General features: G+C 41.9%; 1 protein-coding gene and 1 long non-coding RNA gene across 3 annotated transcripts; one reads left to right on the top strand and one right to left on the bottom strand.

Moving 5' to 3' along the window:
- Positions 1–15551: 15551 nt before the first annotated feature.
- GALR1 (galanin receptor 1) lies at positions 15552–38511 on the top strand. 2 transcript variants are annotated; one of them, XR_015951422.1, is made up of 4 exons: positions 15552–16784; positions 28893–28958; positions 31482–36138; positions 36175–38511. XR_015951422.1 is itself a non-coding variant. In XM_035126262.3 (3 exons), the coding sequence occupies exons 1-3, from the start codon at positions 16065–16067 to the stop codon at positions 31791–31793; spliced, it is 1098 nt and encodes a 365-aa protein (XP_034982153.3). In that variant the 5' UTR covers positions 15552–16064; the 3' UTR covers positions 31794–38511. The 2 variants fall into 2 exon arrangements, 1 of the variants encoding a protein (XP_034982153.3); XM_035126262.3 differs by having other exon boundaries at positions 31482–38511.
- A 31-nt stretch (positions 38512–38542) lies between these two features.
- LOC148684801 (uncharacterized) lies at positions 38543–49066 on the bottom strand. The gene is made up of 3 exons (XR_015951423.1): positions 48848–49066; positions 44832–44960; positions 38543–38740 (listed from the first exon to the last, which is right to left on the bottom strand). It is a non-coding gene; the product is annotated as an uncharacterized LOC148684801 (long non-coding RNA).
- Between the last annotated feature and the right edge of the window lie 23023 nt (positions 49067–72089).

The raw sequence follows: 72089 nt of genomic DNA, 5'->3' as shown, positions 1-72089 counted from the left end.
TCAAACTTTCTCAAACTTGGGTCTCCAGCTGCTTTTGGACTACAACTCCCATCATCCCTAGCTAGCAGGACCAGTGGTTCAGGGATGATGAGAACTGTAGTCCAAAAACAGTGTGGGAAACACTGACTTAAAGCATAAACTTTTAGACCCCCAACAGCTACTGGTTGGTGTGACCAAACTGAGTAGGACAGTAATGTTGCATTAGATCCTGTTTGGAGGCTTGGGCCACTCTGAGAACAGGAAGCTGCACTTGATGGGCCATTGGCCTGATCCAGAAGGGCTCCTCTTATGTTTTTAAACTTGGTGGAGAATGGCTAGCCTCATCTGTAGTAGACTTGCCCAAATACTTTGTGTTCTCTGCATTTGCAAAGACTGGTTCTGTCCTGCCTTGACCCATTAGCTTTGCCTCTGCACAGGCAAATTCTATCTGGCTAGCAATTGTCATGGCTTTCTTTCAGGTAAGGCCAGGTTCTAGCAAGAGATGTTTTATGATGCCAACCAATTCCTTTAAAGTGGCAATATATTGCTCTGTAGTTTCTCATCGTTCCTGTCCCCCTCTAGCAAAATTTAGTGTGTTCTGCTGCAATATTAACTCTAGGTACACAATAGTTCCTTAAAGCAGTCAAAGCTGTCTCGTATTTATCACCCACAACTGGCAAATTAAAGAAGATGCTCTGAGTTCCTGCTCTGAAGCAATGGATGAATAATGCACAGTTCCCTCCGCCCCCCCCCCTCGGCATTTCCTTAGCATGAATAGGTATTAAGCGTTCTAGCCCAAGACATACAAGAAATTGCAGTGGCACCCAGATTATGGAGAAAAGGTGGGGTGGTGGAGTCAAAGTGCCATTCTCCTTTTGTCCCTGAATTGTATAATAAGAAATCCAAAATACCAAATGCAGTTGCTTGCAGTTTCTTTATTCTAGTAACTCACACAGACCTCAAACTAACTCAACTCGAGCCTTTAAAACAAAACAAAAAACCCAAACACCCTCCAACCTCACCCTTTCTTTCATCTCACCCCCAGATCCCCCTTTCGCCTCTGAGTATCAATACTGGTGTGCAAGTCACCTATCACAATTTGTAAACTTAAGGTGACAGCATTGCACTATGGCTGCCAATGTAATTCTCAATTTCTCATTTTTCTAATCAGTTTGCCACGTTTTTGCATGAGTGTGATCTATTTTTTTCACCCCTCACCTAAATTTGTCAACGTTTTCATACACATTTCTCCGAATATAGACAATTTTGTATACACTTGGCCACCACTTACATGAGGTTTTGGTTCTGGGGAAAAAAACGGAGAGCAATTGATGCTGGGTTTCCCCATTTCTCCACTTATTTGCTTGTTTATTCCTCACCCAAGTAAAGTTGGGAAAGTGTAAGTAAAGTGAGCGTAAGCTGCAAGTGCGCTATTTGTACACTTTTTTGGCAAGCTTTTTTCCCCCTAATATGCATTCACAAATATATGCATTTTTATAAACGCTTTCCCTTGTTTGCAGAGCAGCTGGTCATCTCCATCCTCCTGAGCACAATTGTGCACACAAATTTCGGTCAGAGGACTGCATTTCAAAAACAGGAGAAGTGCAAATTTTGAAGGACAGCTGCATTTCATTTTACAATATTGTTTCAGGAAGTAAAAATCTGTGCAAACTTCAGAAGTGCAAATTGGTATTCTCCCCATCTTGAGCTGCAACAGATTTCTCTCTCGCGCACACACTTCTCCACCCCACCGCTTCCGCCTTGAATTTTCCTTTTGGGGTCTTTTTGAGACCTCTTTTTGGAAACTGTAACTGTGGAGCACTTCAGCCGTTTCACCTTGCTAGCTGAGAGCATGAGCAGTGTGGATTTCTGTGGCTACTGGGCGAGTGGAACAACTGCATAATTGATATGAAATGAGTTGCGCACTTTTGTTGCAGAGAGAAAACTGGGAAGTAAAGGTTGATTGATGCCCACCTGTTATCACTGTTTTCACACGCTGCTCCATATTCAGGGACAGAATGAACCTGTAACTGGGTTCTAGTGCTATGTCAGGAATCAGAATTAAACCAAAACGTTCTGTTTGAAAGAGCTGTCATGAGAGGGCAGGCTGCACCTTCAATTCCTTCTATAGCACCTTAAACTCACAAGGAGGGATTTCACCTTTTTTTCTAACATAACGGTCTCTAATATAATATGTTGTCAAGATCACTCCATAGTCAGTCTGTATGTCTCCAAACTGAAACCACACCGATATACAATAGTATACCGTATCAGTTTTGTCTTCCCCCCACATAATTTCTACTGGCATTTCCTACCATACCCAGGAGCATGCTCTGCATGTGAGTCATTTGCTAAAGGAGCCTTGGATGCTGCACTGTGCAATGACAATAGCTGCCATGTCTTTATACTAAGATCCTCCAAGGGGGGTTTCGTTTGTATTAGAGAAACAACCCACAGCCTGAAAGGGATACACTAGAGGCCTCTTGATCAGTGTTATCTTTTACAGTATATCCTTTTCTCATCTATTATTATTCCACATGACTTCACAAGTTGAGTGCAGACAGAATCTCACCCATCATCTGGGAACTGTTGGTCTAACAGAGAGCGATGAACAAAATCTGTCACAGATGGTGGTGGTGATTCTTCTGAATTGTAATGCAAGTCTCTTCATGTTTACTTGGTAGTAAGTCCTGTTGTAGGGGGACGCGGGTGGCGCTGTGGTCTAAACCACTGAGCCTCTTGGGCTTGCCGATCAGAAGGTCAGCGGTTTGAATCCCCGTGGGAAGGTAAATGGCGTTTCCGTGCACTGCTCTGGTTTCGGTGTTCCGTTGTGCCAGAAGCGGCTTAGTCGTGCTGGCCACATGACCCAGAAAAACTGTCTGTGGACAAATGCTGGCTCCCTCAGCCTGTAAAGCAGGCATCCCCAAACTGCAGCCCTCCAGATGCTTTGGTCTACAACTCCCATGATCCCTAGCTAACAGGACCAGTGGTTGGGGAAGATGGGAATTGTAGTCCAAAACACCTGGAGGGCCGAAGTTTGGGGATGCCTGCTGTAAAGCGAGATGAGCGCCACAACCCCAGAATCATCTGCGACTGGACATAACTGTCAGGGATCCTTTATTTCTTCTTTTTTTTTAAAGCCCTGTTGTGCTCAGTGTGTTGCACAGGGCCTTTTTAGTTTAGAAACAAGTGAAGAGTGGGATTGAACCTGGGACCTTCTACATGCAAAGCATGTGTCCTACCACCAACAAGTTGTCAACAACAGCATCAATTCATATGTAACAACTATTCCACAGTAACAGATAAACTAAGCCACTACTGCATGATACAGGAAGACCCTGAAGCTAGTCAGCTCAGCTCTTGGCAAAATGTCAGATGCTCAAGAATGCGCAGCAGGTGACTTCAAACAAAATAAAGCAGCTTACTAAATTTACTGTCCCACATCAAGCCTGTTTCATGCTCTTAGTAACACAGAAGCCAAGGCCAGCTAAATCTCTCCTCTAGGCTGGTAGGCTTCATCACAGTTTTCTTTCCATTCAATTACCTTGCTTTTTATTATTTTTTTAGCAGCAGCTTTCGCTTTGCTCTGTTTGATTCCATATAGTTCAAGCCTTTCTGCATTGCTGCTTTTGTAAAAGCCTGCACTTAGCTGATATAATTGATGTAGGCTCTGTTCTTGGTTATATAATTTGCTCAGTTTTTGAGTTCAGCTGATTATGCACAGTCAGTTTACTGTAGTCTCAGGAAGTTCATTTATAATTTCCTCACTCATCATTGGTTAGAAAGTCATTGTGAAATTCATAGTTTATTACACATAGATTTTTTTTCTGACAAGAATCCTAGTTTCATCTCAGGCAAAGAGAAGACTGTTGGATTGAATGGCTTCCTAATGTGTAAGATAAATATTTGATTATTTTAGATTGCACAAGCAAGTTTTTACTTTGGATCTTCTCTAGATAGTGTTTGTAACAAATACAGTATATTCCTGCGTATAAGACTACTTTTTAACCCAGGAAAATCTTCTCAAAAGTCAGGGGTCGTCTTATACGCTGGGTCGTATTTGTTATACAGTGAGTATATCCCAAACTCTATATTTTAACTGGAAAGGTTGGGGGTCGTCTTATACGCCCAGTCGTCTTATACGCCCAGTCGTCTTATACGCCGGAATATACGGTAAATGACTACCAGCTAAGAATGGCTGCATAGTTAATTTACAGTACAATGGTCTACATGTCTATTCAGAAGTAAGCCTCTTTGTGTTTAAGGAAGCTTACTGCCAGGTAAGTGGGTACAAGATGTCAAACGAGATTGTGTTTTAGGATTAGCATGGGGGGGGGGAGAGAAACCAGATAATTGTGTCTTTAGCTGCTGTGTGGCCGGCAGAATTTCAACAGGCTACGCCTTTTCTAGTATGGAAATACAATTATGGGAAAAGCTTCACCTTGACTGTGCTGTCTCTAATTTTGTGCTATGCCACGTCCCCATGGCAGCCATTTTGTGACTGGCACCCACAGCCCTCTCTCAGAATTCAAAATGTGCCCACTGGTTTTGAATTACAGTGGTACCTCGGTTTACAAACTTAATCCGTTCCGGAAGTCCGTTCTTAAACCAAAAGGCCTCCCGCTGCTGGTGCCCTTCCACCGTTCAGATTCCGTTCTTAAACCGAGGTAAAGTTCTCAAACCAAGACACTATTTCCGGTTTTGCGGAGTTTGTAAACCAAATCGTTCTTAAAACGGACTGTTCTTAAACCGAGGTACCACTGTACTATATTCCTGTGTGCAAAGATTATTGGTAACACTCTGAAGAAGTTAATGAGAACAAGACTTTGGATGTTATATTGTGTTGCCTGCATTGATGCGTTACATCAGCTGACAAGTGAGACTATAGTTTGTCAGTGCCTGAGTAAAGTGAACTATTACAAAGGCTATAGATTTGTGTAAGACCTCTTTGCATGCCCTGGCTCAAACCCTGTAACCACAGATGATAAAGCAGAAACAAAATTACTCATTCAATGTTCTGTCTAGAGTTAATAGGATTGAGGTTGTTACTGGTTTATAACAGTAGCAAAATGGGGATGTATGACACCTATAGCTCTCCTTCTGACTGGTAAATACTTAGCTATCCAATTGATACATATGTATTTGTTTCTCTAAAAAAACAAACAAACAAAAAAACCCTTTTACCCATGAACTGAGACAAAATAGTATCCAACTTATCTACTTCTTGGATACATTTATTTTCATAAACCTATTCTACATTTGTTGCAAATGCAAAAACAGAATAACAAGTTAATGTTTTTGGAATGGGCATAGTTTCTGTCTCAGCTGACTGTTGCAGAGAGTTATGTTTCTTTGACACAATTCTACAACTCTACTTGATACAGGTAACGATGCAAATGAAGTAAAAAATTTCAGGACTGGTATAAACATGAGTTAAGGATTTCTAGTATAAATATGAATTTGTGACAAATGTTTTCAATTTGCATTTTCTCATGAAGCCGGAAATAAATTTCATTGCAAAGCCTGGTAAAAGATTTATGAACTGTAATTCTCTTCCCAGCTAAACATGCTGCAATAATATTAGCATAGAAAACACTTGCTTTCTCTTGCTTGCTAGAGAGAAAAATATCACCCTCAACTTCAAGATGTTGTTGCATTAACAGCTCATAAGGAAGATCCATTGAGTTGAATGGGATTTAACTGCTAGGCAGGTGTACATAATGAAAAACTCTTTTTAACTGTGAAGTATTTTAGTTTATTGGGTTACTAAAATAAAAAAAGCCAGCACAGCATTCTCCATCTCCTTACCAGAAAAGCAGTGAGGCTGGTCAATTTTACATTCTCCGATGGTCACTGATGGCTTATAGACATCCATCAGGTAGGGCAAGGATCAAACCTGTTGGGGCCCTGAACCAAGGGACTGAGTTCAGTTTCCTTTTCATTGGTCTCTGTCAGCTCTCAAGTCACATTTCATAGGTAACGGTGTGTGCCTGTCACACCTTTCAGAAGGCAAGAGATGCTAAACGCCTCCTGTGAGTTATTTTGGTGTAAATTAATGCCCCCAATTCCCTTGTTATTCTTGTTTGGCAGTTTATTTTTTAACCTATGGATTTGCAAGCTGGGTGGGAGATACATGCTGACCTTGCTCAGGGAAAAGAGAGGTCAGAAGACCAAGACTGTCACAGTCAGTACTTGAAGCAGTGGGGCTATCCTGACCTTTTCACAACTCCTACATATATTCCATGGATAGATTAGATAGATATAGATAGATAGATAGATAGATAGATAGATAGATATAGATAGATGGGGCTGTGGTCTTTGTATTTGAAGAAAAAGCAACCCACCTACCCTCAGTGTTCTTGCATGTATCCCCCTATATGGTGAGAAAATGATGCTCATGTAGGCTGATCGCAAGAATGAAATACAACTTGCACAAAATGTGCTTCTCCGTAGAAGCAGAAACAATTCAAATGTGATAATATATTATCTAGAGAAATGAGTTGATTTCATCATTCTACCCCAGCTAGAAGAAAAATATAGTTTCAAGTTTGTTTTGACAGAAAATGGATTTTTTTAAAAAATCTTTATTGCATTTTTAAATTTACATAAGAAGAAAATGGATTTTTATTCAATGAGCCATTTATCTTGGATGGGCATGTTAGCTAATATGGTGTATCTGGCTCAATTTTATGTGATTCTGGCTTTATTTCTCACAACAAAAAGAATCAGCACAAAAGAATCAAGGCTTTGAGTCAGATTATCATACATTATTGTCTTGCCATTTAAATGGATTTAAAGTGAGCAATATTACTGCCACTCAGATATTACATGTGTTTCTGCTTATGAAAGGTGATGTTAAAAGGGGTGTATTTTGTATCCCATAACTTTTAATACATTGCCTGCATATATTTTTCTGGGGTGGCGGCGGCAGCAGGGGAGTTAAGGTTTCATAGAAAGCTACATTGTTGATATTGAATGATTTTCCTTCTTCTTTCCAGATGGATGCCCACAGCAAACCCATTCCATAACTGGCAGAACTGATTTATAGAGCTCATGTGAAAGAAACCCCAAACCAGCAATGGTGAGACCAGGTTCACTACACACATTGATCCACCATCAGGATAGATGTTGAGGCACTGTATTGATATATCCATCAATACAGTGACCCACCCCACCCCCATCCCAGTGGTTCTAGAACACTGTTTTAACAATCAATATTTTATCCTTGATTCTTCATTCTCATAGTTGAACTAGATGTAAGCAACTGCAATCAGCAAAATTGTAGTTGTGGAAGTCCTGATCTGGATTCAGCTCCTGGTGTGAAGGGTAGAGGGTTATAACCTTTCCTCTTTTTTGTCTTAGTCAAGATAGAACCTGCACCTGCTATTTGCATTGGGCAAAAAAAGCTCACTTACAAACAAACCATCTACACAGTTGCTGATTGCATAAACAGCATCTTGGCTACTTTGGCCCTTGATTTTGAAGCCAAACCCTTGTTTGTAATTAGCAATATTCCAAGGGCTGCAATAAGAATCCAATTGGAAAACGTGGAGTTACTGTCAGATATGACAAATAAGTCTCTTAACATGGTCAAGAATGTTTGTGAAAACTGAATGAGAGGGGCTGGTAGGCAAGTAAGTATTTTATGTGAAACAAACACTGCTACACTGAAAGAAGGTTAGATTTTCATCTTGTTGTGTCTAGGTGACGTGTATATAATGTTTGCCTGTGTTTATGGCTTCTCAACCTATCTAACTCTTCTGAGCCTCAGTTACTAGATGAATGTATCCGACACAAAATATCATTTGGTTGGTAGCATTCCTTAAAGGTCCAACATCTGTTAATGCAGGAGTGCCTTCAAGCTTCTGAGTGGCAAAAACATTCTGTCAGGTAGGAACTGAAAAAGACGGTTATTCCCCAGAAATATACCATAGCAAAAGGCTACAATATCCATTCGGCTTTTCTTCTTGCATGCATGGCTGATAGTGAAACTAAGGGGTCATAATCCAATACAGGTTAAATAATGTTATACCTGTGGATCCAAACTACACATTCTATTAACCACATGAATGAAATTAATGAACTTTTTGCAATTGTAATAGCAGCTATGGTGAGTCCAGATGGACTAAAGGAAGCTTTTTTAAATATAGAATTGGTAGCTTCAGAGGCTACTTATTTTCAGTAGGAAAATTATCAGCATGTCATGTTCCAGTTCTGAGATGCTCTCCACCATCCCCAGAGGTTGATATTTAAATATTAAAAAATTAAGGACATTAATTGCATCCACATGGTTTAAGTAAAATATGTCAATGTCAGTGGGTTTCAGCATGTTTAACATGTGTTAGATTGTGGCTTTGACCTGCAGTTCTGCTCTTATTTGGATAGTGTTTATGCACGGCTAAACCTATTTTAATGGGTTCTCTTGTCCTTCATATAGCTGGGATCAAACTAGCTTCCCATTCTGGCTGATGAATAACGCTGCGAAACTTAAATCTTATGGTTGCATAAGTGTTGTCAGAAAGGCAGTGTTCACCACCATTTTAGAATGACTACTCTGAGACTAAACCCTGCCAAGCCCTTGCTCAGAATATGCTGCCACCACCATATCATTTACATTGAGACCCTAGTTATTTAATTCAGATTTTTAAAAATCTAAGTAAACAAAACTGGGATAGTAAGTAATGATAAATATTCTGGGCCTCCAGTTTTATTTATTTAATATAAATATTGATATACAGCCCACTCATGTAAAATATTAAGGTGGCATACAACAATAAAACCTAATATACCTTCTGACAATACAGAATAATCACAAAATGATCAGCTCCACAAATACTAGGCAAATTCGAGTAGTAATGGTTTAGAATAGATTGCATGTAGCCTAGATAGCTCAGTTGGTTAAAGCATAGTGCTGATAACGCTAAGGTTGCAGGTTCGATCCCCATATAGGACAGCTTCATAGTCATTCCTGCATTGCAGGGGGTTGGACTAGATGATCCTCATGGTCCCTTCCAGCTCTATGATTGTGAGAGGGCATGTTTTGAAACCTTGAGGCCATAAAAGAATAAAAGTTGCTATCCTCAAACTTTTTACTGTGGAGTTAACCCCTAAACATGTGTAGATTGTGCTGAAAATGTCAAATGAAAATAACTTTCAGGGTCATAAGTCTCTTCTGCGTTAGTATGCAGAGAACACTGAAAAGGGTATCCTTAAATTATTGATCATGAAGTATTCAAATCCATGCTTTTAAAACAGAGTAGCTACAAGCGATATTGACGTGTTATAGTTTGAGAATCCATTACTTGTATTGCTCGGGGATATTTGTGTTCTTTATCTGCAGAAGTTTAAACCAGTAAAATACAGTTTCTAAACAGATGTGCACTGCAGTGGACACATGCCTTTCTGCCCTAATAAATAATGTAAACTTTCCTGAAGGTTCAGCAGCAAACATCTTAATAATGAAGGAAACAGCAGGCAGAATATGGACAGGTTTGAGACTGACCTAAAGATTAGGTGTGAAAGTGAAGAATGCAAAGATTAGTCAGATGGAAATCTATAATAGGCAAGAGAAAATAATGGATCAAATTAGAAACTAAGGGAGCAGGGACCCAGGTGGCGCTGTGGTTAAACCACTGAGCCTAGGGCTTGCTGATCAGAAGGTCGACGGTTCGAATCCCTGTGACGGGGTGAGCTCCCGTTGCTTGGTCCCAGCTCCTGCCAACCTAGCAGTTCGAAAGCACGTCAAAATGCAAGTAGATAAATAGGAACCGCTACAGCGGGAAGGTAAACGGCATTTCCATGTGCTGCTCTGGGTTGCCAGAAGCGGCTTTGTCATGCTGGCCACATGACCTGGAAGCTATACGCTGGCTCCCTCGGCCAATAATGCGAGATGAGCGCGCAACCCCAGAGTCGGTCACGACTGGACCTAATGGTCAGGGGTCTCTTTACCTTTACCTTTTACCTATGATAAGACCCCACAGAACTACCAGTTTAGGCTGCTGTCTGGCTCAGCTGACAGGTGCCTGGCTCAGCCAAGCTCAGCTTCTGTTAAATCCCCAACCCTGGCTGAGCCAAATGTACGCTAGTGATACTTGCTCTGCAGACTAGATCCTAAGCCCACTCTGCTTGGTCAGGTGACCTGGCAACCTGACAAGGAACACTATTTAAAATGCTTGTTTTCCCTCTGCCGGGCTTAGCAGGAGCTTAGCAGGAGCAGCAGCCCTGCTAGATCTGGTGTAACTTTGTTGTTGTTTAGTCGTTTAGTCGTGTCCAGCTTAATTTACACTGACTTGTTTTATGTCAGCTTCTTAAGCATAGGATTGCTCCCTTGCTAAATGGCAATTACTATCCAGAAATCATTTCTATGCAAAAAAAACCCCCATACACTCCATGAATAATACATGGCAGTCTGTATTCACTTTGCCATTTTCTATACATAATTTAAATTTGATGTAAACATTTCTTTTATCCTCCCCATATATTCCATGTTTAGCACAATGAAATGCAGAGTTGTTAGCAATCAACTGAACACAATCCAGACATCTTCCTTCAATGTGGTACTTCTGTTTGGGTTTTAGTGCATTTTCACAATACTGGGTTCACTGTATTTCATATCTAGAAAAATGCAATTACCTAAAATATAGAGTTTGGTATATACTTGCTGTATGAGAAATACGACCCGGCATATAAGACAACCCCCGACTTTTGAGAAGATATTCCTGGGTTAAAAAGTAGTCTTATACGCAGGAATATACAATATTTCTCCAAGTAGTGCATTCCTTTACTAGAGATAGCTGTGTGAAATGTGTCTCTGGAGTGTCAGAGTCACTTATTGACTATTTTCTGTAATGTGTGATGAATGATCATAGAATCATAGATTTGGAAGAGCCCACAAGGGCCATCCAGTCCAACCCCCTGCCAAGCAGGAAACACCATCAAAGCATTCCTGACAGATGGCTGTCAAGCCTCTGCTTAAAGGCCTCCAAAGAAGGAGACTCCACCACACTCCTTGGCAGCAAATTCCACTGTCGAACAGCTCTTACTGTCAGGAAGTTCTTCCTAATGTTTAGGTGGAATCTTCTTTCTTGTAGTTTGAATCCATTGCTCCGTGTCCGCTTCTCTGGAGCAGCAGAAAACAACCTTTCACCCTCTTCTATATGACATCCTTTTATATATTTGAACATGGCTATCAGATCACCTCTTAACTGTGGTGCCCAGTACTGAACACAATATTCCAGGTGAGGTCTGACCAGATACAGAATACAGTGGTACTATTACTTCCCTTGATCTAGATGCTATATTCCTATTGATGCAGCCCAGAATTGCATTGGCTTTTTTAGCTGCTGCATCACACTGTTGACTCATGTCAAGTTTGTGGTCTACCAAGACTCCCAGATCCTTTTCACATGTACTGCTCTCAAGCCAGGTGTCACCCATCCTGTATTTGTGCCTTTCATTTTTTATGCCCAAGTGTAGTACTTTACATTTCTCCCTGTTAAAATTCATCGTTTGCTGTGGCCCGGTTGTCTAATCTGTTAAGGTCATTTTTAAATGTGATCCTGTCCTCTGGGGTATTGGCCACCCCTCCCAATTTGGTGTCATCTGCAAACATGCTCAGGATGCCCTCAAGCCCATCATCCAAGTCATTGATAAAGATGTTGAATAAGACTGGGCCCAAGACAGAACCCTGTGGCACCCCACTAGTCACTTCTCTCCAGGATGAGGAGGAGCCATTGATGAGCACCCTTTGGGTTCGATCAGTCAGCCAGTTACAAATCCACTGAATGGTAGCATTGTCTAGCCCGCATTTTACCAGCTTCTTTACAAGAATATCATGGGGCACCTTGTCAAAGGCCTTGCTGAAATCAAGATAGGCTATATCCACAGCATTCCCTTCATGAGTGATGATGAGTTACAGAAATGAAGTGTATTTATTATTGTGCATCTGCCAGTGTCCATCTGCAACCCTCCCTCCAACTTTGTGAAGCTTTTGTTTTTCATGTATTTGTTTTTGTTTTATTTTTAAAAACCATAGAATCATTTGCCAATTTCATTATTGAATCCACCATATTTATCCATTGCATGATGGCAGGATATGGCTTTATTTCATATTTCGCTTCAAATATGCACTGATGTTGGGACAGTCACAAGGAGGCATATATTTACTGATCATCATATTAAATTCAAGGAAGATTCTTCTCACTGAAGAGCAATGGTTTCCTGATGTTGTCATGCACATGCAACGTACCCAAAGCATACCAGAATTTTCATTTCTAATATGGTGGGTTTTTTTGGGCCTGAACGATTTTATATCTCCCTCTTATTATACATATATTGCACATTTTCAATGTTCGAATAAATCCTTTTATCACTTTATGCATCTTCTCTACAAAAAGCCTCACAGCAGCATATAATGTTGTTCATCCTGTCAAGATTCTTGAAATGAGACTCATTTTCTTGTAAAATGTATTGTAAAGGCAGCTATAGTGTTTTGCTGTTTGCACATACCGGTAGATGAACAGCTACTATGTGGGAAAGAATGTTGAAAATGTGAATAGCTTTTCAGGTTGGTGTAACGGTAAATTCTGAAGTGTAAGCACTCTTCCTGGCTAGCCCCAGCCCAGCCCCATACCTGTACCCTTTAAAGGCTATGCCAAGGCAGATATTATGGCTCCTATATTGAGCAGGCTCTCCCCTCCCACTTTACTTAACATCCAGCCTCGTAAGGGGTCGCAACAGACTGAAAAGCTTGCTCACTATTCTGTGACATTTTGGTTGTTCGCAGAAACAAAAGTGGCAATTTAACAATTAGCAATCCATGTTAAGGCAACTTGCCTCTCCTGCTTAGGAGAAAGACTGGTTCGTTTGGCAACCAGCACTCTAGAAGAATACACCATTGTACTTGCTGTGCCATAATCACCAACTCTTTGTTCCTTCCTGTCCCTGCTTTGTACTGATCATTCATGTTCATGTACCTTTAAAAACACATCAAAGAACTTCTAGGAGAACAGAGATGTGTGGTGCAGAAGTAATCCCCACTGTGTTCAATCCATACTAGGACATCTCTTTATTCGGACCAACTAAAATTTCACAAAGTAGCAGGCTTTTGAGTTCTTCAGCATTATTCAAATAATAATAATGATAATAATAATATGTATACCCCGCCCATCTGGCTGGGTTTCCCCAACCACTTTGGGCAGCTCCCAACAGAATATTAAAAACAAAACATCAAATATGTAAAATTTTCTTAAGCAGGGTTGCCTACGGATGTCTTCTAAAAGTCAGATAGTTGTTTATTTCCTTGACATCTGATGGGAGGGCATTCCGCAGGGCAGGCATATAGCTACCGAGAAGGCCCTCTGCCTGTTGAAAGCTATGCTCAGTGAGATTCAGGGATGCATTTTAAATAGAGAAATGAGTGGCAGGCACAATTGTGTAGGTTAGGACTTTGTTGCTGATTTGGTGTGGTTTAGTGAAGCATCTTGAATAACAAACTTCTTTAAGAACAGTAAATTTAGGAATCTAAACAAGAAAAGATGGCAACAGTGAAAAATGTAGCCAGCAGGGAGTGCTAGTGAACAACAACACCCATAGCAGTGCTTGGGTAAACCATTTCATACATAAGCCTTAAATTAATTCATCACCACTGAGAATCTTTCACAGAATCATAGAATTGTAAGGGATTCTGGGGGTCACCTAGTCCAAACCCCTGCAATGCAGGAATCTCAACACACAGTCCCCCAAACCATACCAGTCCCTGCTTAGCTTTGCACATGTGCAAGCAGTTTTATTGCTGCACCACTAGGAACTCCTCATCAGGAGAGGCAATTGTTATCCAAAGTCAGGGCAGACTTTACATTTGCTTTGCAGACCAATTGAACCAGGAGCCCCTTTAAGCCCTCAAGTTGTGAAAAACTAGTAGCTCCTTCCAGAGCCGTAGCTACACAGGGAGGGGGGGGGTCTAGCTGGGTTTTTTGCCCCAGGTGAAGCCTCCAGAAGGGCGCCATTGAGGGTCCCAGCCTGTGTATGTGTGTACGCAAATGTGTGGATGGGTGGGTGCCAAATTGGGTCTTTGACCTGTGTGAAATAAAGCCTAGTTTTGCCCCTGGCTCATTCACGACTTACTGAGAGAGTGCCATAACTCCATTTTAGTCTTGTCTGGTCTCCAAAGCAATAGACCAGAGCTAACAGATAGGGATTGTCTTCTGCATGTCTGATGACTGAAAAAAGAGAATTGTGGTTGGCATTTCTAAAACTGGGACACTTTTAGACTCCCAGGGGAAATATGAGTTGATACATAAGCCTTAAATTAATTCATCACCACTGAGAATCTTTCACAGAATCACAGAATTGATTATTCTATGCACTGCCTACAAAGAATGAAAAAGGAGAGGTGTTGGATACAACTCTCAATAGCTACACTATAGCTCTTGCGTTCAGTATTAAGCCAAACCTTTAAAGAAGATAAAAACAAAAATGTAAAGTGTATTCAATGTCATGAAGGTAGTGATTTAAAATATTGTCATGCTACAGAGAAGGGAAAATGGAGTGCAAATGCTTAGTGGGATTTCTAGAGTAAGAAACATTTTTAATAGGTCTGTTCCTCTGTAGCCAACAGGAGACATGAATCATATGAAGCTTTCACAGGTATGCAAATAGTCTTATGAGAAATGCTTTGCCCATTTTGTTTCTAAAAGTCACAGGATCCTTAAAAAGTTACTCAAAAACTGGGAACTGTAGAGATAGAAAACACTCCATGGGCAAAGTAGCTAATTTTGACAAGTGGTTTTCCTCCCACCCCAACTCCCTATCCCCGCAGTAGTCATATGCGACGTTGCAAGGCCTCCTGGGGCCTCCTCATACAAATAAGGATGCTGCAGAAGCTTCAGAGGGGGGAGAAATCCAATCCAGATTTCCCATTCACACTGGGGCGATGTCAGAAGTGAGTCACACCCAAGAGAAGATCCAGTGCGCTCAACAGATTTAAATTCGCTGATTCCAAGTTAGTCTGCTCTGACTATGACTAACTTCTAATATGTTTTACATTGCTGTAGCCCTTACGAAAAATAATAACTAATAATAATAATAATAATAATAGTAAATAAAGTATGCTCCCTGATCAGCTTAGAGGAAGAGCAGAATACAGACTCAAGGAATAAAACCCAGACGGAGTTTGGGGTGGGATTCTGTGGCGACTTTTGCCTCCTCTGGCTGACTAAAGATAGGCGCCCTTTCTGCTACCTCGGGAGGCAAAGCCAGAAGAGGCAGAGCGCGCGCCTTCGGACCGGCTGGGTTTCCCCTCAGCTTTTTCCTTTCCCGCCCCGCACATCCCCAGAACAGCGGGCTGCTGAAGCCCGGAAATCCCGAGGAAGCGGAGAAGCTGCTGCCTCGCCTGGATTTCCGTCCCTGTCGCGCGCCAGTGGCAGGAGCCGGGGAGAAAAAGCCACCCGGGTCTCGCGGCCAGCGATGTCGCGAGCGGCGCCTCAGACAGCCTGAGGGAGGAGCCCGAGCCCGAGCCGGAGGAGGAGCTTGAGGGGGGCGCGGGGGAAGCGGGAGAAAAAGCGCCAGCCGAGCAGTCCGCGCGCAGTCAGGCAGCGGCTGCCTCGGAGCCGAGCGAAGCCCCGCTCGCCCTGAGGGATGAAAGGCGGGAACGGGGGGCGCAGTCCAGAAGTCCGCTCCTGCGAAGAAGAAGACGACGAGGCGAGAGAAGAGTCCCCTCTCAGAGGGTCTCTCTCGGAAAGGAAGCTCTAGCTGACAGCAGGGGCTGGCGAGCGGACCGCCAGAGAGGGCAAGCGCCGCTTCCCGCCTTTTAAGTTTGCGGGCAGTAGAGGGACACGCTCGCCAGCGCATGAGGCAAACCGTCCCGGGGACTTGTGCCATTTCCACGCCAGGTTCTTTCCCCTGCCCTCCTTGTTCCCTGGCCCTGGGAACAAGAAGGGGCAGGGCTTAGTCCTTGCGAGGTGGAGGAGAGGAAGAGAGAAAAGCCCCTTTCTGAAGCGAAAAGGTTTTCTGTGGGAGGGAAGAGACGGGGCTGCTTCGCTTGCCTGTCGCTTTGTGGAGTTTTGCTTTCCTAGACGGCCCCGAGCATGGACCCCCAGCCGCCCGCCCCCACCTCCCTCTACTACATGAACCACACCTGGGGCTTGCCCTGGCTGGACTCGAATGCCTCCAGGTCAGCTCCCGAGCGCCCCCAGGAGGAGGGGAGGGCCAGTTTCCTCTTCGAAATTGGCATCGAGAACTTCATCACCTTGATAGTCTTTGGCCTCATCTTCACCATGGGCGTGGTGGGCAACTCCTTGGTCATCACCGTGCTGGCCAGGAGCAAGCCGGGTAAGCCCCGGAGCACCACCAACATCTTTGTCCTCAACCTGAGCATTGCTGACTTGGCCTATTTGCTCTTCTGCATCCCTTTCCAGTCCACAGTGTACATGTCGCCCAGCTGGGTGCTGGGCACCTTCATCTGCAAGTTCATCCACTACTTCTTCACCGTCTCCATGCTGGTCAGCATTTTCACGCTCTCGGCAATGTCTGTGGACCGCTATGTGGCCATTGTGCATTCCCGGCGCTCCTCGTCCCTGCGAGTGTCCCGCAATGCGCTGCTCGGCGTCGGGGTCATTTGGCTGCTCTCAATTGCCATGGCCTCGCCTGTGGCTCACCACCAGCGTATCGTTCACCAGGAAACCATGAACCAGACTTTCTGCTGGGAAGTATGGCCCAATCTTCAGCACAAGAAAGTCTACGTGATCTGCACTTTTGTCTTTGGGTACCTGCTACCACTGCTGCTCATCTCCTTTTGCTATGCGAAGGTGAGTGCAGGTGAATTAGCACAAGTCATGCCATAGATGTGTGCGAGAGGTAGAAATTCCCAAAGTGTATAGGGAAAGCAGCCTTGGAGAACAATGACTTACACAGCAGACTGCACAGTGGTAAAAATATCTTGGACTGAAATGAATGTTTAGTGTGCAATGAATGTTTAGTGTGACATTACTGTGCATAATCTGTGTTGGCTACAGATATAATTGCACCATGTTTAACATACACTAAGAGGTTAAAGGTTGCATTTGCAAGGACTTTATTGACCATGATGCAGTAGTTCATATGGATAGAGGCTTAATGAAGTTATATATGGTGTAGTTTTGGTAAGTCAAAGTTGAAAAGTGTGTGGAATGGTTGCACAAGCTAAATTCCAAATGGTAAGGGGCGGGGGCGGGGTTGAGCTGAGTTGAGTTGTTTATAGATCTTGATCTCTTTATAATATTATAAAGTTTAGACTAGTAACTAGAGATATATTTCAGAGGTTACAATAAGTGTAACTTCCCATTCCAAACACATAGTACTCAGCCACATTGTATTGAAACTTATTCAAGGCAGAGCCATACAACCTCGTTATATGGCTTCCATATGAAGTAAATTGCAGCTGCTTCAAAGACAGGACAAATGTTTGCATTGTTTATCTTCAGTTCTTATCCTGTATGAAAAATAGAGAGGCCCTGATCCAGATAACTTTGCAAGCAGCAACAGGCTGTGTGAATGCATATTGCAGTCTTTTGCTTAAAAAATCTGGGTATCTCAGTGTTAATGACCTTCTGAGGGAAAGAAGATAGGGGTTTCCTAAAATCTGTTCCTGCATAAAGGCAGTTTCCAGGTGGTTGGTTCCACAGTTCCTATCCATAAGGCAATCTGTGAATTAAAGTGTAATGTCTTTTTGATTGATATCAGTGGAAGTTTTGCTTTTGACTTCAATGGCTCAGCTTTCAAAGCAATGAGAGGGGAAGGCTTCATCCTGAGTATCTGATTGAGATAAAAAGAATCAATAGAAAGGATAGAACTAGACGGCACTAAGACATCAAATTGCAATCGATTTGAAACTCCACACTCTCTTCATTCTGACCACACAGTGTTTTTGCTTGAATTTATAATCTGGAGGCTTGGATAGCTCAGTTGGTTGAGAACAAGACTCTTAATCTCAAGGTCCTGGGTTCAATCCCCATGTTGGGTGAAAGATTCCTGTTTTGCAGGGGATTGGATTTAGATAGTCCTCATGGTCTCTTCCAGATCTACAATTCTATGATTCTAAGTTGTCTTAATACAAAATGGCAATCCATTCATCATACAAAATTTATAATTAATTGTTACTATTAGCCATATTTTCACTGTTGTAAATGGTAATGAATTTTGAAACCAGTTTTTAGTTAGAAACTTTGTATTTAGCCCAGAATCCCAGTACTTCCAATATTTCCAGTACATCTAAATCCTTGAATTCTATATGCATGCACTGATTTACTAGTTTTATTAAGCAGAAAACAGATAACAGGAATGCAAACCATCACTTTTCAGAATGCCTGCTAGTTAATTTATTATGTGATCTATATGAAGCTGTTGGCAGCAGTCATTAGGAGTTTTGGAGCAAGGTGTCATGATGAAATGCTGCTCTACTTCTCCCCAAACATCAGGAGAGAATGTGAAAAACTCTGGATTGGTATCTGAATGCAGTGGTGAACTGGATGAGGGCCAATAAACTGCTTGAATCCTCAAAAGACAGAGGCTGTTTGGGTGGTGGTTTCTGTGTCCAGGATACAGGAAATTATTTGTTCTTGATGGGATCGCACTGCCTCTGAAGGAGCAAGTGCATAGCTTGGGAATATTCCTGGATACCATCATTAGATGTCCGAGTGTCCTCTGCGGCTCTACCTGGTTCACTAATTATAGCTGTTCTTGGAAAGGGATAACCTGACCACTGTAGTCCATGCTTTGGTAACCTTGAGGCTGGATTGCTGTAATGCGCTCTATGTGGGGCTGCTCTTGCACCTGATTTGGAAGCTCCAGCTGCTGCAGAGTGCGGTGGCCAGACTGCTGATGGCAGTGCATAATCTCAGTCACTGAGATCATCTGCCATAGTATCACTGGTTGTTACCCAAGCTGGTAAGGCTCATTTGACATCAACACAAAAAAGAGCTTTCTTTCATCATTTCCATCTTGTGGAATGTACTGCCAATAGAGATTCAGCGGATGCCTTCTGTTTCAATTTTTAAAAGCCTGCTGAAACCTTTTATATTTTGCCAGGCTTATGAAGGCAGATAAGAATGCATTTTTCCATAATAGTTAGCTGATTAGCTCTTATTTTAATTTTTAATGTGCTTTTATTATATGTAGATATTAAAATGCCTTGATATTTTATTATATAGTAGTATATAAATATTTTGTTATAAATAAATAGTTTTTGTAAGGGAAATGTATCCATATTCAATAACAAAAGTGGCATGGTTAAAATGATTATAACCATTGTTAGGCTGCTTTGATATTATAGGGCACATTAATTGTTATGAGTAAAAATGTGGCATTAGCCACATTAAGGCATTTTCCCACATACAGTGCCTGCGCATAGAAAGGGGCAATGAGAGTGTATTGCTGGTCTTGTTCTGGATAGCATGCCTCCTGGACATCTGTGCATTGGTGAAGACATTGTAGCTCATATGGAGAATTTTTCAATGCTGACATCTGTGTCTCTGTGATGTTCAGGGAGCATGGCCAGCACCATGCTGGATTGGGAGTGGAGCCAGTAGCCTGCTGCCTCCTTCTCTATGTTCTTTGACAGACAGAAGTGACTCCCAAGGTTGGACAGAGCTGCTATTCTAGTTTCCTGGCGGGCCATTCACTGTGGCTTACTGCTCTGATAGGGGGTGAGGCAGTAGGGAGATTGGCTTGGTGTAAATGCAGCTGCAGACGTAGCGGATTGGCTCTGCTGGTACATTTTCACTGTACCAACCCCACTATTGATAAGCAACAGTGACTCACTTGCCAGAAAGCTAATGTGGCCCCCTTCCCCAACCTGGCATGCCACATGAATGGTGAGGTGGTTTGAGTATTGAACCTGGGAGAGAGACCACATGGCCATGAAATTCCCTGCGTGACCTAGGGCCAGTCACAGGATGGTGTAAGAATTAAATAGGGAAGGGCAGAACCATCTATACCACATTATTAGAAATGCAATAATGAGTAATAATAGCTAAATGTATCAAAAATGCCTTAATGGGGCTAATGGCTCTTCTATATTATATTTCTGATCTTGGCCACACCTTATAAGTTGCAATGTCAAGAGAGGGAGAGTTTAATAATGTGCTTATTTAAACAGTTTTTGGTGAAGCAATTGTAGGTGAAACCACTGGTGGCTGCTTCAGGAACTGGTGAAAGAGTGTCAATTCTTGCTGAATGGTTGCTGACTGAATTGTCACCACCGGTCCTGCTATCCACGAAGCAACTGTGTGCTTGCATGGTGGAAGCTGAGATTCTCTCTTGCCTCAACAGCCCTCTCCCAGTGCCAAAATAAATGCAGGAATTAACTACCTCTAGCCCTGATTGTCACCAGGTGCCTGACAGCACTTTTGCCCAGCAAACTCCCGAAGTGGCTGTCACCATTCTTAAATTCCCCCCTCCCCCAACTGCTCACTCAGGATGAGTACAAACGTTAAAAGTAGTACAGGAATAGAAGACATGCATCACAATGGGCTTCCTCCCTATTGAAACCTACTATTAAAAGCAACCCTCTGCTCTCATCTTATCAACCAAATGCTTGTCCTAATAGAAACATCTCACAGAAGTTCAACAGAACAGCTGCTACATTGTTACACAACCTTCCTACAACCCACAGAATTGCTAAAGCATAATGAGTTACAATACCTCAGTGTAGTGGTTGTTATTCCTAGTCTTAGTTTAATTGTTGGCATAAGATATCCCAAAATTGGCCTTGTGTATAATTGCTTATATCACAGCTGCGTAATTACAGCCTCAAGAGTTACTAGGGTACAAATGAAAGCACACACTAAATAAAATCACTTCTAGCCTGTTGCCTTCTCAAGGGGCAAAGGGTTCTTTTTGGATTCCAGTGGCAATAAACAAAACATCAGCTTGGTACTTCAACAGGGGTTATTTGCTAGACAAAAATTGAAAATACCAGATATGTCAGGGCCCTATGAGTTGCCTCAGGGCAGCAACACCCCCCCCCCCACTCTACAGCTGGCACTGGGCTCTCCAACTAAGCAGGGGCATGACTGAGTTTATATAGTTTTAATGTTTCAAGTTGAAGTCACCAAAACTTTTCCACCCTTCTGGTTTGTTGAGTTCAATGCCTGCTGGTGACTTCAAAGGACTGGTTGGTGTGGCTAAGGGCGAAGGCTTATTACTCCTGTGCTAACCTTGTGCCTTGGTGCAGCTGTGTTGTTTATCCGCCTTCCAGATGTGGAAGTTGCTGCCAGATATCAAGGGAGAGGGGCGAGGCAGCAGAAGAGTCGGTGTGGGCCAGTGTTCCTGCCATGTGCCCCCACACCACATCAGTGTCCCTGCCACCTTGCTCCTCCTTTTCCTCTCCCTCTCAGTATCTGGCAGTGATCCCTGCATTGGATCCCTGCCGAGTAAGCGGGAATTAATTCACCCAATGAGAAACTCCTTCCCAAAAAACCCTCTCATGTTTTTGCCCCATGGAGTGATTCAACAAGTGCTGGGGCATAGTAACTACATTCTCCCTGTAAATACAATGCCTCTGGTTATATGGAATATTTTAAAATCAAATAATCCAAATCTATAATCTCCATAGCAAAAAATAAATAAAAAATTGCACAATGATCTTGGTTAAACAGGCCAATGTGTACTAGATTAATTTTTATTACCTTTTTTGGTCGCAACACCACTGATACATCCAGCCCAATGGGATTCTTCCCATAAAGGTTAATGGCATCAATAAATTTGACTGATTTGGGTCTCTACCACACTCAGTTGTTTCTGAAAAGTTTGGGTGGAGGATGCTGTGATCATTAGAGTGGGAGCTTTCTGACAAATAAATTACCCCCCCCCCTTCACCTGTTCTGTAACAGATATGTGATTAGCTATTTTCAGACTATAGCCATTTAAAATATTTTTCAAGCAGTTCATTAAGGCCTCTTGGGAGAAAAGCTCTGTGAACTTTTCAGCTGTTGTTAAACTTTAGACATTAAAGTTTATTGCATTTTTCATGCATCTTAATCCAGATACTGTCTGGGATATGTCCCTGAAGTACTACCGTACGCTCCTTCAGCTCCTATAAAAAACAATACAGTAGCTGTTTAATAAATCTGCCTTCTACTGGAAAGAGAAGCAGCATTTAGGTAGCAGGTTTCTCCTCAGGCTGTTCATTTGTCTGGATAAATAGTATTATTTAAGAACACTTACGAATACGATTTTCACATATGCTACTAAAAGTGTCTTTTGCTATTTGTGTGTGTACTGTGGATGAATGACTTTAAGAGAGTCATTCAAATATCACAAATGAGTTGATGGAAACTTTTTTTGTTTTTTTAAAAAGAAAAAAATATACAATGAGGTAAATCCAGATTAAATGGGAGGTGGGAATGTGAATTGCTATTCTGATGCCAACAGAGTTGTGTGGATGCTGCAAAAAACATGAGGAACATTTCTCACAAGAAGTTCCTGCCTGAAATTACGGTTGGATGATTCAGAATTGCCTCAGAAGCTAAAGTAAAGCATAATTTTTGAGAATCTTTGACATGGATTTTCACAGCTTTTGCTTCAATTACAAGAATGATTGCACTGTGATTAATACTGAAAGATTAATGAGGCAATTTCAGCTCAGTTTATTCACTTGGCTTTTCAAGGCTGAAAAATTAATAAAATATTATAAATTAACATCTGTTTTTTCTTGTCTCTGAAGAAGTCATTTTGTACGAAGTGCCCGACCAACTGTGGATTCACTAAACATTGATTTATAACCTTTTCTGAGCCTCTGGAGTGGCTTTTCATGAGGTGGAGGCATCGTTCGAAATTTGCCAGGTGCATTTTCCACCTGGTTATTGGCCACTTGCAACCAAGTGAAATGCCTGGGCGGTCACCCAGGGGAGAGACCAGATTGCCAGCCTCCTTTTCCTTTAGGCAAGTGACTGTACTGATGTTATGGTGACGTACTTGTACTGGCCTATTTGTTGTGAATGTTTGTGGATGATGCCAATAAAGGTTTTGATTGATTGATTGATTGATTGATTGATGGTGCTTGACATCTCCACCACCTGGAGGTGCATGCCTGGGGATCCTTGGATCTTGACTGTTTTCACACACCAGCGACAGATCCTGTAGAATTCTATCCATTATATTTTATCTGCACAATCAGAATTTCAGGAACCCCAAAATTGTATTGAAAAAATAGGACTTTTGAGCCCCAAAATGGCAACTAGGCATTCTGTTCTGGCAACTGTAACTCTGGTTTAAGGAGCCAATTGGTGCCGAGCTTATATATCTGAGTTTCTAACATTGGGTGGAGGGGATTGCAACCTGCAAACCATGCATCATAGCAATAGCAGGACTATGATAGCAGCAGTAGGAAAGTATTAAAAAATAGCTGAATTGATCTGTTTTATGTAACGGGTCACGATTCTAAGAGCAATGCGTTCATATAATTATCTCTACTGAACAGTTAAGAACATACATGATTTTATCATTAACCCCAATAAAAGTTATTGATATATTAATTTAAAGCAACACTTCCCATATAGTAAGTGCTAATGAAGAGGTATTACATGAAACAAGTGGATGAAACCATAATAGCTGCCTTGCAGCAATCAATATTGCCATACTTGGGGCTTAAATCATGCTTCAACCTCTTATGAGCTATTAATGTATTTCCACTGATTGACACTGGACTCACTGATTGCCTTGGTGAGGAGAACAAGAGCAGGATGAGAGGGCATTAGCACTCACTCACTCCTGTTATAGCAAGCTGCTGGAAGGAGGAGGGCAGCACTGAGCTCCAGACACTTCTGCTGATATCCACTCCATTGAGTCAAAGCTGACCATCGTGATGATGTGATGGTCCTCAGCAAGAGTGATCCTGAAGGGGGAGCCACCAAAAGGTATCACACTTTGTGTCACTTGTCAGGATTGCCCTGTGAGTGAGGCTGCTGCCCCCTCCTCTTTTTTTTTTTTAGTTTTAGTTTCCTATGGCTGTTGTTAGATTAAATGGGTTAGGCAGTTTGGGGCAGTTAAGGGTTGTCACTGCAGGTATAGGCGGGTGCTGCTCAGGGTGACAGCAGGGGCCTTCCAATTTCTGTTTGTGGTGGGAGGTGACCGTGAACCATGAGTTAAGAGTGTATAACCTCAAGTGAGAGATGGGGGCTGAGTGGCTATGAGAGAAGGCGAGAGGAGTTTGCGAGGGAATGAATTGATGGGTGAGTAAGTGACCGTGCTGTATATGTGAAAGACTGTGGGGTGTTTTATTGCATTGCTCCTGTCCTGTCTGCAAGGCCAATTCAAGAGAGCAGCATGGAGTTCCTGTTCCTTAAAAGGTAAAGGGACCCCTGACTGCTAGGTCCAGTCGCGGACGACTCTGGGGTTGCAGTGCTCATCTCGCTTTACTGGCCGAGGGAGCCGGCGTACAGCTTCCAGGTCATGTGGCCAGCATGACTAAGCTGCTTCTGGCGAACCAGAGCAGCGCATGGAAACGCCATCACTAATATACAGGGTAAGTCCTTTAAAAGAGGCCCCGTGGATACAGAGTACACATATTCCACGGGACCTCTTTTAAAAGACTCACCCTGTATAACATATTTATGAAGCAATTGGGATTGGTCCTTTGGAGATTTTCAACACAATGCCATAGATAAGTATTGATAAATTGCTTATTCAATATTGGTTTACTGTCTTCCACCTATTTAATACCAGGGTGGATTTGATTTAAATCACTAGTCAGCAGGACTTGATTTAAATTTCTTTTTTTCTTTTTTCATTTACAGAAAGACTCATTCTTGCTGGTATAATTCTAATATTTACAACCAGATGGTTTCATTTTTGGAATAATAAATTTTCAGAGTACTGTAGTTTTTACAGTTCTATCAAAAATTACTGATTTGGTTATACTATTAGAAATAAATAGACAGATAATTATGAAATTATTGTGAGGTTTAATAAGTTAACTGTTTATATTTGGACAACTTTTCTGCTGTACTTTATTGGAAGGAGAAAAATAATATTTTCCTTCATAACAATTTAAACAATTTATTTAACTAAAACAATAACATTGGTAACTGATGTGGTTAAACAATTAAAAAAACTTAGACCGAGTTTTAGCACACATGAAAAACTGGTTTTCTATTTTTATTTTTAAAAATCATTTATTTTTATCCACTCTGTTTAATACCAAATTACACTTATACATAGATGTTTATAATACCATCAGCAAAATAAAATAATCTGGATTGGTTTATTGCTTTTCTCTCTGTCCATCTTCCCTCACTGGACATTTTCTTACATTTATACCCAACTATCTTCTATAAATGTGGCATGAATGTGGTTCCTAAGAGGTATCCTATACAGACACTGACCAGACACATATCTGCTTAGCTTCAGCAAGATGATAGCCTCATCTGCATTCAGACCATACCCTGGTACTAGCTATTTGATTCCTACCCTTTACATGTTGAAGGGATTGATCATATTTTTGGTGATAAACTACTTCAAACATTTGGGTGATAAAGTAAAACATGTTCTTTCATATTGCATTGTTAAAATATGCTTCACCAAATACAACCATATGTATATATGTAGTTTAAATCTCTTTTGGTCTGTAATGCTCTCATGCTCTAATGTTGTAAGAGATTTTTCCAGCCTTATCTTGTAGGAAAGGGTTTTGCAAACTGTAATTTAATTTAGCAATATAACTATTGCAGTTTATATTGCTTATGTGAATTTCCAGGAATATTGTTTCTGAAATCTTGTTATAGAAATCATGTATAGTATTATAGGCAAAATCGGCGAGAACCCAAGTATCCACATGGTACTGGATGCAAAAGAAATAAAGGTTTAGATCTAGAATATCTTTATTCTAATATATGTTTTTCACCCCTACAGTAAGAGGGGAAAAAATAAAAATTAAATTAATGGACCAATGACAATCTATTTCACCTCTGTGGGTCTCCAACAGGGGCAGGGTCCTGTAATGTACTTTGGCAGCAAAAGATCAAATAGAGGAACTTAGCTACTATCTTGGTAAGCTCCTGGTCTCTCCCCTGTAATAGGAAGCGTGTAACCTCTATCCATAGCTGCCAAGTTTTCCCTTTTCTCGCGAGGAAGCCTATTAAGCATAAGGGGAAATCCCTTAAAAAAGGGGATAACTTGGTAGCTATGCCTCTATCTCCGTTTTCCGTTTTGGGATACATAGTTGATCCAGGTATTGCTGGCGGATATCATCATACATTTTGCATTTAAGGACCATGTGAGCTAGAGTTTTCACCAGATGGGCATCACATGGGCAGATCCTATCTCCTTCTGCCGTCCCCGCGAACCTACCCCAGAGGAGGTTAGAGGGATTAGCGTTGAACCTAGCCAGTTCTCGCTAATTTATTTTATGAAGTAAAATACTGTATTGCAGAGAGTTGATAATCTATTAAATTTACTACTATGCCAATAGTCTGGTCAAATACACATTGTGACTAAAACAGATGTACTGTATTACTAAATGGTTAGCCATGCAAAGTACCATTATATCGCAGCAAAAACAAAAGAGTCTGGTGGCACCTTAAAGATGGGCAGATATGTAATACAGCAATCCTAACTGAAGGGAGAGCTAGTAGCAAAGTGATGGATGATCCATTATCCCCAGCATGTGCTGGTCAACACAGAAGATGGAAGCCCTCCTCCTTCCCTGGCAGTTCTTTATACATTTTTGAACCCCCCCCCCAATGGTTTCCATGGGAGGGAATAAACTATGTGAGATGTAGCTGAAGAAACACTGCCAGTGGCAGATCTATGACCATGGAGTGTGGATGTAAGTTCAGTGGCAGAGAGGCACTTTCCCTCCCTCTGTCTTAATCCCCTCCAGCTAGCAAATGCAAGGAATTCAAATTTCTCTCTTGACATATTTATTGTGTGGCATGACGGGGTGAGCTCCCATTGCTCAGTCCCTGCTCCTGCCAACCTAGCAGTTTGAAAGCACGTCAAAGTGCAAGTAGATAAATAGGTACCGCTACAGCGGGAAGATAAATGGCATTTCCGTGTGCTGTTCTGGTTCGCCAGAAGCGGCTTAGTCATGCTGGCCACATGACCTGGAAGCTGTACACCGGCTCCCTCGGCCAATAACGCAAGATGAGCGCCGCAACCCCAGAGTCGGTCACGACTGGACCTAATAGTCAGGGGTCCCTTTACCTTTACCTATGACCTTATGTGGGCTAGAGTCCACTTTATCAGATGCTTGAATAGCTGTTCTCATTATGACATATATATGTATATATACAGGGTGAGTCTTTTAAAAGAGGCCCCATGAAAAATGTGTACTCTTTATCCACGGGGCCTCTTTTAAAGGACTCACCCTGTATATTAGTGTAGAAAAGCTGCCTGGGCATTAAGCAGTAATGATGATGGTGATGATTAATAACAATAGAAGAGATGCAAAATGTGAGGCCAAAAGGCAATGAAATGCAAGTATAGTCCGGTGTTTCTACATAAAACTCACACAAGCATCCTGTATAAAGCTCTTTTATACATTTCAGCTTTTGATGGAATATCACAGACTGTACTTCCTGTATTTCATTGTTGTTTGAGTTGAAGGTACACAGCTGTCTCCTTCCCTGCCCTGCCCATGTATAAATTATATATCAGGATGCAACTCACTACACAAAGAAGCCACCTAAAAGAAATAGATTTAGATGCATAAAAATATCAATGGAAAACAGTAATATAAGGAAGGGATGGTGCATTCTTACTTAAATTACACTTTTTCTGTTTAACTTGCGGTAATTATTGGGATTTTTTTTAATGTGTTGGATATTGTAGCACATTTGCTTTAGCTCATTTCCACTCTTCCCTTTATCCCCTTTGGACCATATTGTAATCCATTATAATCCCCTGATTAGGAATACATATAAAAAGAAACAGAGAGCTAAACTCTTACTCTTGTGTATATTTGACGGTTCTGCCTCACCCACCTGGATACACTTGAACTTTTGTAGCTTTTTTCAAATCTTTGGAAGCTGTAACAAGTGTGTTCATAACTGCCCCTGAGGATATGATTATTTATGTTGGTATTTGAAAGCTGATATTTGAAACGTTTAAAAACTTTGATTGTAAAAACCTATCAATGTAACATTTGAACCTGTGAATCTATGTATAGTAAATATTTTTCACCAGATGCTTATTAGATGCAAAACTCAGCATGCATCCTTTCTAAGTAGACATGAATAGGATGCATGCTGAGTTTTGCATCTAATAGCTATCTGAAATCAATGGGGTTTAATATTCCCAGGTAGGCAAGTGTAAGAGTTATTTGAGTGGAATTTCCCGATCTGGACCTTGTGCAGAGTCATAGCTGCCAAGTTTTCCCTTTTCTTGCGAGGAAGCCTATTCAGCATAAGGGAAAATCCCTGTAAAAAAGGGATAACTTGGCAGCTATGTGCAGAGTAGGAATGAATAAGCTCCACTACAACAATGAGTTCCAGAAACTTTTACTCCAAAACTGTCTTAAACTATACCAATAACTTTTACCCCAAAACTGTCTTAAACTATTTTGGTATGAGCTTTCGTGTGCATGCACACGAAAGCTCATACCAAAATATAAACTTAGTTGGTCTTTAAGGTGCTACTGAAGGAATTTTTTTTATTTTGCTTCGACTCAGACCAACACGGCTACCTACCTGTGTCTTAAACTAGTTACTTTGTACTATACAATGTTATATTTTGTAGCATATTGCTCTAAACAAACTAGACATTCAATGCCCTTTTTAAATGTGTTGCCGAGGGGGGATTACACTGTATTGGGTTGTTTTCATTTTCATTATGTATTTTGTCTTTTTATACTGCCATCTTATGTTGTAACTGCCCTGAGTTCTGCAGATGAAGGGTGGTATATGAATTTGATTTAATCCTAACCATCACTGTCTTTTCAGGTTCTCAATCACCTGCATAAAAAGCTGCGGAACATGTCAAAGAAATCAGAAGCATCCAAAAAGAAGGTAAATAGCTTTCTTTATTAAAAACAAGGGTTGAGTATTTTCAGTATTTTGTGACAGATATCAGCACATTTCAGGAACCAGCAGATCTTACTAAAATAATCTGATAAATATTTAGGATGATGAACAAGAAATCATTTTTTAACATACCCCTCCCCATTTTTATTTATTTAATGCAGATGTACCAGTGATTTTTATCTATTCTAACAATTCAAGTCCAATGAGCATCCAATAAAATATTTCTTGTGCAGGTGGAAATGGCCTCCTTGTATTCTTTGCCTTATCTCGGGAACTGAAAGACTCCCCATGCAATGAGGAACAGGCAGCCTGACTGTAACAGTCTTGGCCTAATTGACCGTGGTCCCTCATTTGTCCCTCACTTGCCTTGTGCTGTTTTTTTTTTTTGTACATTTACACTATGTTTGCACAAAGAACAAAGCGAAATAATTAAGGGGCCGGAGACATAATGATGGCAGAAGTAGAAAGTCACACTAGCAATACTTGTGCATTTAAATCCTCCACACAAATAAAATCATGAGAGGGAAAAGAGCAAGAATGAGCATGCTAGTTCTGCTACCAGCCCACTCCCCTCTGTTAGCTGGATGGCTAAGTAGCTGCATTAGGCAGTCTTCTCTATTTGTGTTATGCATGGCTCTAAATTGCATTGGGGGGGGCGGGGTCTGTTCAAGTGCAGAAGGAGGATACAGTGGAGGAGGTTTGGCCAATAGGCTAATCTCAGCTTTCCCTTTGCATACTTCTAATTGCATGAGGGATAAATAACTGAAGAGGGTTTTGCTCATAACTTCTGATGCTTCTGCAGCTATCAGGTCAGGCAGATGCTTTTGCAGATAGATGCTTAAGAGTGCAAGCTTTTGCAGATAGATGCTTGAGAGTGCAAGCCTATGCAGGTCTACCCAGAAGGAAGTAATATGCTTCAATGGGACTTGTTCCTGGAGTGTATATGATTGCAGCCACTTGAAACAGGAGGCTGCACTGCTCTCATAGCTGCCAAGTTATCCCTTTTTTAAAGGGATTTTCCATTATGCTGAATAGGCTTCCTCGCGAGAAAAGGGAAAACTTGGCAGCTATGACTGCTCTTCAGGGAGCCAAATACAGTCACAAGTAAGTTACTGTATGTTGAGTAGTAGGCAGACAGTCTACTCATAGGCACACCATCTACTCATGAGTAAATGGCATAATTTAGCAGCTTGAGTCACTTTGAAGTGAGATAGATATGCTTGATTTTTTAACTGGATTTTCAAATATATAAGAACAAAAAAAAGGAACATCGTGTATTTATGTTGCACATACACCATAAATAAGACATTAGAAATGCATTTCAATTCTTTTGGTCATTATTATTTTTCATGTACTTTGATTTTCTAAGGAGAATCCCTAAGACTAAAATAAATAAATAAAGGAGAGCTGTCTTGTGTGTCTCCTTGGCTGCACATTATACCAATAATGTCACAAAGGCTTCTGAGATATAATGGAATAAGATGTAGCAAGGGATTTTCAGGCCATTATATACAATTACTCTAGCCAAAGGAACCATCTGTTATAAATATGATAGATTTAAGAGGTTGAGGGTCAAATCCCGACAAGAGTTATGTCTGAGGTTACTTGAGCATAACATAATGAGCTTCATATTTTTTTTAGCAAACAAGGGCAAATGAAGCATACTTAACTTGCTAGATAATTATATATGACAGGAGCGATAATTTGTTTTAGATTCAAGGACAGAAGGATTTGTTTTTTTTTTACTGTTAACATAAAGTTATATAAACCTCCCCCCCCTCTAATTGAAAATATGTATGACAAATGTAGTATTTCAGATTTTGATTAAGTTTTTTTCTCACTATTTATATCAAGCCACGCAGCCTGAATTTTGTCCCAAATAAGTCATTTATTTCATGTGCCATGGAAAATCAACTGGTTGCTGTGTCACACAACAGCTGTATTTTGGGCATATTGTTATCTTACTATCACAATATATAACAGCAGTGATCTCAGTTCTCCAAGTGTGTGTCCTTATGTAGACAAAACAGCACCATCAATATGCAAAAAGCAAGTATCAGCAAGCATGGGTGAACCCCAAGATATTCAGAAGTACAGAAAAAAACCTTAATAACAAAAAGGGGGGGTGGGAAATCAGGGTGGGAGAGGGAATGAAATGAAGTGTCTGAGATATTGAACATGAGTAATACACATTGCACTTTTTCTGATCACAGATGTCCCCGTTTACGATGTGTAGGCAAAATTGCACCTCCCAGACACAGCTTGGTATTAGCTGTCTTGGAGAGATGTCAGGATATGCAGAAGTTTTTTTTTAAGAAAAACCTAAGTGCTAGTATGGCCTGAGTCTCATTTGTTTAATTCCCGTAAGCTACCTTTGGGAAACTTGTATAACATAAGTAAAAGTTTACTGTACTTTTTTTTCTTCTTCATTGTTTTTCAAGCCTATATTGTGAGTCTGCTTGTTCAGTTGTTAATAAATAATCCACACTTTTAACTTTTCTGTCTCAGACAGCACAAACAGTCCTGGTGGTCGTTGTGGTTTTTGGGATATCCTGGCTGCCACATCATGTTGTACATCTCTGGGCTGAATTTGGAGATTTCCCACTGACTCAAGCCTCGTTTCTCTTCAGAGTGGCAGCCCATTGCCTGGCTTATAGCAATTCTTCTGTGAATCCTATTGTATATGCATTCCTCTCTGAGAATTTTAGGAAGGCCTATAAGCAAGTGTTCAAATGCCAGATTGGTAGCAAATCACCTCTGAATGAAGGTAAAGAAAATAATATCGACACACCACCATCTACTAATTCAACACATGTGTGAACAACCCTAATAAATGTCTTTATTTGCAATGCCAGGTTTTCATATAAGTAGACCTGCTTCAGATAAAAAGCACAAGTGCTCCAAAACTTTATGTTGGCAATTGGTAGTCAGCTTAATGAAGTTCTGTTTGTAGAAATAGCTTCTGGAGAAAAAACTTTGTTGCGAGAAAATCTGGGTTCATATGGAAAGCACTCTAATATTCTTTTTCTGGAATGCTTTTCAAATGAAGAGTACCTTAGTTATTTTAAAATTATGCCAGAAAAGTAAATCAGAAACCTGCTATACATTTAGAAGGGTGTTCAAAATCACTATAATGTTTTGCTCCTATACAAACAAATGCAATTTTTTTTGAAAAATCACTAAAGTTGCAATCCTAACTGTACTTACCCAGGAGTAAGCCCTGTTGAATGTGGCAGGACTTAATTTTGAGTGGTCATGGTTAGAATTACACCATAAACTATTATTTCTCAAAATGTGACCTTTTGCAAGGAAATAGGATACAAATCACAGGCACCTGAGGATAAAGCGAAATGTGCTTCAAAGCTTATCTGTCCAAACCGTGCAGTAGGCCCACATAATTAATACTGTACCACATTTACACAATAAGCCAGAGATTGTCCCGTATAAGATTACTGCCCACTTAGAACAGCTGCTTCAGAAATGGAATATATTGTGGTGTTTAGATGTTCATGGTTAATAAGGCCAGATTTGCTGCTCAGCTTTCTGTATATGGAAACCTGCATAGGATTCTCTGGTCTGTAGGCAATGAAAGAGTACCAGGCAGACAGAATCTAGTTTCCAAATTTTGTTCAGGTGCTTCCTATGGAAATAGCCATAATGATGGCAAATTTCAGATATCCCTTCTCATGCTACTCTGGCTATTAAGAATCTAACATATGGGAATCCACATTTTGATACAGGGAGCTGGTTCATATATAACGCTAAGACAAAGTGTGGCTTGGCATGAATGCACATCCACACTTGACTTAGCATGTTATTCAACTACAGGCTCGTGGCTTGTCTCACTGCAGGCAGACCTTGAGCTGTAACCATGATAAGTTCTTAGGTAACAGCTCATGTTTTGTCTGGAGAAGACAAACCACAAGCCTGGGTTCAAACAGCACACTAAGTCAAACAATGGCTTAGCAGTGTGATTGCTGGGGGAGGAGTGCAGGATCCACAGTTCCCTCTCTAGTAATTCTCACATTTGCGCTAATTAACCGGTTGGTTTAGCATTACATGTGAACCTGCTCTATATGCATTTCTGTATCAAGATATGATATAGATCAGGGGTTCCCAAACTAAGGCCCGGGGGCCGGGTGCGGCCTGTGTGAGCCAATTTTGCGGCCTCCGCCCCCCCGCCCCCACTCTTATTGGTGTGTCGCAGTGCGGTTGCCCATCTCTGGGTCGGCACAGCACCAGAAATAGCTTGTGCGCATGTGTGGGCCGGAAGGCAGGGGAACACACTCCCATACGCACATGCACAAGCTATTTCTGGTGCCATGCTGACCCAGAAGTGCACCTGAAATGATATCTGCGCATGTGCAGAAGCCATTTCTGGCGCCACGCCAGAAAAGGTGAGTGTGCGTATGGGAGTGCGTTCCCCCGTCCTCTGGCCCACCGCGTGATCGGCACCAGAGAAACCGGCCCGAAGCCAGGTAGATTTGGGGACCCCTGATATAGATAGTCGAAACAAAATTTAAAAAAATCCTTCCAGTAGCACCTTAGAGACCAACTAATTTTTGAAATTGGTATGAGCTTTCGTGTGCATGCACACTTCTTCAGATAGTATTAGTCATAACACCCAATGGAAGCTGAACGCTACTATTTCTTCACTGATAAATATCTAGATTATTTAAAGGAAAGTAATTTCAAATTAAAATTGAATTCTAATAACATTTTCAGCTGTTTATGAAATGTGAAATCTAATTTCATCACAGAAGCAAATTTAATCATTTACTAACTGTATACCCAACTTTTGGGTTGGGGTCAAAAATAACAACTTGTGGTTTATGAGTAAAGTATACTTCTTCATATGTTTTGCTGTTTGCACAAACTGTACAACAGATATAAAAAATACAGTGGGTGAATTTGGATTATTGGCTGTAATAGTGATTGAGGTGAAAGCCATCATAGGCCATGGTGAACTGTCTTTTCTTTAGCATGATGATTACATTTTCCCTTTTATTAGCATGATGGCTTTAAGTACTCTGACTTCTTAGACAAAAGGACAAGATCACATTTCATCGCTGCCTGGCTCAAATCAGTTTTCTTAATAGTTTTGAGTTGAAAAGCTATTAAGCCAATTAGAATCAACTTATTTAATTTGGAACCTGCTGTTAACAATACTGTTCTTCCGCCAAGTGTGCTCCACATACCCAGAATGAATACTTACATTAAAAAAATTGGAACTCCTTGAAAAAATCCTTGTTTTGGAGAGCCATGGAAAGTCCATGGAAATTCTGCCCAATCTTTTACACACAATTGGTTCCAGTGATGCTGCTATTTGCAGCAGCTCACTCAAACTACAAGCCCAATGCATTTATTCAGTCACCTCTAGTTCTCAATCAAAATTTTCTTATAATGTTGGCCCATTTTTGCTCCCAGCTCTGTATTTGGAGGGATTTGACTGCCACTCAAATCTTAGGGGGAAAGTTGATTGATGCTTTGGAGATCCTCCTGCTTCCTGCCTTCCCCCTGCCAATAGCTTTTTTAAAAAAACCAGCAGCTAAATGGGCTATCACAAAAGCCATCTCCCTTCTCCCTATAATTCAAGCACTGAATGTGACAGCAATGAAGAAAATTGAACAGTGCTTCCCGAGTGACTTGACATTTTGTTCTGTAGGAGCTAATTAAGAGTGTGTCTTGCATTTAATAGTTTACTTGCAGCCTACTCCCAGAAGACCCTTCATCCTTTACGGTGCTACCGGTATATGAACTGTTTCAGGCTTATGCAAGGGGCTTACTGTGACTATGTAGTTTAATTTTTAAAAAAGTCTCCAGGAGGCCACAAACCACATCACAAACGGCTTAAACACTGTTCAGTTTGCCATGTGACATTGGTGAGAGGGGATTGTGTCAATAATATAAAATAAGATGATTTGGGGGCTCATTGAATTAATTACATAATTGTTTGTATCATAACCTGCCTATATATATTTGCAATTTAACAAAAACACCTATGAAAGCATAAAACATGGGCCTTCTTATGGGCAAATGTGCAAAAGAGAAACGGAAATCTTTGACAACAACATGATAACCACATTGTACTGAAATCTGAATATTTAAATAATGGGAGCTATCCTACTGAATATATTCGTTTTTAAGTAGGATAAGAGTCATTAAACCATGAATTGCTATAATGGTTTAATTTGGCGTCTACCAGCCTTTCTAGTTGCAATTGTGTCTAATAGAGGCACGGGGCACATCTTTTTACATTCCATGGTCTGAGGAACAGAATAATGGTTGTCCTGTGAAACCCTATCAAGTCACGGAACACTTTCTTTAACATATGCAATTGCTTAGACTGAGTATCAGGTCAATTTTATGGGACTGAAAGTTTGAGTGTGTGGGCTTGCCACCCTTTGAACACTGTGCCACTTGTCCACTCCAGCTACCACCCCATCATCACTGTTTTGAATGTAGCGTACAAAATGTTCCAGAAGATTTGGAGTGATGGTGATGGACTGGCAGGTTCAACGGCCAAAATATGAACTGCAGCATGGGTAGTGCCAAAACTGTAAGCCAAGCTTCCTCAACCTCGGCCCTCCAGATGTTTTGAGACTACAGTTCCCATCATCCCTGACCACTGGTCCTGCTAGCTAGGGATCATGGGAGTTGTAGGCCAAAAACATCTGGAGGGCCGAGGTTGAGGAAGCCTGCTGTAAGCATAGCACTAATATTTGCACATCAGTTTCATGCACTTTACTTTTACTGTTACTTATACACAGACCACACAGAGAAACCTTAAGATTCTTGTGCCTTTTTCAATAAGAAAAGACCACTCATTATTACCAATTCACCGATGCATTCAGCTGCAACAGCTTAGAGTTGTTAGCCCATGTAAAATAATAATAACGAAAAGGCCAAATGAATTTTCATAATCCTCAATGGATTAAGAAGTTTATGAGTGATGAGTGATGCAGCATGAATGTCATCTGAAGATTTTTATTCACACATTCATTCATTAAGCACAGCATAATATTTTTAAAATAATAATAATAATAATAATAATAATAATAATAATAATAATAATAATCTGAAAGCTTTTCTTATGTAAGACTTTAATTGAAGTCAATATTGGAAACAAAGTGTGAACAGAACTGGCTGGAATTTTAATAGACAAGTAGATTTCCAGAAAAAAACTTTTTTTCAGGGCTAGGAAAGCATAACTGAAAGGCAAATCTACCTTCAATTTTTGCACAAGCTTAGTATTTTGGTAGTTCAAAGCAGTAATGCAGTCTCCTGTATATTTTAGTCATTAAGGAATGACCATTATGTCACAACCAGGTTACATTATGTGCCCATTAGCTGCAACTATGGTAGCACTGAGCACATATGCCTTTTCCATCATCACAAGATGTAGACAGGAAATTTGGCCTAGGGAAGCATCCAAAACAAAGTCATGCCAAAAGACTTATGTCACAATTTTGTGCATGCTTATGGGGAAGTTCAGTGGGGCTTACTCCTAGCCAGGTGTACATAGAACTGCAGCTTAAGGCTGGAACCCTAAGCACACTTAGGAGGGAGTAAGCTCCATTAAGTACAGTGGAGCTTTCTTCAACTCAAAGGATTGCATAGACCTCAGTAAAGGCACATTAGATCAGGGGGAATGATTGTCTCTCTATAGTCTCATTATCAACTCAACTATTTTTATATGAGGAAAGCAGCCCAGGAAGAGGTGCCATTTTCTACTAATCATAGTTACCTGTATGTATTTGTAGAACAGAGTTTCCCACACTTGGGTCTCCAGATGTTTTTGGACTACAGTTCCCATCATCCCTGACCACTGGTCCTGCTAGCTTGGGATGATGGCAGTTGTAGTCCAAAAACAGCTGGAGACCCAAGTTTGGGAAACCCTATTGTAGAATGAGGTAAGAGATGATATATCAGGGATGGGATCGGTACCTTGTGTCTTTGGGCAGCTGCCCGGGGTCTAGCAGCCTGGCAAGGTTCACTGTTGGTGCCTGCCCCCTCTTTAAGTCTAACCACCATTTTAATTTCCCACAGGGTCTGTGATGTAGCTTTGTATTGTGGTAGATATTCTGCTGTGAGATATTTTCCCAAGGCCTTTTCAAATCTGTGGCCAGCCTGCACTGATTTGGGTGAGGGGGGCTGTTTCTTTTCTAATGCCATTTTGGGATTAGTTATCCAGTGCATAGATCCTCACATGCAGCAAAAAGATGGATGTATCCGTACAAAATAATCTCTGTACGAGCACCTGTGGAATAGTTTATGGATGTTGGCTTGTGGCGGCCATCATCCTTCATCATCTCGATCCATTCAGGTGAAAGAAACAAATTGCTTTATGGCCATCATTCAGTTTTAGACAACTCTGAAATATTTATTTTCACACTTCCGCATCTGATAACCTGTACAAGGAAAATATTTCCAACAATTGATACAATAAATCAGTGAAAGGGGGAAGCATTGCCACAAAGGTTCAGGGCTGTGCCTGAAATGTCTCTGAAATTCAAGGTACTGCATCGGATCCTGCACAAGAAGACAAAAGCATCTTGTGTTCTCCTTGTATAAACTTTCATGTGGCATGTCACAATTCCCATTAGCAGTCATTCATTTATGGATGGAAAAAAATTAACAAACAAGGGAACAATTTAAGAGGCATTATCCATTGACTCTCATGCATGCAGCTTCCTCCTTCCCTTTCCTCCCTCCAACTGAAAGCCTGGCAAGGTATCTGGCCACTCCTTTGAATGGGTGTGGGTGGTTCTCGATGCTGACTTTTCATATGTAGGTCTAGCCATTCTACTCCATACCAGGGCTGTGTATGCAGTTAATGCTCCAGACTTCATGGTTTTCACTGGGGTTGATCCAGACTAAATTAGTTGCACTTAGTTCCCATTGGTGATGGATTTAAATCATGACTTGACTTAAAGGGTTTGAATTCTGTGGGCCCCAATTTCAACTAACTTTAGCCTGCAATCCTAAATGCACTTACTTGGGAGTAAGTACCAGTGAGCACAGTGGAAATTACTTTATGCTTTTGGAGTTATTATCTCCCAACCCATTTTAATTCTTTTTAAAGTTAATGAACATTAACATTTGAAAGAGATGCAGTGTTGTTGTTTTTTGAAAAAGTATTTCCATGAACTATTACTTTAAATATATAACCAGAGTGCAGGAAAATGAATGTACAGTTACAACCTTATGAATGTATTCATCATTTTACGATTTTATAGTTGACAGTTGTTCAAGACTCTGCTCTCTTTACATATTATTAAAACATGTACATACATTTTCAATCAATGAAGTGGAAAGGATTTTCTAAGATTGAAATATTAAGAGTGAGAGCAGGAAGTAAAACATGTAACTATATTTGCTACCTTGAAATAATTTTGAATGTCTTTGACCTGTGTAAGTTTCAGGTTTTCAAATATGAATGTAACATTTGAATAATCTGTAATTCTACACACAATGTAACACAAAAGTTGCTTTATACTGTGTTTGCATCACATCATTATATTTATAATGCCATAAACATTATCGTCTGAGTTTTTAATTTCCTTATCTGATGGGAGGCAATGCTCCAAGCTCTGCTGCTAGGCAACTTTCCATTGACTTGAGTGTGGTCTGTATGGGAGCCTCACAGATCCTTCGGTGAAGAGAAACCTCATTGTTCCATTTTACTGCTCTAAAATGTCTTTGTATGTATAAACACTCACACAAAAATGCACGAATAGCAATTGCAGAGAACTGAAGCCATGGTCCTACAGCAATGATAAGCTGGTACAAATGAAAACAGATATTGGCTGTCACTCAACAGTTCAACATAAAGAATCTTATTTACAGAGGCAGATTAATCCCATTTGCATCACTAAGCACAGAAATCTGTTATTCAAAAAGAGCATATGGGACTCTGAATACTGCAGCTCAGAGGAGAGGAACCTCAGGTGGGGATGGGGGCAAATGCATCTTTCCACACCTCTCTATGTATGGTAGCCCTTGGTATTCTTCTTACAGGCTCTGCTTTACATCCTCCTTAAGTAATAACAATAACAATAATTTTATTATTTATACCCTGCCCATCTGGCTAGGTTTCCCCAGTCACTCTAGGTGGCTTCCAGCAGAATATAAAAATGTAAGTGTTTTTTGCCTGACTGGAATGTGTCCTTGAACTCTCAAAATGACTGTTCCTTGCTTTTTTGGAGGAGAGGGGAGTGCATGAGTGTGTGTAAAAACTGGTCTTCAATAAAAGGTGAAATATATATATATATATATATATATATATATATATATATATATATATACACACACACACACACACACTCACACACTTTAGGGGGACTCACACAATAAGGTTATGGGAAAACAAAATATACTTTTTAAAAAAGTATTCTACACGCACCAAAATGAAATAAAGCCTCTTCCCTTAATATATATTAGGAGTGGGAGAAGGAGGTAGAAGACAAGTGTGTACACAGTTCCCAGGTGAGTTGGGGTCTTGGGAAGGAAGAGGGGAAAGTAATCTGCCATGAGGTGAGGGAGGAGACTAGTGGACTTTCTCAGCTGAACTCTGAAGCACCCTCCTCATTGCCTCAGCGAAGAGAAAATAGCCACTACCTGTCTACCCTGGAGAAGGATGAAGATGCCATCATCCTAACTACAGCCAATCAGGCAGATGCACCACCCCACTGCCTTTTAAATTGATTCATTTTCAGCTGCTGGGGTCTGCCAGTGCAGCAGCAGTGGTCCTGGAGGGGATAGTGACCATCAGGGCTGTGGACTAGTGCCTTACACCCCCAGCACCAAGCCTGACTTCAAATGAATATCTAAATAAGTGGCCAAACTCCTATGGAATCATTTCTAACAGGATAAGGGTGTTGGGGAATGGGTCAAAGTCCTTGCATTATGGTCCTGATTTGGTCTCTGCCCCCCGAAAAACTTCATTTGATCTTGAGAAGCAGAAGACATGCCTAGTCTTTAACATACTAGTTAAGCAAACTACTAATGTAACATGTAGTTTTCCCATAAGACTGGGGGAACTCTAGAGAAAACCATGCCTTTTTTTTGCATTGGAATAAGAAACTAGGACTTCAGGGGCAGGACATAAGTATTTCATGGCAAAATCCTATACATGTCCAGTCAAACTGAAGTCTTGTTGCATCCTGTGGTGCTTGGTCCCAGATATGTGGGTCTAAGATGCAGCCTTAAACAATTCAACCTTCCACAAAAGCTATGAGCACTGTGTCAATGAACCACTAACTCTGCTTGCTAAGGGCCAAGATAGATTTGATGGGGGGTCATGCATATTTCATTCAAGCATCTGCTCCATACACATTTATGCCAGGGTAGATGGATTCTTTTTTTAAAAAAATGTATGGAATGGAGCATGTGGGGAAAGTGAGCTTCTGAGTTTCTTTTGCTTCCAGTCCACTTCCAACAACAAAAGAGAGCTGGGTTGGGAAGAAAAAAAATGCTTGAGACAAAACAGAGAGTAAAAGGATGCAGGGCTTTGTTCTCCTGACTTCACTGTGTTTCATTTCATGCTAAAAAAAATAAAAATAAAATCTCCGCTTTTTATGTGAGCAAAGATATACATGAATAAAATACATGTGGCTGCATCATAACATTGAGACTGGACATGGGAGAACCGGAAAGAAGCAGTGGACGTTCTGCATTCAGAGCTTGTTTGGTTTTAGCTTTTATTACATTGTCAGAAAAAAGCTACTGTAATGTGCAAATGAGTACACAATTAAGAAGAATGAAATGTTCTATCACATGCATCCTCTTGGGGTCTTTCTTTAATTGAATCGCTTGCCTTTTCACCTCATTAAATGTCCAGCTATTTCTCATGTGCAGACATGGATCAGGAGGGAGAGAAAGAGGCATAATAACTTGCATTTTCCTGTGGTTGGAGGGCTCTGCCTTGCTTCATGAATCTTGATTGCTGGACTATTTAGAGTGTTACGAACAACCTAAGGACACTTCATTCTTTTCTGAGAAAGCATTATTTTGCTTTCTAAAAATAAAAGTGGGGAAAGCTTGCGGGAACCAAACCAATGTAAATGAGAGTGTTCCTATGTTCCTGTGCTTGTATATTAATAGAAATGTTAATAATAATAATAAACCCTGTGACGGGACAATACATGGCTTGTTTGCTTCCATTTGCTACAGTTGGGCTCCTTTTACAATGTCTGCATTTGTTGCACCAGTTTCCACAATGAGAATGTCTGATGTTTTCTGTTTTCACCTCATACATCACATTTGTCCATGCCATAAAAGGAATGGTTATTTGACTCTGGCACCTCATGCCCATGTTATCCTAATGCTGGGGTCGGCAAGGTTTACTTCGCCTGGGCCGGTTCACTCCAGTGGAGATCCCTTTGTGGGCCGGATCACGCCCACGATTTCCTACATCTGCGCATGTGCAGATGCGATTTGCAGTGCTAAAGTAGTTTTCTTTGGGATTCCCCCATCAGATTACCCCCATGCACACACAGAGAGAATAGGGGGGAAATGGTGGAGGGGTGTTTGTTTTTGTTTTGTTTTGCTATTAGTATATTCCCACAACTATAAATTTAAAGAGGAACACATGTGGTGGGCTCTCAATACTCCAGCAAAGGTCAGCTGCATGGGGTGAAAGTGAAAGTGTAGTGACTTGCCGACCTACACAAACACAATAGCTGGCAGATGAAATCTGAGCCACCAACGTGCAGTGCAGGCAAATGTTGTGGACCCACCCAGTGCTCATTGTGTGGAGGTTAGCAATGGGACCCTGTGCAGTAGGGAGGTCACAGAGTGAAGAAGAGAGCCAAGCAGAGCTAGGCAAAGGAGTGTGGGAGAGTCTTCTTAAGATACATCCATTGAGGGATGTGGGTATACGTTGGATGTGTTGGAAGTGCAGCAGCAGGGATCATTCAGTTAGTAAGCCGAGAGTTAATTTTGTTGACAGTCTGCCAACCAAGGAGTGTGCTTGGAGGTGCTGCCTAGATTACTGATGTACCTCAAGTTCTGATGGATTGGCTAGTACATATGTTTAGTTGATTCTTCCTGCTTCGAGCAAAGAAATAAGACAAAACCTCTCTGTTCTTTTCCCCTCAGCTATATATACACTGCTTTTCTTCAGTTTTCTTAGTCAACTGCCATCAACACTTTTCTCTCTGGACTCCATCCACGTAATTTAAGTGGATTGCTAACCACATCCACCTCATGTGTGGTCCTCTTATGGAATCATTCCCTTTCCCCCACTAGTCTGGCTAAAGCAACTGTGGACATAGTCTTTGCAATCTTCACAGTAGGACTCAAGTCAGGCACAATTAATACAACAGTGTTCTTTTTTTAAATTTCCCCCAGTATCCACACATCTTGTTTAGCAATAGAGGTGCCAGGCCAGGAGTGGGGCAAAACGTAATCTTAACCAGATATGCAGTACAGGATTTCCGCATTTTTATGAGCTAATTAAAAAATGGGGACAGGGGAACAGTCCCTAGACCATGTTTGCTCTTCATATTTGTAATTAGCTTATGGTGATACACCATTCACTGATACCTCCAGCTGGGGATTCAGGAAGTCTCACTGCTGCTGTATTAATATAGTCTGATAGATGAAATTTGGCAATTTGGTTGGAACACTGCCAAGTGCCACGTTGAGGAAACAGCCATGAAAACTCATTAATTATCTAGCCTTTATGACATGTTTCCTTTTTTAATGAGAAAATTCTATCGGTATCATAGCAGGAAATGGTGGAAAGCCCCCTTACACTGACAAATTCTTTATGTAAGGAAGGTTCTTTCAGGTCAGTAATTTGAGCAGAGGCAGTTAAATGCTGGGATATATTATGGAAACAGATAGTAAATGTTTCCTGAGTGTTCACAGTAAATGCCAAGGGCATTGAACGCAGCCCCTGTTCTTGCCAATATAACAGACTAGATAACTGTTACCCATTAGATTGGCCTGCAGGTCTGTTACTAAGGGACGTATTTACCTAATTGAGCCATAAATGACTTTTTTAAATGTTTTCCGCTTCTGACAGGGACATGGGAAATAACAAAAGTGAATTAAAGGCTAATAGGAGTAGAAAATTTATCAGTGTGGTGAGAAATGATGGCATGAACGTAATATTAGGAGAATATTTGCTGTGGTTATATGATATGGATATTTAACAGCTTTCTTTATCTTTGGATGAACTATTATTAATAAATTAATAATAAGTCTTTTGAGTATCTGTCAGTATGCAAAAGAAACCTGCTTCTTACATCTTATGCTAGAGGAATAATATATCCACTGGGTGACCTTGGGCCTGTGCGTAAGTCCTTTTCACGTACGCAGGTGGGTACGCCAATGCAGTAGCAGAGAACCAGCAAGAAGCGAGGCTGTGGAGGCGTTTGGCATCGCAAAAGCTTCTTTATTTACAGCAAATCAAAACAACAAACATAGCTAGTGTGAGCAGCAGCTTCACACATGTCCTCTCTGTTAGAAAGCAGGGGGGGGGGAGTACAAAGGCACACAGAACGGAAGTGCAGTGATTGAGTTCCGTTCCCACATTCCTATCACTATGGAATGTAAACAGTGGATCACGAGATCCAACAGCAATGAGAGAATGAAATTACTAACAGGGCCAGTCACTGCATCTTGGCCCAATCTATTTTACAAGGCTGTTGTGAGGATTTAATGAGGAGGGAGAGAACCATACCCACCATCTTGACCTCCTTGGAGAAAAGGTGGAATATAAATGCTATCAACCAACCAACCAACCAACCAACCACTTTCTTAAATACTGAACAAGAGATGCAAAGAATACTTGCAGCTACATGTTTGACTACTGTTTAAAAATCTCACCAATCAACTACTGGAGAATGGGGGCAGGCCCAACAAATCTGGAGTGAAGTCCCTAAGAGGGGTGCCAACAACAATCTAGGAATCTCACAAGTTGCTATGTGGGGCTCAAGATGACACAGTTCTAAAAAGGGACTTCAAAGTGGATTAAAAGGATTTGGAATGAGTGGTGCGCTCAGGGTAGGACGTTGAGGGCAAAGTCCAGGCCCCCACTTGTTAGACTAAGCCTAAGTGCTCCCAAATGCCACAGGGCTGACTTAACAGGGCTTAATGGAAGTAAAATAAAACATATCACTTTGAGCATAAGACCAGCATCCAAAATTACTCAAGTGCACCTCTAAAGGTTGAGAACTGTTCACAGTTTTCCAAGGAGTGGCTCTATATTACTGTAGTTATTTGCAAGAGAGAAATGGGAAATAAAGGAAGAAGAAAATATAGTAGCCATATTCATTTATATCCTACTTTTCTTTTATAAGGGCTACATTTTTATCTACCTCTGCTTTGTGGACCTGTTTCTTCCAATTAGTGCTAGAGGCAAGATCAGAAATGCTGACAGCATTATATTTGCAAAGAGAGAACTGCCATTCCCCCCTGTCTCTCAGTAACCCTTGGTGAAAATTGGTTTTTCACTTGCAGGAGCTGCCAAGGAAGTCTATATTAACACCCTCCTCCTGTGCCCCATCTTAAAGCTCCTACATACTACAGGCCTGAAGCATCTTTTTCTTTTCTGTTTCCATACCTGTTTTTTTGTTTTGTTTTTAACAACAACATTGAAACTTAGTTCTGGAGAACTTGAAAGCTTGCTCATTATTTTGCCATTGTTTTGGTTCAGGGATGTTACTGAACTCAGAGCCCCCCCCCACTGTTTTAATTGACTTCAATAAAATGTATTGCACTGCTATTGCTTTTTTTTAAAAGGACAATTAAAATAAGGACAAGCGTGGCTACTTAGAATTTTTGACACAATGAAACTTCATAGAACTGGTGGGAGAAGTGGGTGGAAGGAGAGAAGCTTCTACTCACTTCTGGGCGCCACAATTTAGGAAGCATATCAACAAGCTGGAACGTGTGCAGAGGAAGGCAACCAAGATAATCAAGGGTATGGGAACCAAGCCTGTTCAGGAACGGTTGAAGGAGCTGGGTATGTTTAGCCTGGGAAAGAGGAGACTGAGAGGAGATGTGATAGCCATCTTCAAAATATCTCAAGGGGGCTGTCACATGGAGGATGGCTCGTTTGTTTTATCCTGCTCTGGAGGGTAGAACTCAAACTAATGGCTTCAAGTTACAAAAAAAGGAGATTCCAACTCAACATTGGGAAAAACATTCTGACAGTAAGAGCTGTTTGACAGTGGAATGGACTCCCTCGAGAGGTGGTTGACTCTCATTCCTTGGAGGCTTTTAAGCAGAGGTTGGATAGCCATCTGTCATTGAGGCTTTAGCTAAGATTCCTGCTTTGCAGAGACTAGATGACATTTGGAGTCCCTTCCAACTCTATCATTCTATGAAGTTCCTGTAGTTTCTTTTCTATTCTCAGACTTGCTGGATTAGAGAAAATGTGAGGCTCACCCTGGAGTAGGCCAGGAGAACATTGTCAAAAATAGGCCAAGGATGAAGAGCTCAGGGCAGGTGATGAAAACAGAAGGATCAAGGAGAAAACTCCCACTGACCCTACAAATAATGGAAGCATCTTGTGTCCCAATGGCAAAGCACAACTTTGTGACTGGTCTGCCCAATTGCAAGTCCATGAATGTTTACCTATATTAGAGAATTCCTATGTATCCATGCCCATTAGCTTGATGGGGTGCCCAGAATTTTGGTATTGTTTCTTTATCTGTCTTTGTTCTGTATTGTCTGATTGTTCTTATTGGTAATTTGCCCCTCTTAGTCAGTTGTTGGCACCTGTCTGTCTCAAGAGACAAGAGAGTATGCCTCTGGGGGGTGAAGTCAAACCACTGCATTAGCAGCACTGAAGTGACCTCTCTGGGATACAAACCTGGGCAACGTGTATGGAGATCCTGTGCTGCCCATATGACACGACTCCCCTCTTGGTATTGCTGATGTGGTCCCCAAGGACAAGCAGAACAATACACTTGGCACCAGTCTGGCTGCAGGAGTTGCTGGAAGGAGACATACAAAGCACCACCCAACCATCTTAGGGACTCCGCTCTAGATTTGTGTAGGGTTTATTCCTTAACCTTCTTCGCCCAAAGATATCATGCAACACAGTGGAGGTGGAGGACCAGAGTTTTCCTTCTCCTAGATGGGCTACCTAGTATCTTCATAATAATCACAGGCACATGTTATTCAGCTTCTAAATACCAGACGACAGAGAAAAGATACAGGGGAGGTGAACTGCTGGTGAACTTCCTGGAGGCATTTGACTGTGGTTCTAGATCAGAGCTGGGGGACCTGTGGCCCTCTAGATCAGGCATCCCCAAACTTCGGCCCTCCAGATGTTTTGGACTACAATTCCCATCATTCCTGACCACTGGTCCGCTTAGCTAGGGATCATGGGAGTTGTAGGCCAAAACATCTGGAGGGCCGCAGTTTGGGGGTGCCTGCACTAGATGTTGATGGACTCCAATGCTCATTGGGCCCAGCGGGATGAAGGGAGTTGTGGTCCGGGATAATCTGAGGACATCACTGTCTAATCTGTAAGGGATCCATTTCACCTAATTCTCTGGTAAATTCTTCTTTGAAGGGAAATGTGTCCTGCTTCATCTACTATTTGTTTCCCAAACACTGACAAATGCATTCAAGCAACTAATATATTGATTCTATTTAGCAATCAGTGAAGGTTTCCTCAGTGTCCATTTCTAACCATTAGCTGGCATGCTAAAGATGGGTGTGATTCCATAGCAATGAAACCCAAGAGAACTGAGTGACGTAGTTGTCTAGGCAATGAACTGATTCACAGACAGATAAGCTAGAGGTGACCACCATATGAACACGATCCTGTTGGAGACATAAAGCTGCCAAGTACAGTTACCAATTGGCTATCCCATTTCCCTCAGCTCTCTGGAGATGCTGGGAATAAACCAAATTACATTGAAGGGTTTGTTAGAATTAAAGATCATCTTTATGTGATTTTCTCCCGATACCTGAAGTGTGCAGGTAATTAAACGAATTATATTCCTAAGGCAGCTATTGAGCACTCAAGGCCTGTGTTTCATCATAAATGAGTGATGTGCTCCCAGGGCACATGGAATTAATTCCACTAAATTACATGGCTTTATTCAGCAGGACACATCATTCAAAAGAAGTGTTAAAGCAGCAAAATATAATATCTCCAGCATGACTGGAAAATGCAAAATAGCATGAATTATAATATTGGGCAAAAAGAAAATAACAAATATCAGCTATTGTACAAGCATAGATTTTGGATGGGAGGAGTATATTATACATTTCTTCAGAGAGCTATCTGGAAATATGAGCTACAGCACAGTGGTACAAAACTGCTTTGAGATCTTGACCAATTTACAATATTGTGCCTTACACAAATTGGGTCACAGTGAAAATTAGAGAAGTGTAGTTTTCTCTCTTGGATAAAATATCAGTAATGTTAAATTAGTTGCCAGGAAATGGGATGTCTTATCAGTCAGCATGGAAGCTTACACAATAGTGTTGAATCAAAACGATTTGTACTATATTTTTATACAGCATTGAGCTTTCTCCTGTTTCAGTATGATGGAACAATAATTACAGCATATCAGCCCAGGTAAAGGGCATTGACACAGTTCCCAAATCAACAGCTTTTAACAAATGAATGTATTATTGATCAGAAGATTAATCACTTGCTTGACCTGTGATATGGTTCATAGATGGTCAAACTGTGGTCATAATGGCCATAATCCTGAATCTTTAGGCTTCCACCTGTGATTTTGCCTGTAGTAACTAGGGTGCCTGGTCCTCACCCAGATATGATGAAATCATATTGTTGCTGCTATGGCTTTCATCTCATTTAGGTCCTCCTCTGCTCTACTTGGAACGTGGGTGGCACTGTAGGTTAAACCACAGAGCCTAGGGCTTGCTGATCAGAAGATTGGTGGTTCGAATCCCCGTGACAGGGTGAGCTCCCGTTGCTTGGTCCCAGCTCCTGCCAACCTAGCAGTTTGAAAGCACATCAAAGTGCAAGTAGATAAATAGTTACTGCTCTGGCGGAAAGGTAAACGCCGTTTCCGGGTGCTGCTCTGGTTCGCCAGAAGCGGCTTAGTCATGCTGGCCACATGACCTGGAAGCTGTATGCCAGCTCCCTGGGCCAATAAAGCGAGATGAGCGCCACAACCCCAGAGTCGGTCACGACTGGACCTATTACCTTTACTGCTCTACTTGCCTGCCGTCTTCTTTAATTAAAAAGAGTGAAACATCAACAAACCATTGCAGCCCTACCTTTGGCTACAACCCATGGCTTCCTGACCTTTCTAGTTTAGTATCCTGCAACCTACAGTGCATGTTGCTGACATGGTACAGTCAAACCTCAGTTCCCGAACACCTCACTTTTGGAACATTTTGGCTCCCAAACGCTGAAAACCCAGAAGCATACTGCCAAGTCCTGGACTGCAAAATCCGGGATCGGCAGCCGCGTGACACCGGAAGTTGCGTAGACGCAACTTCCGGCACTGGCCATTTATGGTGCCCATAGGGAGAATAACAGGAGAGGAACCGATACGGGGGACCGCCGGGAAATGGTACGAAAAAACAGGGGTTTCCCGGGGAAAACGGGGTACTTGGCAGCTATGCCCAGAAGTAACTGCTCTGGTTTTCGAATGATTTTCAGAAGCCGAACAGCGTTTTCCACACACACCCTGTCAACTTTGCAGCCAGCCCATTGATCCTCGGTTTTCAAACTTTTTAGAAGCCAAATGGTCTTCCACAATGGATTAAGTTTGAAAACCTAGGTTCCAGAGTTGGGGGCAATTTATTAGCTTTCCTCCACATCTGAAACAGATTATTACAAGACAAAGCAAATGCTAAAACCATAATGTGGAGAACTGGCATTTGAGCAGTAGGAAAATAACAGGCAGCATGAGGCATCTCACCTGTCTGAGGCATAATTCCTCCCTTCCTGTGATCAGGATGAGACCACAATTCCAGAAATCATACTGTAGGTTGCACTGAACAAGCAGATAACAGGGCTTATTTTGATGATGGCTTTCTGTCAATTAAAAAAATAATGTTATGCTAAAACAGGTGCGGAACCTCAAATCCAAAAGGCATCTCTTTATAAGGCCTGGGGGACCTAGGCTGACTGAGGGGGGGGATGGCTCCAATCCTAAGCAGGCACATAACTGTTTTTAAAAAGCTAGCCACCTGTTGACCAGCTGTTTGGCAGGGGTATATTAGTAAATGCAGATATGCCTCTTAAATACCATAGCTGATTGGTGGGATTCCAGTGATCGACACATACATATGCAGCTGCTAGATTGGATAGAGAATCCCACCATACCCACCATTTGAGCATGTGGTTTCTCGCTCATTTTGGAAAGCTAATTTGACCAGTGGTTTGAGAGGCAGCTTCCCATATTTATAAGGCCTGTTCTCTCATGAAAATAGCACTTAGAGCCTAGGGCTTGCCGATCAGAAGCTCGGCGGTTCAAATCCCCACGATGGGGTGAGCTCCCATTGCTTGGCCCCAGCTCCTGCCCACCTAGCAGTTTGAAAGCATGTCCAAGTGCAAGTAGATAAATAGGTACCGCTCCAAGCAAGAAGGTAAACTGCATTTCTGTGTGCTGCTCTGGTTTGCCAGAAGCGGCTTTGTCATGCTGGCCACATGACCTGGAAGCTGTACGCCGGCTCCCTCGGCCAATAATGTGAGATGAGCGCCGCAACCCCAGAGTCAGTTACGACTGGACCTAATGGTCAGGGGTCCCCTTACCTTAGACTGCAGTGAGTGTTCATATGTAAATTCCGGCTAAAAGAAAAATACCAAGATAGTTCTTGCCCTTTCTTATTTCCACTCTTTCAATACCAAGAGAAACATTAGCTGCTTGGGAAAATAAACTTTTATAAATATGCTGAAAAGCATTCAAGAGTGATTTATGATATTTTGATCACAGAATGGCAAGAAGAGGAATAAAAGAAAACCCCCAGAAATTTCAGCATTCTGTTTTGAAGCTCACTGGCTCCCTACAGTGTAGGTTAGTATATATTAGAATGGAAGGATATAGGAATCCTGTTAAGGCCCCTACTATGGTATAAAAGGGAAATATGGACCCAATCCTATTAAGAAGAATCTAATGATCAAATCTGTTAGCATGAATTGGAGAAAGGTATAAGGTTACTTATCCCCTGATATTTCCCACCAGAGTGCCTGTTTGCTTTAATGATAAATCAAACTTAATTTGCTAACCAATAAATTTTCAGATGTGGGAGAGGGTGTGTGTGTTTTAGAATACTGAATTTCTTTTGGATAGACAAAATATGTGGTGTGAATATATTTGGTTACATGTGGCCCTTTGCTTTTTCAGTTCTTTCAAATCAAGCAAAGCTTAGGTCACAACCAAACCACATGCCCCCCCCCATTGGATTGGAATTGCGGTTTGTTGAGGGTCACGGGATTTGTAGTTTTGCGAGGGCTAAACTACAGTTCTCAAGATTCTTTGGGGAAGAGCTATGTGCTTCAAATGCATGGTGTGGGGGTGCTCTAGAGCAAAAGAGAAGGTTGAAATAAATAGAAAACGAACAAAAAAATTTTTTGGGAGGGGAGAAACATGATACCGCTGAAAACTTTGCATTTTATGATATCTTGCTTATAGAGAACTAGCAGCCTTGTACCCGGCATTGGTCAGCAATTCTAAGAAACAAAAAATTGGTGCAGTTTTGAAATCAATGGTTAAAATCAGTGTACAGTAGTTTTGTTCTTGCCCCAAACACATCTCACCCTATTGAGCAGTGGGGCTTTGGAAATGATAGCAGAGCTGCTACTTCACACACAAATCTCCCTCACCCTATCCAATTCTCTGTCTGTCTGTCTGTCCATGAACATTAATGTGGAACATTAATCTGTGGAAAACACGTCTTAACATATTTCTGCGGAGAGCTTGGTTCTCATCCCTCCACCCCCTGGAAACTCAACTCATACTGGCTAGTTAACTCTGAAAGAAAAGGTTTGCCATCAGTTGGGCAGTTTGGTCTTAATTTAACACAAGACAGGGTTTTCACAGGGTCCATTTTAGACATGTAAAACTAATCTCAGTGCCTTGGGTTTGCAAGGTGGCATTTATCATGCCATTTGTGTAGCAAAGAGACTTCAGATAATTAGGTTTCAATGACTAGTAGGCAATTTCCTCATTTTGCAAATTTCACTGGAGAAAATGTGTATAGATTTTTGTAAGGCTAAAAACTTTGAAAACCATGACCTTTTCAACAGTCTGTTGAATGTCACAGGCAATTACGTCTCATTGGGATGTGGCATTTGCATCCTGGGATTTTAAATTTGCTTTCATGGGGGTATTTTATATTTGTACGAATCTGATATTTCATATCACATTGGGAACAATATTGCCAAAAAAGAAGCAATATTAAGTTATCTTGATTTCAGTGGAAGGAAGGTGAGTATGTATTCACTGCTTCCAGTAGTAGTACGTAGTAGTAGTAGTAGTAATAATAGTAATAATAATCATTTTATTATTTGCACCCTGCCCATTTGACTGGGTTGCCCCAGCCACTCTGGGTGGCTTCCAACACATAAGAATGGAATAAAACTTCAGACATTAAAAACTTCCAATACAAGGCTGCGTTCACATGCCTTCTAAAAGTTGTGTAGTTCTTTATCTCCTTGACATCTGATGTGAGGGCGTTCCACAGGCAGGGGGGCACTGCCAAGAATTTGATTTGATTTCCACTCAAATCAATGGGACAATACTTTAATTTTGGATGGATTGCATTAAGTCACAGATAGAAATATAAAGTTAGGTCTGTACAACTTATAACCCTAAAGGTCAAATGCTGGATAGCAGCCATGTAGTACAGCCTGCAAATTGTTTGACATACAATCCATTTTTGCTGTCTCAGGAAGCTAGCAAACAAGCAAACCCTGACCTTTCTATCTATCTGACATATGCAACAGTTCTGGGCACCACAATTTAAGAAGGATATTGAAAAGCTAGAATATGTGCACATATAACAATTATTACTTCCAAACCTTGTATAATTCCAGCATAATTATGTAAAGCTGAGCTGAAATTTCTCAGATTTTTTTTTTTGGGGGGGGAGAATTGTTGTTTAAATAATCTTGTTGCATTTATAGTATTGAAATGTGTTTTTGTAGCATTTGAAATGCATTCCTGTTTCCTTTGTTGTCAATTTCTTTGAGCATGATTTGTGTGTGTGGAAAAGGGGCAGACAAATAAAATGGATGAATGAATGATTTTCAGAAAAAGAAGGCCGCATTGCAGAATTTTCTCTGAATATTCTACACCACATTTGTACTGGCTGCACCATACATAAAAGTCCCTGCCAACATGACATAATGCAAAAGGTCAAAGGAATCAGGAGAAAAGCAAGCAGTGAGGCAGCTACTCTTTCATTGGATGATGGATGGGCTCATGCTGGCATCCTCTTAGCCATCATGTTCCTCCTGAGAGGCAGGTGGTGCCGCCTCCCAGGGAATTTTAGTGCTCTGGCAAGTGGCAGAGGCCAGAAAGAGTTTCTCTTTTATTATACTGTCCTAGGTTAATTAAGCTCTCATTCATTCGCCCACTAGCAAGTAATGCATTTGCCTATGGCAATGGATAGTTACACTTTTATAGGTGAAAGGCTCATTTTGCTACTTTTAAGAACAAAATGCTCTGCTTCAGGTTAGATTAAATTCTCCATTAACTACGGTTTTCTGGAAACTGGAAATGCACTAATGTAAACAATTACCTGGGCTACTTCCAGATTCAATTAGGATGGTATTTGCTGCTGTCCTCTTATAGAAACACCTGTTCCCTGCATACAAAAAAAAATCCATGTTCCCTCAGCAAATTCTAATGGGAAAACTCAGTTGACAGGTGTTCATCAAGAGCCCGTGAACCTATTTGCAAGGTGTAGAAAATCCAGCTAGCTGTGTCATTTATCTATTTTTCCAAAAGCAGGAAATTGATTTAAAAGACAGCTGAAAACATTATGGGTAGAAAACGGTTCTAAATTAATAATGGCAGAGCTAGGGAAGTGCAGAAAAAGAGTTGTTTTCAAAGACTGCTAAATTAAAAAGGGTGTGTGTGTAGTTAATGCTAGCCCTGCTCAAAGTAGACCCACAGAAGTTAATGACCATGAGTGACTTAGTTTCATTAACTTCAATGGGTCTACTCTGAGTAGGACTAGCTTGGGATGGGGGAATTCATAAAGTACCAAAACATTGTTTTTATATCCGCACAATAGATCCTGATGCACGTAGATGTGGGATAAATGCATGCTATTTATTGGGTAGTCTCATGTGCATTTTCCTGCACAGATGCTTTGATGGTGCTGATAATTTTTTGGGAAGGAGAGAAAAGGATTAGGTCATCACAGCTGTCAAACTGACCCACAGATGAAAGATTTGCAATGCAGGCACAACCTAGTAAGCTCAGCATTCATGTAGCCACGTGGATCAGTCCCCCTACCTCTCACAAAAATCACTATCAAAGGAGTACAATGAATATGTTGCAAACCTATATCTTGATTAAAAGGAGGTTTTTGTTTGAAGGGGTTTGGCAGTTTTGCTTGTCAGAAAGCCGTTTCCCACACATGGCTCCGTGAGATATTAAATATAAAATTATGCATACAGTTACAATTCATTGAGCAGGGGAGAAATGACAAAGAAAAATCTTTCTGGAAAGCTTATCTTCCTCATGAAAAAATCCTGGAATGAAAGGAGGGCTGGGGGTGGGCCATTTATTATTCCTGTCACAAATGCAGAGCAACTGGGCTATGCTTGGGATCAATTCACCGATACAGTATTTGAAGGGCTTGAGTGTTCATTTTGCGCCTTGGTTTCCTTCCTTGAAGCCTGCGTTGAGGTATAATCTTGATAGCCATCGTGGAGCGTATTAATCGGTGATCTGTCTAGCAGTCGTCGACGCTCGTCATAGCTCTGGTAAGGAGCACATCACGGTGGTCTTTAGCACATAGTCAAAGAGGTGCCAGTGGTTTGACCGAGGATGCCTCCATGAAGTTTTAAATTTATTTTTCTGTCAAAGGAGTGTGTTGGTAATAACAAGGTTGTGCGCTGCACATATCGTCAAAAGTAAGATTCTGTTCTGGTTGCTGTTGCCGATTCTTTCTTTCGCGATAGTCCCAGGCCACAGATCGAAATCTCACCCAACTCTTACATTAAAATCACCCAGGAGGATAATTTTATCTTCCTTAGGCTTTTCTGATAGGGCAGTATCCAGCTGAGAGGAAAAAAATTCTTTCATGTCTTCATCAGCACCTGCTGTTGGTGCATAAGCGCTTATAATAGTAGCCTGTTGGTTTTTGGTGAGCTTTATTCGAAGGGTTGAGAGTCACTCATTAATGCCCGGTAGGGACTTCTGACAGGAGCTTCACAAGGTCGTTTTTGATAGCGAAGCCTACCCCATGTATTTGATGTTCTTCTTCAGATAGACCTTTCCAGAAGAACGTGTAGCCTCCTTTTTCTTCCTTCTGTTGTCCCTCGCCTGCTCTTCGAGTCTCTTGAAGCACTGCAATATCGATGTTAAAACGTTGCAGCTCTCTTGCAGTGATGGCAGTTCTGCGTTCAGGACGCTCGCTGTTTGTGTTATCTGACAAAGTCCATATATTCCATGTTCCGAAGTCCAATGGTCTTTTGCGGCCGCTAGGTGGTGACCTCACTGGGCGTGGTAATCCAGTCAGGGAAAAAGGGAGGCAGACTGTGTTTAAGGCACCTTTTCTAGCCCCTCCCCCTTTTCGGGGTGAGCAGAGTGGATCCTGCTCAGTCATGGATACAGCTGCCGAGCTGCTCAACGGCCTCGTTCCTTGAGTCAGAATGACTGAATCTGTATCCACCGCCCATGTGCCGGTTCATGACTAGGTGCTTACAGATTTCACAATCCTGCCCCCGTTACCATTTGCTGATCTCCATGGGACTTTGGGGGTTTGGGGTTTGGAAGACGCCTGTGTGTGAATTTGTTTTATGTGTGTAGATCAGTGCATGCTGACCAACACACAGTCTTCGCAGTAGGGCTCTGTTCCGATGGCATGAAGTAGTCACTACAGAGAGGTAGATTCCTATCTGCTGCAGCCTTCATCCACCTTCACAGCCGTTGTAACATACCGCTTGTTATCATCCACCTGTTCTGCCATTGAGGACTTCTTGGATCATTCTTTGTCTAGCTCCTTCCCTTTGACCTTACCGCCTTGGGTGACCCTGCTGGGAGTATGAGATTCCCGATGGCTTTGCTTACAAGGGTCATAGGAACATGCAAGCCCACTCACCACGACAAGGTGATGTGTACTGTACTGGAAGAAGCAAAAATCACCAGTGTTGAAGCAATGATTCTTCAACATCAACTTTGTTGGACTGGTCATGTTGTGCGGATGCCTGATGATCGTCTTCCAAAGCAACTACTCTGTTCCGAACTTAAAAATGGAAAGCATAATGCTGGTGGTCAACAAAAGAGGTTTAAAGACTGTCTCAAGGTAAATAAATAAAAAAAAGTAGTATAAACACCAACAACTGGGAAACACTGGCCTGCAAGCGCTCCAGTTGGAAAACAGCCTTTACCAAAGGTGTCATGGGCTTTGAAGACCCTCAAACTCAGGACGCAAGGGAGAAAAATGTTAAGAGGAAGGTATGGTTGGCAAATCCACACCGTGATCAACTCCCGCCCAGAAAACCACTGTCCCCACTGTGTGGATCCAGAATTGCCCTCCACAGTCACTTACGGACTCATTGTTAAAACCATGTTTATGGAAGACAATCTTACTCGGCTACGAGTGATTGCCAAGAAAGAAGAAGAAGATGGCTGTATTTAAATTTAAATTCCACAGAATAAGCATGGGGAATTTGTGGCCCTCCAGATGTTGTTGGACTGCATTTTCAAGCTCCCTGACTTCACCATTGGACATGCTGGGTGGGACTGGTGGGAGTTGGAGTCCAATAGCAGCTGAAGTACCACAGGTTCCTCATCCCTGGCATAGAGAGTCCACCTTGGGCCACGAACAGGTCCACTTTGAGCACACTTTGCAGCCTTTTGCTCAGCCTTTTGTAGGTCTCTTCCCATAAGAAGTTCAGAAAGAGAAGTTACCTGGGCTGATAGTTTAAATTGCTTTAAACCCTACGCCAAAGGATAAATGGACATAAATCTGACATCAGGAATCACAAGACAGAGAAACCAGTAGGAGAACACTTCAGTCTCCCAGGACATTCAATACAAGATCTCAAAGCAGCTGTCTTATTACAAAAAAATTTCAGAAATTCAGAAATTCACTTGAAAGAGAAATTGCTGAATTTCAACTTATTACTAAACTGAAAATGATGGAGAGACCTGGTCTGAACAGAGATATTGGATTCTTGTCTCATTACACATGCTAAAGCTATTTTGGTCATTTGCATACTATCCCTTGCTTTTCCCTGTAGGACTAATTTCAGTGTTAAGAGTCGTCAACAGGTTTACCATACCAATCGAGTCAATCACCCATCTCCTACTGCCCTTCTGAGAAATACCACACCCCATCCTCCCCCTATAGATAAGGGTATGGTGACTTCTGTTTCAGAGTATCTGAAGAAGTGTGCATGCACACAAAAGCTTATACCCAGAACAAACTTAGTTTTTCTCTAAGGTGCTACTGGACATTTTTTTTTTAAGTTTAAATTGCTGTTTAAGAAGATTCATTTGTTAATATATGCCAATCAAAGAAGGAGTGCACACACAAATGTTTCTACACCAGAAAGATTAGATGTGAATAGGTTTCACCAGCTCATATTTAAAAGTGCTAATATGCATCTTTCTTGCCTTGCAGCTAGGCAGTTTTGCAAATCAGTATTCACCAAGGAAAATGACATTGTTTTCATTTATTTTTCTACTGCATTTTAATCAGGCTCACATTTATTTTCTTAAAAGTAAAAAAAACACATCACATTGCCTGAGGTGACAAGAGTGCGCACCCAAAAAATTACCCTAACTGTTTATGTAAAATTTAAATGGCACTTATGTGGAAATGATGTTTGGTTTTTTGGGTCTAGTCTATTTGGGCCAATTACATCTAGATAGATATCTATATAATTTATCCTAGGGTAATTTTATGAAACATTATTTGGGAGGTTGTAAAATATCAACTTTCAACAAGAGTTAAAGTTTTTTAGGCCTCAGTTCAGTTTCTAGCAAGTTGCTCATTTTAATTCATGGTCCTGCAGCCATTAGTCTTGCCTTGTTGCCTTAAGAACATCAGGCTGAGGTCTCCAGACACAAGACAAAGCTAAACACTGCTATCCACTGTACACAGTTCTTCTGGTCTTTGGAGTAAAGATACAGTGGTACCTCTGGTTAAGAACTTAATTCGTTCCGGAAGTCCGTTCTTAACCCGAAACTGTTCTTAACCTGAAGCACCACTTTAGCTAATGGGGTCTCCTGCTGCTGCCACGCCGCCGGAACACAATTTCTGTTCTCATCCTGAAGCAAAGTTCTTAACCTGAGGCACTATTTCTGGGTTGGCGGAGTTTGTAACCAGAAGCATTTGTAACCCGAAGTACCACTGTACATATGTACAGATCCACTAAAGCTAGTTTACACTGCTGTGTAAAACCCACAGATTCAGGCTGGGGGTATTCCTGAATCCTTTGCTGTTGCTTGAAGCTCAGTGGCATGAATGCCTTCCATCAGTTTTGGTTGGTCGCCCAGCCATGCCCCTGTCTGGACTGGGATAGCCTAACTTCTGTTGCCTATGCTCTGGTAACCTATAGGCTGGGTTACTGCTGGCATAAGGCTCCCTCTGAAGATGGTTTGGATATTTCAGCTGATGCAGAACTTGGCTGGCAGGTTGTTCATGGGGGCAAGATGGTTCCAGCATATTACACCAATCCTGGCCTGACTGCACTGGCTGCCAGTTAGCTTCTTGGGCCAATTCAAAGTGATGGTTTTTACCTATAAAGCCTTAAACATACCAGGACTGAAATACCTCAAGGACCACCTCTCCCCATATAAACTGACCCAGACCCTGTGACCATCATCTGAGGCCCTTCTTTGTGTGCCTCCTCCATGAGAAGTATGGAGGGTGGCAAAACAAGAACGGGCCTTTTCTGCAGTGGCTGACCTGAGATCTTTTGCTGAAGGGTGGCATATAAATATAATAAAGAATAAAATAAAATAAACAAATGTAATGGCATTTTCAGGGACAAAGAAACATTGCTGTACCCATTGAATTACTTTATTGCACATGAGAGATTTGCAATGTGCATATTAAGTTTGGTACAGGTGATGATTGCTCTGTTCTCTTCTGCTATTTTTTAATGTTTCCATCAACAAATAACAAAGAAAAATGAAGAAATGTCACTAGATACTAGAAACAGCAGTAACAAAGTATGTTGGCACCTTATCATGAATTTTGTCAAGCATCAAGAACAAAGTCTTGACAAACACTATCAATTTGCCTTCTCTCATTCACTGTTACAAAATAAATTAATCTCAACACAGAGAAGATAATGTCCCAGGCTTTGTTGTAACCAATCTGTTATTGATGGAGAATCTATTTCCCCCCTAAAGCTAAGTCAGAGTCAGTTCTGGTTCCAGGAGTCCTCAGAACCCCAGGTGGTTTCTGGCACGCGCAGCTTCCCATGGCGGGGAACTTACTCAAAGAGTTCCATTGCCTCCTTTCGGTGCCAGACTCTAATCTGTCTGTGGCTGTGTATAATGAGCACTCACACTTTATATTGTGGGTGCCCTTTGCAGGATTGCACGCGCTGCTACAGTTCCCAGGGAACTTACTGGCAAACAGGGACTGGCCTGCCTCTCACTGTTAATTTTTGGAGGTTCACACCCAGGCTCAGTAGACAACTTTCATTGCTGGGAGGTGGGGCCAGTCCATATATACAAGGGGGTGGAGCCGACAGTATCCAGGCAGTCGGCTTAGCGGCGGCGATTCCAGGGTCCCCCTCTTAAAGAAGTTATATATATGGGTGTCACCGGCCATACATTGAAAGGTTGTCAGTGAACTACCCAGCGTGTGGCTTGGCTGCCTGCTACACTTATATCTTGCAGAGCACCCCCATATTCCATTTACCCTGGTGAGCCCCAGTCCCCTCCCCCCCGGGCTGGGGGACTGGGAGGGATATATGCCCAAGGCCTAAGCCAAGGCCTTTCTACATTCAGAAGTTCAATAAAGTTGTGGCCTAATTTTAATTCCATATAACGTTGTCAGAGTCCTTCCTTATGATCCCTGGGGGCTGGGGCTGTCGCCGCCTGGTCACCTGTATTCTCTCCTGTGGCCGCATATTATGATTTATTAAATTTGTAGACCCTCCTTCATCCGTAGATCTCAGGACAGTTCACAACATAAAAATACAATAAATAAATATGCTCATTCAGTTCTTATACTGATGTGCAGTGTCCCATCCTGCTTGCTTCCCCCCCCCCACTTTTTACTCCTCTCCCTCTCTCTGGGTTACCGCTAGGAATGACAACCACAGACTCTTCTGTACTATTACTTTCCAGGGCCTTCTTAAGTATATCCGGTGCTGTGGTGCAAAGATCCCTCTGGTCCCCCCCATTTCCCAGAGTTGCTGACCTTTTTACGGCGCTGCTGGCAGCTTTGCAGGGCTGGAGGAGGCAGGCAGCGGCTGGATGGTGGCTCCTCCGGCGGGGAAGAGGCGGAGGCTCCAGGTGCGGTGCTGCTTCAGTGAGGCAGACGAAGGCGGCGAGCTGATGCCAGGAGGCGCCGCGCCCAGCCTCCGCCTCTTCCCTGGCGCCCATGCTGCGGTGGCCACAGCAGGTGGAGGCTTCGGGCGCAGCATGGCGGAGGCGGGCGAGGGCAGCGAGCTAATGCCAAGAGGTGGCACGTCCAGCCTCTGCCTCTTCCCTGGTGCCCTCCAGAACTTGCCGCCCGGGCGTCCCGCACCACTTGCCTCTATGAGCAAGACGTCCCTGTTACTTTTCTTCTGAGTAAGAAAGGTAGCAGCCGGCCAGGTTCCTCCTTGCCTTCAATGCCCCAGCATTGGCGCCACCTGCATGGTGTGTGTTTTCTGTTATTCTGTTGTTGTTGTTCCTCCAAAACACACACTACTTCCAGGTCTCCCCTTAAATAGGTAGAAAACTGGCTGGGGTGAAGAAACTACCTTGTGCTTCCACTGCCTAACAATGGAAGCGGCGAGAGGAAGAGACCCTCAGAAACTTGCTAGGAAGACAGTTTTCCTAGTCCCTCTGCAGTACTGTTTCAGAGAAGGGTACTGAGTAGGATGGATGGGAATTACGATGCATCTGCACATAATGGTTTAATTATGACTCGGTAATATACGGTTCTGGAATGCTCTGCAAATATTTTGTATGAACCTGTTCCACAGGAGCTGAAGCTATTGCAAATATGTCAGGTCAAGTCTCTATTTAATTGCTAGAGAAGAGAATAAAGCAGATTTATGCTTCAGCTTTGATCTAATATTGGAAGCTTGCTGATAGAAATAGGCTTTTAATAGGAATCCAATTTTTCTCTTAGTGTAGGAATTGTTCTATGGTAGTTGCTTTTAAATCAAACATGGACTTTTAAGTGCAGAAGAGCAAATTAGAAATCAGTTCGGGGGGAGGGGGTGAACACATAATTCCTTCAACATCAAAATATAATATATTCTAGTGTTCTGAGTCAGCAGTGGCCAATGGAAACAAGGAAGGTTATTTTCACTTGCAGCCTCCCATTCTGTTCTGGGGAGACTCCCAACCCTCTGGAGCAGATGGGGAGGGGGCTGCTGTAGGAGGAAGAGATAATTTGCAAAGATCTTCTCCAGTCCTTCTGCACATTGGATCTGAGCCATTCAGCTTGCTTGAGAAATACCCACCATTAACGGCTCACAGTGGCAATCCTAACCATGCCTACTCAGAAGTCTACTCCCAGGTAAATGGGGCTAAGATTGCAGCCTCATCCACCTTGTATTTAAAAAATAAATAAAAGAAGCCATATATGAGTGGTCAAAATAAATCCTGGGATTTTATGCTTCAAGCCAGGGGTCCCCAGACTTTCTGCGCGGCGGGCCGGTGCCCGCCGCGCCGACCGCGCGGTGGGCCGGAGGGCAGGGGAGTGCGCGCGCAGCGGGCCGGAGGGCGGGGGAGTGCGCGCCCGTGCGCATGCGCACACGCACACGGGCGGGAAAAAAATCGCCAAAAATCGCTTGTGCGCATGCGTATGGGCCTCCCCCGACCCGGAAGTGCACCAGAAATGACCTCTTCCGGGTCGGGAGAGGCCCATACGCATGCGCACAAAGGATTTTCGGCGATTTTTTGCCGATTTTTTAGATCGTCGCTGCGCCGCGCGCCGTGAGAGCGGGCGGCGGCAGCGGGCGGCGGGAGTCGTCGCGGGCCGGATTGGAAGGCCGATTGGGCCGCATCCGGCCCGGGGGCCGTAGTTTGGGGACCCCTGCTTCAAGCCATTCCAATTGCAATGTGAGTTTCCTTCTGTTCTGCATCGCACAGCTCTGTTTCACTTGGGCAAACACAAGTTTGATAACGGTACATCATAATTGAATCAATTTTCTATCACAGCACTCACAACTGAATCTTTTTGTTTCAATTAAGAGATCAAGTTAAAATTGTTTGAAGATTGCATGATTTAGTTCCTGCATGAAGCTTGCTCTCTTCTTGCAGTCTTTTACTGCAAGAAGGTGGATTTTTTGAATTAAATAGCACAAGCCAGGGAGATTGGTGATAGAAATAAAATAAGTTGTAGCGTATGACTTTAATTACTAGATGGTTAGTCACTGGAAATTCACAAACAGGGATATTAATAAATAGAATGAATAGAATGAATAGCTAGTTCTATTGAAACTGTGAAACAAGTTATAGAGTTACAAAAAAACATGCTTTTAAATACATTATTAGGAACATACTTAGGAAGCTGAAGCTGTCAGAACTTTGGTCTATTCAGCTCAGGCTCATCTGCACCAACCAGCAGCAATGGTCCAGGGTTTAAGATGGCAGATATTCCCAGGCCTAACTGGAGATACCCTGGATTGAACACGGGACCATCTGTATGCAAACCAGATGCTCTACCACCGAGCTAGAGCCCTTTCCCAAGCTAAAGTCTCATTAAAACGTTTAGAGCAGGTGTAGGGAAGCTCTGGCCCTTCTGATGTTGCTGAACTACAACTCCCACAACCCCTAGTCCTTGACCATGCTTGCTGGGGCTGATGGGAGTTGTAGTTCAGCACACTTCCTCTCCTGGTTTCATCTGACGTGGTATAAGGCAGCATCATATGTTACTTATTTAAAGCCAGCATCTCCAAGCTAAGTTTTCTGATCTTGGGAAAGAGGAAAGACATTAAAAAAAAAGTTTTCTAATCATTTAACAAAACTATTGAAGATTTTTGAGTGCTTGATTGGAACAATTGAAAACCTCCAAGAATCTTTGGCATGTGTAGGGGGTTGATTGCCTGCCCCAACAGGGAACTTAATTTGGATGAAGATTCTTTGGGATAACAATAGCTAATTTGTTTGGCAGGCCTATAAATTGATTTGTAACAGCAGAGTTCAATGAGGCTTACTCTTAAGTCAGTCTGCACTCAGTTGCAGATATGCAGTAGAGCAGGGATCCCCAACCTGTGGCCCTCCAGATGTTTTGGCCTACAACTCCCATGATCCCTAGCTAACAGGACCAGTGGTCGGGGAAGATGGGAATTGTAGTCCAAAACATCTGGAGGGCCAAAGGTTGGGGATGCCTGCAGCAGAGTGCTAAGCCTGCTTACTCAATACTCAGTCCATCTCATGTTATTCATGACCCTAGACACAATTAAGCAAATGTTTATTGCAATAAAATGAAGGGGAGATAATATGGCTGGCTACATATGAAGGCAGTAAATTGGGGAGCTAGCCTAAGAAGCAAGTGCAACTGCGGTAAAGTGACACTTCAGAGGATTACATGGAGCAGCTGAGGCCTACGAAAGTTTACACTTATGTGCCATGAACTGTATGCCCTCCCCTTGAGTCTGAGGTCTTTTTTTAGAATTATGGGGAATGTAAAATCAAAACTCTTAACATACTATGTTTGGTAGAGTGAGATTATATATGGATGTTTTCCACCTCCAAGGAAGCATTTCAGCTCCTTAACTAGTAGCAGTAAGTTGTAGAGAGGGGTTGGTGAAGTGGTGGCAAGGTCTGGTGCTCCTGCTGGTGTGTTTGCACTGCACCAGCCTCTCCACCATCTTGCCCCTCCACTTCCCACAGAGGTCAGGTGAGAGATGCCACCAACCCTCTACTGCATGGGTAGACAAACTAAGGCCGGATCTGGCCCAATCACCTTCTCAATCCGGCCTGCAGACGGTCGGGGAATCAGTGTGTTTTTACATGAGTAGAATGTGCCCTTTTATTTAAAATGCATCTCTGGGATGCCAGCCTGGTGTTTTTTTACATGAGTAGAATGTGTGCTTTTATTGAAAATACATCTCTGGGTTATTTGTGGGGAATTCGTTCATTCCCCCTCCTCCAAATATAGTCAGCCCCACCACAGGGACTGAGGGACAGTGGACCAGCCCCCTGCTGAAAAAGTTTGCTGACCCCTGCTCTACTGCCTTAAACCCAAATAATTCTTCAGCTTGAGCTACTATTGGCTTCCAGAATTGCTATAAGGGATGTTCAACTACTGTTATGTCAATGAGGCTCTACTAAAGTCAATAGAGTGGTGTTAATGTGAATCTGGACTTTTAATTTGCATATAAAGCGTCCTCAGTAAACTGAGCAAACAGTACAAAATGCTACACTGCCTGTTACAAAATTCAGCATTATATTATATAGTAAGTATGCCCCCCCACTGTCTCAATCATTAGTTGCCTATGTCAGCTTACATGATTGCCCAATAAATTTACAGAAAATAAATTAACATTTCACTCAAAGAGGCCTTGAATTGTGAACACCTTCTCTTCTCTAAATCACTTTTTGTCCTTGTGTGCGAAAGAAAACAAGAAAATGAAAATGAAATGAAATGGAAAAAAACCAAGCCTTTGACTTAACCATAATGGAGAAAGACAAAATACAGCTTCTCATTTGAATGTCTGGCACAGTCAGATTAAAAGAGAGAAAGGGGATAGGGCTACCCATATTTATTTTATTCTGGTTATAATTCTTCAGATGCCCCGTTTCACAGACACTAGTTGTAAGTGCCATTCTGATGTATGGCTTTCCAAAGCAGCAATTTCTTATGTGAAAGGAAGTGATGTTAAGAAGATATTAGGAATTCCTTTACCAGCTATGACTGTTCTTGGTCAGCGAAATTCTGCCCATGGTGAGTCGTGCACTGGGAAACCATAATACTTGAATGTTGCAATGAGCTCTATGTGGGGCTATCCTTAGGCCTGGTCCAGGTACAAAATGCTGCAGCTAGAGCCTTGATGGGGGCAGATTATCACCAGCAGTGCTCCCCCCAAAAAACATGTTTGGGGGTACTCTTTTTCCTACTCATATTGAAACACTGCCCCTCAATGAAGTCAAACTTAGATTTACAAAGTGTTTAGGGGTATGTGTATCCCTGCGTCCCCCCCAGAAAAAAAGCACTGATCACCAGCATGTAACTCCTGTGCTCTGGCTGCCCACACACTGATGGACCAGGTTCAATGTTATTGTATTAGTTTACAATGCCTTTAACAACTTGAGTCCAAGATACCTGAGGGATCACCTGCTTGCTTAGGTCTCTGCTTGATAGCTGAGGTCTGGGGGCATCGTTGTTAGTAGTGGTCATGGCTCATATCCACCAGGAGCCATATTTTCAGTCTTGTGGCCTACTTTTATATAACTCCCTTCCCTGATCTCATCATTTCTCTCATATTTTGCTCTTCTGTGCATTTGCTGTAATACAGTCCAGAGCAACTGCACAGCAACCTTACTCATCTGATCTGATGAGCTTCTGACTTCTCCCCTGTACAGATTTCTCTGATGTGCACTAAGGTTTGTGCAGTTGCTGAAGCTCTGCTCACATTCTAAACATTCATGAAGTGTCTTTCCAGTGTGGGTTTATTTGATGTGCAGTCAGATTTTACTTCCACTTGAAGTCAAACCTGACTTCAGAGGAGGCTTGTCTCTGAAGATAGGCTCCCCCCAAGTAAAGATGTGACTGGTATATTTAATGCTGGTTTTAGTACAAGAAGATGTTGTTGACTGGGAATACAACTCCACTGGTATTTTTCATGGAAAGTTCTTATTCCAAACACGCAAAGCAGATGCTGTTTACAAAGTCAGTTGGTCTAGGTCATTTATTCATATGTGGTGGACTTGTAGAAATGAATTTTAATGAATTTTAAAAGATGCTTAAAATAGTTATTCCCAAGAGACCTGAAGCATTTCTTCTGGGTATTATAGGGACAGATGTCCCCAAAAGATGGTTAAGTTGGAAGTGGAAAGAAGGAGAAGTCCCAATGAAAGAAAAGATTTTAAAGTTATTGGACAAAGCTGACAGCAAAAATAAGAGATCAAAAAGATTAAAACTTTGTCAAGGAGTGGAGGTTCTTTTCGGACTATTTGAGAAAAAATTATAGTCAAATGAAATTCTGAGCAGGATTTGAGTAATAGGCAAGAGAGGAGAATAAATACATGATTTTAATATTAGTTATAATATGATAGAAAATAAATGGTAGTTTTGGCAGCAGATAAGGGAATGCAACAGGAACATCACAGATGGAAGGATGGGAAGTAAAAATGTAAGAAATTACTATATTGAAAGTGAATTGGACAATGTTTAATTTTGTGTAAAAATTATTATTATTATATGAAAGAAAGAAAGAAAGTCAGTTGGTCAACCTAGCTCAGTATTGACTACAGCAGGTGTGGGGAACCTGTGGCTCTTCAGATGTCATTGGACTGCAGCTCCCACCAACCCTGTCCATTGGCCCATGTTGGCTTGGGCTGATGGGAGTCCAACAAACACCAAGAGGACCACAGGTTCCCTACCCCTACTCTATAGTTCGGCAGCACTGGAGATGCTGGGGATTAAAACTGGGACCTTCTGCAAGACTCTACTCAACTAAGCAATGCCCCATCTCTTCACAGACATAAATCATTTTGTGTATTATCAGCACCCCCACAGGTGTTTTTCTTAGATCACGCAGATTCATTTTTGGGATGATTGCACCTTAGAGGAGAAGAGGAGGAGGATGAGAAGAGGAAAATATATGGAAATTAGTAGCATTCCCCTGTGATGTAAACAAGTTCAGCAGGACGCTGAGCACTCAGTATTTCCATTGTTTACTGAAGCTACAATGAATGACTTATTTTTATATTCATTTAAATTCAATAAACCAATAATGCATCCAACTTTTAGTAATGTTAGTCAGATCATGTGTGCAAATTAGCCCGAAGAACAAATATTATGCTTTCAGCAAGGAAGGAGAGTCAGGCAAGCAAGCGTATCTTTTACAAAATGTAAACAGTGGAAATGATCAATTTGCCATTCTCATTAAATATAATTAGATAAATAGCACTGCAAAATATATTTGTCACCGAGTTGCCATAAGAATAGAAATAGATGCTAACATGTTTGCAAAGCCTCTTATTAATGACTATGTTGAATTTCTGAATGCTAATCTTCAGGTTCTATAGAAATTTAGGGGGCAATCTCATGGGAAATGCTTCTGAATAACCACACAGGGATTTCAGGATTCAAGGCTGAATCCAGGACCCAAGGGATGTTAGGTGGGGGAATAAATTCAGAATGTGCTCAACACCCAGGCATAGTCAAAGGAGGCAACTCAGCAGCAGCAGCAGCAACAACAACAACAACAACAACAACAACAACAACAACAACAACAACAACCCAGCCACACCCGTTAACACCTATGATTCACAACAGGTCTGGTGATGCATCCAGGACAGATGACCCCTATCCTGTAATTGTGCATTTGATTATTTGTCCCCACTGAAGTTTATCCCCCCTCCCCCAGTTCTCCAATCTATTAAGGGCATCTTGAATCACGATTCTACCTTTTGTTGTATAAATTACCCTTCACAGTTCAGTGTCATCTGCAAATTTGATGAGCATCCCCTCAATACCTTCATCCAAGTCATTTATAAAGATGTTGAACAACAATAGACTGAGGACAGAACCCTACAGCACCCCACTTGCCACTTCCCCTATGCCCCTATGGAGACAGCAGCACCCAAACAGTGGCACACACCCTCCTGTCTTGTACTCTTTATAAAGACTGGAGGAACGAGATAATCACCCCACTCACCCTAGGGCGCTCGACCACTGCCACAGTGTCCTTTCTTCTGGCAGGCCAAGAGGAGCAGACAACAGCAAAGGCTGCTAGGTTTTTAGCCAGGGCAATCAGAATAAGGTCCATTATCTGACTGTTGACTCTGGACCCCAAACTGTGCTTTTATATTTAATTTTCAGTTTCTTCTGTGTATGTTGTAATGTTCTTTTGTTGCTATGGCCATTGGCTGAGGCGAATAAAGTTTTTTCCGTTCCTTCCCACCGGGATGATGAGGAACCATCGATGAGCACTCTTTGGGTTCAGTCTGTCAACCAACTATAAATAGACCTAAAAGTTACACAATCTAGCCCACATTTTACCGGCTTCTCTGTAAGAATATAAAGCGGGATGTTGTTGAAAGCCTTGCTAACTTTTCCAACAGCCCTGAATAAAAGTTCCTTCCTTTCATGCAGCAGAAAGTTAGCGTCCAAGCCATGAGACTGATATACCTCTATCTTTTAAGAAAGTAAAATGCAAAACAGATTTTCATCATTTTATGTACCTGATATGGAAAATCATGGAAAAAGCACTCTGCGCACGATTACAAAACAAAGCATACCATAAGCCACTGCTTTACTCACAGCAATTAATAGGGTTTCTATTGATTTTGCAACCAAACATCTTCATTCATAATGTAGAAAACAAGGGGAGTACAGCAGATGGCAAATGATGTTCATTTGTCACTCAGTGAAGAGCCGGTGGGGCGTGATTTTCTGAAATAAGTAACTCTTCGTTGTTGTTTAATGCTAGGAGACTTTCTAAAGGGATCCACGAAACAAGATTGCTTGTAGGGTTCCTGTCCCAAGCATATAGGGCCAACCAAGGGCAGGAAACAACCAAGGGAAGGGGTATGCCACACCCTATACCTATAATAGAGAGTGAACTAGGTCAGCAACTACAAGCATCTTTGGAAGTGTGGTGAAGTGTGTTGCTGGGGGAAACCATGACTGACCACTATGTGGTAAAATTGGAAGGAGTTCCTACCTGTACCTCTTGACCAGGAATAGGGAGCCTGTGAGCCTCCAGATGTTGCATCAGTCTCAGTCAGCCTGGCCTATGTTCAAGAATGATGGGCGTTGGAATCTAACAAGACCAAGAGAGCCACAGTTTCCCCATCCCTGCTTTAGGCACTGGAAGATGATGGAGAATGGCAAGTCTGCTGCAGCCAGTTCTATACAAGTGCCTCCTTGCAGAATGAATATTCACTCCTGCCTATGGCTGCACCGAGGATGCTATTTTCATATTTATATTCTTACAAACAAGGCTCAGTAGCCACACTGATTATGTTCTACTTCCACCGTCAGAGGAACTATGCTCGAATACCAGTTGTTGGACATCACAGGTGGGCAAAGTGCAGTTGTGCTCATGTCCAGCTTTCAGGCTCCCACAGGCTTCTGGTTGGCCACTATGGAAAAAAACAGGATCCTAGACTAGATGAGCCATTGACCTGATCCAGTAGGTTCCTCTTCTTATGTTCTTATGCTCTCAGTGTGCTGCCTCCCTGGTAGCTCTTCCTGGTCCATCAATTTAAGGGTGGGAATTTCCCTTGCTTTCCTATTGCCACAGCTAATCATCAGAGAACTCTTAAAATAAATACTATGCTTACTCTGAAAGCTGATATTGACGTGCAGTATTAGTTGCCCTTTTTTCATTTCCTTAGCATTGCCTTAAAATTCCATTGCTGCTGCTGCTGCTGCTGCTGCTATTGTTTTAATCCAAATCTTGGGCACTAATGTCTGGACACATGTGAATAGAAAAAGATATGCTATTGGAAGAATGGCCAAACTGTCTGTTTTCTGAAGTTCAGTCCTGGCCTTTTGGCAGTTCAAGGAAATGAGCTGAAATGGGATGAAAAGAAGTTCTTGTTCTCATTTCCTGTCCCCCCCCCACCTTTCTTATCCTCCAGCCAGATAACAAACATAGGATGCTCCTTGATACTCAATGCTTTGGTCATCAGATGATTCTAAGAATCAAATGTTGTTTACTTTATCAAAGGTGACAAAGCAAATGCACGCCATTCCTCCTTTATCAGTATGACATAATGGCTAGCACACTGGTTGAAAATGGGAGAGACCCCTAGGTTGAAATCCTCACTCAGCAATGTAAGTGATCTTGGAACAGCTGTAGCCCCTCAGCTTACCTACTCTACAAGGTTTTAATGAGGAAAAAATGAAGGTGGGGGCGAGAGGAACCTTTTAAACCACCCTGGGATCCTTGCAGAAGGGCTAGAAGCAATGTGTAGCAGTACTGTCAGTCTTCTTTCCTTCCTATGGCATCTTCAAGATCCTCTTTTTTTATTCTCCTCTGCAATTATTACCAAATTTGCAAATACAATTGACACACTTTAATACAAATTAAATACAAATAAATTTATTTAAATATAGTTGCATGATATACAGTTTTTTTATTTTTTAAAAACTGTACAGAAACTAAAAATACATGATTGTTGTTAAACAACAATTATCAAAGAGCAAAACATGGGTCCTTATCAATTTCTGAATCTTAAATAATCTTTGAATCATCAATAACAACCCTCTAGTCTGTTACAAATTTAAAATTATGTTGCCATCCATTTCTTAATCTTACTCTCTCACAGATTTCAAACATTTCACTGTTAACAGTTTTGTTTTCTATTTCATTTCTGGTCACATATTCCTTTTTTTACACACACAGTACTCACAAAAAGTGGACCAAATGAGTTACTAGATCCAGCCATTTTTCTTATGCTTTGAACATTTCCCCCTCCAACATGTACATAATCACTTTTTGACAAGCTCTACTAGACATGTTTATAGTTTTCATTTTCTCTGCCAAATCTCCAACTGTTATCAGAAACACTGGCGTACTTTTTAAGTGACCGAGGTAGACTACAATTTAGTAGAGAGCTTTTAAACCAAAATTGATGTGGTAAGCAACAGGGAGGCAGGGCAGGGAATTTAGGGAAACAGATGGTGCATGACAAATGGAGAGAAAGATGTGTTTAGCGGAGGAAATCTGAATTGATTGAAGAGGAGGAAGGAGATGGCAGGCTGGAAGACGGGTTGCTCTGCCCCTGTATTGGTTCCAATGCAAGGGAAACAAAATCCTGATCTGCATTTGGCTTCTCAACATTTGAATGAGGGGTGGGATATAATTTTAATAAAATAAAGAAAACATCTGGAAATCTGAATGTTTCTGGAGAGAACCAGGATGAAATTGGAGAGAAAAATGAATTCTATTGACCAATCTTTTCCATTAAGGTCTAAGTATGGCAATTGTATGGCCCAGTGGAGGCTGGCACACTGTAGTGAATGGGGCACTGCGCCACCAACTTCAACCTGCCTCTAGTCAGCCCCGACCTGCCTGATTTCTAACTTACATTCAGCATAGAGGGCTGTACTGGTTTACAGCTTTCTCCACCTTAGTCTCGGTGTTGTACTCAACAGCAGGGCCAGAGTAAGGTGGTTGGGGGCTCTGGTGAAATTCCTCATGAGGTGAGCCCTGCTGAATATGGTCAAAGGCCCATCTGGACCAGCATCCTGTTCTCATAGTGGTGAACCAAATGTCTTAAGGATGTCCACAAGGAGGACCTGAATGCAACAGCAACCCACACACTTGTGATTCCTAGGATTCCTAATAACTGGTACTCAGAGGCATACTGCCTCCCAACAGTGGAGATAGAGTATAGCCATCAGAACTAGTAGCCATTGGTAGCATTTGCCTAGTCTTCCCTTAAAGCTGTTCAAGTTGGTTGCCATTGCTATCTCTGGTGGGAAAGTCTTGAGCAGAGGGGTACCTAGGGGTTGGCAAAACTGGCCCCAGCTGCAGCGCAGGTCAGGCCAGGCGGGAGGGGGACAAAAACCATCTACCAGACTATGGAGTGTATGACGCCCCCCCCCCCAATGCATGCCCCAATGAATTATGAGAAGCAGGTCTTCGATTTCTAGATTAGATTGCACAATAGTGGCTGGCTGCTAAATTGTCTTCTCTGAGATTTTCAGCCTAGTATGTGCTCTCCGACATTGATGCTTGGAAAGAGAAAGAAAGAGATAATCTGATTTTTAAAACTCTCATTAAGTCAAATTATCTGTAGGACAGAGATATAATGTTCCCATGGAAAGTTTCACTGTTGCAATAATGTATAAATGTGCTGGAAACAAATGCACTTAATGAGAATAGCAAGTTCTCTCCCCTCAGCTTGCATAAGGGGAACTTGTTCTTTAGCATATTGCAGAAGTTAGCTCTCAGTTCAGATATTGCTTTTCTATTCACATTTTCACAGAATCTCCCCCCCCCAATTGACAGACATGGGTCACATTTGCACCATACAACCAAAGTGCTATAATACCACTTTAAACTGCTCCTGCATGAGCGCCCTTTGACACGTTCACACCTGAAAAGCACTACACACACACCTCCATGCTGTATTTGTCAATGTCTAGGGCTGTCACTATTGCAGGGCATCTTGGATTTCCTTGGTTCCTCCCCACTAGATCATCATTCAGAGAAGAGGAGTGGTTTGTTTTCACCCAGCCCCTCTTTCCTCCCCCCACCTTTGCTTTACCTGCTGGTCTATTGCTGGTTGGTCTACAGAAGAGCCTTCTTGACCTTAGGAGACACCTGCTGGTAAAGGTAAGGCAAATGACCCCTGGACGGTTAAGTCCAGTCAAAGGCGACTATGGGGTGCAGCGCTCATCTCGCTTCAGGCCAAGGGAGCCAGCGTTTGTCCACAGACAGCATTCTGAGTCATGTGGCCAACATGACTAGACCACTTCTGGAGCAAAAGAACACCGTGATGGAAGCCAGAGTGCAGGGGCGTAGCAAGGGTGACACTCGGCACACCCCTCCCTGGCCTGCCCCTTGCCTCTGCCTGCACATGCACAGTCTCTACTCCGTACAGGCACAGTCCGTACGGGCTGCCGCTGGCGTGCTTCAGCCTTGTGGGCTGCCATATGCCAGCGGCG

This window comes from Zootoca vivipara, chromosome 8 (genome assembly GCF_965207765.1).
Source record: "Zootoca vivipara chromosome 8, rZooViv2.hap1.1, whole genome shotgun sequence".
Taxonomy (NCBI): domain Eukaryota; kingdom Metazoa; phylum Chordata; class Lepidosauria; order Squamata; family Lacertidae; genus Zootoca; species Zootoca vivipara.
The sequence above is the reverse complement of the archived record's forward strand: the minus strand, read 5'-3'. Positions and strand labels throughout refer to the sequence as shown.

Bases quoted from the DNA above. Each gene is read 5' to 3' on its own strand.
- GALR1 (XM_035126262.3), top strand. From the start codon at position 16,065: ATGGACCCCCAGCCGCCCGCCCCCACCTCCCTCTACTACATGAACCAC. The intron at 16,785-28,892 runs GTGAGTGCAGGT...CTGTCTTTTCAG, and splicing joins TCTCCTTTTGCTATGCGAAG to GTTCTCAATCACCTGCATAA. The intron at 28,959-31,481 runs GTAAATAGCTTT...TTTCTGTCTCAG, and splicing joins CAGAAGCATCCAAAAAGAAG to ACAGCACAAACAGTCCTGGT.